The sequence below is a fragment of the Denticeps clupeoides genome, chromosome 2 (assembly GCF_900700375.1).
Source record: "Denticeps clupeoides chromosome 2, fDenClu1.1, whole genome shotgun sequence".
In the NCBI taxonomy this organism is placed as follows: domain Eukaryota; kingdom Metazoa; phylum Chordata; class Actinopteri; order Clupeiformes; family Denticipitidae; genus Denticeps; species Denticeps clupeoides.
In genome coordinates this window covers 5098870-5170458 of record NC_041708.1, presented here as the reverse complement: position 1 = coordinate 5170458, position 71589 = coordinate 5098870, and the positions used below count along the sequence as shown (strand labels likewise).

Genomic DNA, 71589 nt, shown 5'->3' with positions numbered 1-71589 from the left:
AAAGGGTCCTGCATAATCTAACGCTTTCTTAAGGGATTCCGGTAGAATGTGACCGTAAAATACCAGATGGTGATCACCGGTGTAAATGTCCTCGTGAGTGTTGTTCACGTCTGGCCTTCAAGTGGCACGTTAGGGAAATGAAAGTGAGAAATGTCACCTTGACTGTCGAGCACCATTTGAAACGTCCCATCAAGGCTAAGTCTTAATTATTAATGGTGTATCTGTGTTTAGCTTGCACTGTCACGCAGGGGCTCGCCGCGAAAAAGATTCGGCATCCAGGGTTGCTGATCAATCACCGCAAATGTTATAGGCCTCACAGGAAAAACAGGGGGCTGCGGGGCTGCGGGGAAGGAGGCGGGGGGTGAACGGCCGTCTCAAAGTTCAGTGTATTGAGCATTTTAAAAATGCAAAAGCTGGAGAGCCGCCGGCAGCCGTGGCCATAAATCATCCGCACTTTATCAGCCCACCTGTCACTCTGAGGTCAATCAGATTAGGCCGGTGTATCAGTTCGGAACTCCTATGCTCACCAGGCCTCAGCGACTGCCAGAACAAATGCTAAGGTTCAAAACTTGTCAGGCAACACAACATAATGGAGTCCAAAACCATTATTTAGCAAGCATCACGTTTTAGCCATTTATACTGAATTCTCTAACACGAGTCCCCCTTAGCTTACTTTTTAATGGATTAACACATCTTCTAGCTGAAGCTAACTTGGCTAACCCCAGGTAAGCTAAAGTAGCAACAAACACAACATTTTAAACTATAGCCTGCCTAGCAGTAGGCTAACTTAACAATGCAACACTCTTCATGCATTCCGCATGCTAATGTTTTTTTTTGTTTTTTTGTCTATTTCTGTTATTTCCAACCACTTGCGCTTGGTTACAGTTGCAATAAATATTGTAAAAATATTTACAGTGACAATGAAATATTGTAGTGCAATATAGTGCACAATTACTCGAGCACTTGTGCCTCCTCCATTCTTCTCGGTGATGTGACAGCAGTGTTATCTTCATTTTGCATGTCAGAAAGTATTTGTGGCTCCCGTTGCATTCTCTTTTTTTTGGAAACCGGGACCAAATGGCTCTTTGAGTGTTAAAGGTTTCTGTCATTGGGCTAGAAGTTTTTGTTCCTTTATTTAGTATAGCACCGTCCATGTTCCGTCCACCGTCCATGGTGGTGTCACCTATGTATACAGTACAGGCCAAAAGTTTGGACAGACCTTCTCAACCAATGTGTTTTCATTATTTTCATGACCATTTTCATTGGTAGATTCTCACTGAAGACATCAAAACTATGAAGAGTGATGGAGTGCTGCGGCAGATAACCTGGCCTCCACAGTCACAGACCTGAACCCAATCGAGATGGTTTGGGGCCAACAAGTGCTAAACACCTCTGGGAACTCCTTCAAGACTGTTGGAAAACCATTTCAGGTGACGACCTCTTGAAGCTCATCGAGAGAATGCCAAGAGTGTCCAAAGCAGAAATCAGAGCAAAGAAACTAGAATATAAAACACGTTTTGAGTTATTTCACCTTTTTTGTTAAGTACATAACTCCACATGTGTTCAATCATAGTTTTGATGCCTTCAGTGAGAATCTACCAACGTAAATGGTCATGAAAATAAAGAACACGCATTGAATGAGAAGGTGTGTCCAAACTTTCTGTATATTGTAAATATCACAATAAGAGCCTACAATAGTTACAAACATTAGCGAATGTCCCAAGATATGCACAAAGCCTGATGGAACATTTTAACCTTTGAAACTTGGCTGAATAGACTACTATTCCGTCCACTACGCAGGGAACTGCAGGACAATTGGAATGCACCCTTGGAGTCGGACTGCACATGGCTCCCTCCAATGCAATGTAAAGACAAAAGAAAGAAATGTGTAGCGGGGGAGGAGAAAAAAAATCAAAGGTATTGAAAATCGCCCGGAGTTTCAGCAGGATTATTTGAAGAGAGTGTAAAATAACTGTGGATCAGCCGAGACGAGGATTTGTTCACAGTTGCCACCGTTGGTGAAAAGGCCTCCCATCAGGAATGTCAACAACAGGACCGACCTTACGCTTCCCCTGCTGAGAAACATGGCACAAGCAGCATGTTTGGAGAACGGTGGTTGTCAATTTTTTACAACATCAAACCACTCTCCTTCACATTTTGTCATGGACTCGCCGGCCAGTGCGTCAGAAAGTCCAGTGCAGTCGAATTTCACACAAATCTATAACAACCCCAACAGCTTCGCATTCTGACTTGCTTGACCTGACAAATTGGCACCTACAGCGTGTTATATTAGCCATTCACTCTAACCTTAGAATGGATTTTTACAGAATTTATAAATACCCTTTACAGGCCATAATGGATCACTAACCCATTCAATGGACCATCCCAACAGGACCGTCAACAGAACTGCTTATTGTGGTTGGATCTCACTCTCACACAATCACTCTCCAAAACCGCCTAGCCTTGCCAGAGCACACCCCTAAGGACACTGGGTGCAGGGACACACCAGGGCAGGGTGCCAGGTCACCACTAGTATACATGCATTTGGACGGTGGGATGAAACTGGAGGAAACCCGCACCAGCATGTGAAGAACATCGTTTGAACTGGGATTTGAACTCACAGCTTTGGTGGTATGAGGCCACGTCACTAACTGCCGTGCCACTGTGGGGCCGTGTAGTGGGATCTAGTGAGTAAAATTATCCCCGAATTCTATGTGAAAATCTCTGTGAATCAAACTGGAGCATTTTTTCTTTCATTATCGTTCTTTTAAAATTCTTTCAAACCAAGTGTTTAATAATATATTGTGTCATCCTATTACAGTGAATAATCCACACAGAATCTGTGAATATGCAACAAGACACTCTGCAGAATGTGCTATTGAGTAACAGAATCCAGGAGTGGGACCATCCATAAAATGTATAAATTAATCAGCCTTGAAAAAAAAAAATCGGTCTTTACTGTCTATATCATTTATGACCCTGGGGAGTTGAACTCTCAAACACTGAATATGGAAGTTCTAGTTTCAAGTTTTAATGTCAGATACAGTTGTACAACGTAACAGGATTACCTACGATGACACTTCTTAGCAGCAAATGGTTTGGGAAAATTGGAGGCTGAGAAAGGTACCAACAGACTCCAAAGTAAGACCATCCGTTTTACCCCAAGGGGTCTGGTGAGTCCTAAGATGAGTGAAGTTCTCCTGCTCTCCTCCTGGCACTGCGCTGTCCACAGCCAAACCCTGCGCCGTTGCTCAGAGCCCACTGGGCCATGTCGCAATCCTTACTTCAGGTACGAAGTCTATCTCCGCTCAGACAAGAAAGGCAGTGAAGCTCTGCTGAAGACGGATGTCGTGTTGCCGCGGCGACTTGTTCGTTCAGCTTCTCTGTGTTTTCTTTGGGTTTAACAAATCAATACAGCTCGAGCATCACAGGAATCAGCCTCAGCAGCATTGAATGTCTGGGGTATACAAAGCACAGTGTGTGTGTGTGTGTTGTGTATAATTATTATTCATATATACAGTGTGTACAATAATTATTAATATATACAGTGTGTGTGTATATATGTGTGTGTGTGTGTACACTGTATTTATTAATTATTATGTAATAACATTAATGTTATGTTTTTATAGGTTTTATATGATATGTCAGACGGACGGATGCTTTTAAACTTGCACCTTGCACCAACTGCACCTTTCAACAACATCAGAGATTCAGTGACAAAAATAACAATAGGATTCTTTCATGAACACAAGCACAGTACGTCATTTCAAATCCCAGTACATTTTTAATTCATTTTCCTTCTCACAGTAAGGAACTATAACCTTGAAAATATGTTTACAAGAAAAAAATCAACCCCATCTTCTGCACAGGACCTTCAGCAACATAAAAAACGAATAAGAATAAATCTTTCAAAAATGGGCCTCGCCTTGGTGCTCCATTCCCCATGCGGTGGGCCCGTTGCTCCATGTGTTGCAGCAGAACACGCTTCCGTCACAGAGGCAACGTGCTGTAATCCACGACAGAGACTTACTAGCTTGGGGGGGGGGGGGGGGGGGGGGGGTGCTCTATGTTCCCATAATATGTTTGATGAAGAAATTGAATAAAAATACACGCGGGAGGATGGTGGCAGATAATTAACGACCAGCTAAACTCATTTAGTTTCCAATTGGCCTTTAATCACCAACAATCAGGCAAGTGTAATATTACAAACTAGCCGCATGAAATTAGAAATTACCTGCAGAAGAAGGAGTGGATGTGCTGCGAAGCCCAAATGTAACCTTATTCCATGCTGGAGGACCACTTACGTGCATGCGCAGAATTATTTTAACTTAATTGAGACTCCAAGGATGGTTTTGGCCTAATTGGTTTTCGTTGCAGGGAGAGGGATCTGGAGTTGTTCAGAAGTTCCCACTTTATCTCCCGTCATCCGCGCCACTGACACCTTGTCTCCGACGGCCCAGGGCTACAATCCCCGCTTCAACTCTGCTTGCCAAATTCACACCGATCTGCTTCACACCTATCAGTTTTATTGTCGACATGTCCTCGCTTTCTCTCTCACTTTATTTCTGCAAAATATATTTGCAACTATTCACCAAAGTGAGAGAGAGGGAGAGAGGAAAAACATTAATTTGGTTCTGGAAGTATGACTCCAAAGGGCATTTAAACCAAAAAAAAAAACCCTGCTTGCTCTTCAGTGTGATTGACAGCAGAATGCGCCTGGGCTGGTTTCAAAATGGCAGCTTGACTTAATGTCAATTATTGTACGTCTGTCGGCACATTAACATGTCACCACCTATTGGGATTTCTTTACAGTACATCTTCACATTTCATGAAGCTTTTACTTTGTCAAATTTCTTTCTTTCACTTCCCTTTTCTTTCATTGTAGCCAATGGAGATGTAGACAAGGCCTATTTTGGCATAAAAGGACCCCCTTAAGGAGACAGGCATGCAGAAATGCGGTCTAGGACCAAATAGTACCTGTTTTTATTCATATCCAACATTCCTATGGGAAAATAATTAATAGTGCACTATTCAAATCTTTGCAACATGGTTTAAACAACCTTGCACCTTGATTTTAGAATCGTCTGCTCATCCCATGAGCAGACAATTTCTAAAATCCTTCCTATGATAAAATGTCTACATTTATATTTGTGTATGATCCATTTTGGTACGTAGTGTCATTTCTATCACGTACACAATACATAGTACAAATGAAACAATGTTCTTCCGAGGCCATGGTAGTTACAGGCACAGTCTCCCCCCTGGAGCAACTTAAGTGTCTTGCTCAGGGACACAATGGTAGTAAATGGGATTTGAACCTGGGTCTCCTGGTTCATAGGAGAGTGTGTTACCCACTAGGCTACTACCACCCACGCAAAACAAGAGCAGAACAGAACAACAAGACAAGACAACGTTGAAATGTTTTTCCCTTTAAAGTTTTTTCTTCCCAAAAAATCTGATAAATGCTGTAAATGAAAAAAAAAAAAAAACTAGGACAGCATGATTATAAATGTGCAAATTGTAGCAGCTACATGACATAGCTGTTCCCACACCAGGCTGTGATACAGATTCAGAGATTGTTCTCTGTGGTACCTCTGTAGTACATGGTGAGGTTTGGGGGTGGAATGTGTGTTCTCCTCAGTCTCTGCACGCTGCTGGGCCTTCTTGGTGATGGAGCAGGTGTTGAGGGTCCACGAGAGGTTCTCCATGATGTGAACACCAAGGAACTTATAGAGCTGAGCACACAAGCCTGGGTTCCTGCATTCAGCGCGATGGTGTCGCGGTAAGGTGATACGGTTTAATTAAATTGTTATAATCAACTTATAATCATTTCTATGATCAACCTTTCCTCCATGCGGTGTCTGCAGAGGCTCACAGAGCGTCACTCGCTGCGTCACACTAGAAGTTTGAACCATCACTGGTCTCACAATTTGATTCGATTATGATTATCAATGCACCAATTATCAATGTGTCACATTCATCTTTTTTACATTACTTCACATTACGTTTTCAAATATGTGAGTTAAGGCCTCGTCCATACTGATGTCTGAACCAGGCCTTTTTCTGGCATTCGTGGCGTCAGGCGGACTGAACGCACTGCACAACGTTCTGCTCTGCATCAACGCAGAATCATCCGCGTCTGCATCACAACGCATCAGTTGTGAGATTCATTTCAGCACCCCTACTATGCACACCCCTGGCTGCTCTGCTGGACACGACGCAAGACTGTTCGCTCTGTTAAGGCCTTCAGTCCGATCAGTGGACGGAAATCCATTGTATCAACGGAACACTTTAATCCATGTGATGATGGGTGTTGGTGCAGGACACGGGCAACTTCTTTGGCACAGAGATGATGAGGGTTTTGCAGCATAAGTTGGAATGACAGTGGTGCTGAACATCCTTTGAGAACACAACCAGGGACGTGGGTGTGTCTCTCTCTCTCTCTCTCTCTCTCTCTGTCTCTCACTCTGTAATGTTGCAGGGTGGCTCCTCATCAGCCCATGATTGGACTCCTCCCCCTTCCTGCCATGATTTGTGGGCTGTAATAGGGAAGAGGACTCAAAACGGCGTCTGCTTTGGTACAAGAGAGTGTTGGTGTGAAGCAAGAAGGAAGTGGTGTGAAGAGAAGAGGACAAGAATAACATAGACTGACCAGACCTGTTTTGTGTGTGTTTTGTAGTTTCTATGCCTTTGCTTGTAATAAACTGTTAGCCATAAGTGCTATCGCGTCGTTTTGGAGTTCCCTGACCCTAGACCAGGGACGTCACAGTTTGGTCCAGCAGCTTTCCTTTGGTTGACTCTGGGCAGAGATGTCCTCAGTCAGACAGAGCACCTGGCCATTAGGGGTGACTTCCTCGTGTGCTTCAAACCATGCGTAGAAGTTGTTCAGCGTGTCTGGAAGAGAGACAACACCATCACAGGTAGGAGGAGATGCCCTGTCGTGTGGCTGTGGGGAAGGCCTTGCTGCTCTGGTGGCCCTGGACAGTGTGTGGTGATGTTTGAGTAAAGTACCCCACATTTCCAATTAATACACTTGCACTCACTTGCAAGAGTAGAAAATGCCTCACTGGGAATGGCTGACACTCTTTGAAAGTCACAGAATGAACTTATTTTCAACTCCTTCACCGTGCTGGGGTATTGGGGGTGCCCTCCGCCCCATGTGGGCCACACCAACTCCTGCTCAGCAGCAACCACACCTTCCAAGGAAGTGTCCCATTCGACTACTGGCCAGGGCCAGACCTACTTAGCGTCAGTGAAATATTAATGAAGACCAAGTATTCCTGTTTATTCATAGAATTAGGCTTATCGGGTTTAAATTTGGTCGCCTGAACACTACTGCCATGGTCAGTTGTCCTCTGTGGCCCCTGCCACCATCCTGCCTTTTAAACAGCTCAGCCGAAATGCCATAACGGGCGGAAGCTGCATTCCGCCACGCCACTCGCTGTCATTTCTAAATGGCCTATTTAAGAGGACACAGTTTCACGCTTATCTCCGCTACTCATATTGCAATTTCAGTGGTTATGTTAATGCTAGCGCGTGCTAAAAAACATCTTATCTAATTTGACTCTGACTGCCGTGGAAATGGCACCGCATGGGTCTGTTCCCAGTGCGACGCCCCCGAGGGCTGCGAGGGAAACTACGGGCAATTCGTACGCACACAGAAACCGTTCCGAGGGACACAAACAGCGGGAGATTGAAATTGAATATTATTTCCCTTGGTGTCGGCTGGCGCTTCGGAGACCCGGTTTCCAAACAGCGGCGTGATCCCTTGTCCTTACGCCAGGCACCGTACACGTGTGAGCATTGACACAGCCGGTCAAGAGGCTGTTTCTGAAACAGATTCAAACCTAGACAAAATCATCGTTTTAAAGAGATAATATAGTTACTGTCTGAATTGTCTGTAGGCGTGTGCCTTGTAATGGCCCTGGGTGAGTCCCTGCCATGCGTCCAGTTATGAAAAATTAAGATCCAGAAACCTGGAAAGAACAAGTGATTTATTCCGAACTTCGTGACAGAATGTATAATAGGATAAATCATGGGTGAATGCTCATTAAAGAGGATTTAGTTTTAAATTTCTTACAAAAAAAATGCATATATGTTATCAAGCTGGTATTATTTCAGCCTTAAGAAAGAAATGGAAAAGTGATTATAGTTTTTAACTGGTGGTGTATTTTGGCTCAATTATACTCTCCATTATTAAGAGCCCTTACACACAGAGGAAAACTCTGGTTCACCCTTGTATTGAGACACAGTTAATGCATTGCTTAATGAGCCAGTACAATGGCCATTAATTAGCCAGAATTTAGCTCTTAAGCAATCTGAACGTGTGTAAGTCGCTCAAATAATCTGCTCTGCAAAGGCTAATTAAGTCAAGGACCTTTGACCTTCGCTTTATTTCCTATCGTCACTGTCACAAACTGGGGATTTTTGGGTATCACGTGGTGTCAGAGGGGGCATTAACAGCTGAAATCCAAAAATCCAGCAGGGTCCACAACACTGCTAAAGTTAACCGAGCACAACCAGGGAACTGTCCAATAAGAGATGATGGAAGGAACATTCCTGCTGGAGCTGAAACTGTTCAGGAGCAGTGTCACAGTGTCAAATCGAAAGGTCAGAAGGTTCGAATCCCGAAACGCCAAGGTGCCACTAAGCAAAGTACCATCCCCACACACTGCTCCCCAGGGCGCCTTTCATGAGGGGCAGTGGTGGCCTAGTGGTTAAGGAAGCGGCCCCATAATCAGAAGGTTGCTGGTTCGAATCCCGATCTGCCAAGGTACCACTGAGGTGCCACTGAGCAAAGCACCGTCCCCACACACTGCTCCCCGGGCGCCTGTAATGGCTGCCCACTGCTCACTCAGGGTGATGGGTTAAATGCAGAGGACAAATTTCACTGTGTGCTGCTGTGTATCACGTGTGACAATCACTTCACTTTCACTTCATGGCTGCCCCCTGCTCCCTCAGGGGATGGGTTAAATACAGAGACCACAGCACTGGGTGCTGTGAGGTGTGTCACATGTGACATAATCACTTTCATAATAAGTCCACATGAATAACTAATGATGACTCTAACTAACACACTCTAGCTAATAGAGAAGTGTAGATCTAAATCAGTTTGAAGAAAGTAGATCTAAAGTACACAGAACTTATATGAACCCAGGACAATCCAACAGGGGCATCAGGGTAGAGACTATGAAGCCACCTCTATGGTAAGTTGCCGTCACCAGAGCATTAAGAAGTGCTGGCAAGATCACATCTATCACCCTGGGTACCACCACCTCCAGCACCTCCCCTCTGGCAGAAGACACTGGCCTGTTCTAGGAGGCCAGGAGGCCTTTTGCTCAGGGCTGTAGTCCTGTTGAGCCACAGGGGTGCCATGACACTGCCCTTTATGGGCTGATGCCTTTTCTTTTCCCTTAACTAGCATTTGTTGTCAGCACTTATCCTATGTCGTAATTCTTTGCCACCTAGACCTGTAACTCTGAACTCTGACCCCACAGACTCATTTGAGCCAATATTTATTTGCTCATATAACATATTGGCTGTCAAATGTGCGCTCTGCCCGGCCCATCAGATGATTGGCAAATTTGCATATTGAATACTACATTATATATTCTTTTCATTTTGTAAAAATGCTGGGTCCTCGTTTGGATTGAATGTTGGACAAGTGGTGGAATAACAAGCTCCCATCTTTTGCTGGACTAATTATAGTATCAGAGGGCCAGGAGTCTCAGAGGACGGCCAGTGTCTTATAGCTGGTCAAAGACAAAGGATGCGCATCCAAGTTCTGCTGCGGAAAACAGTAGAACTAAATGGCTCCTGAGACAGGAATTCCAGGTCTCCACCACATCCCACATCGGCATCTCAGAGGCCCTGGGAAGCAGTGTAGAAACCTCATTGTACAAGGTAAGCCATGATTATAAAGACACTGGGGATGGTACACAAGCCAGGGTACAGTTTTACATATGGAGCACCGTGCAGCAATGACTGGATGTTCAGCTTTAATTCCTCATCGCCCTACTGAAAATGAATCCTAAAATGACTGTGTAAAGGGTGTTATTGTTAACACACGGCCTTTAGTAAAGGGGTATTGTTACTGGAACAGCTCTGATATGTCAAACTTCTGAGTTGCTGTCAAAAGCAGAGTTTTCAAAAGTAAAGTTTAAAAAGGGTGTCTGAAGGGTGACAATGAAAATCAATCAGAACGGCTGCAGTAGTTGCCAGATACTCCCAGAATGCTGCTAGTTGTCTGGTTATCTCAATCCTTGAATTGAAAAGATATATTCAGCTTTACTGAAAGAGCTTTTAGATTTTTTTTAATAGTTGGAAATAATGAGAGAACATTGGAAATGATAATGTACTTATGTACCATAGGTTTATCTGGGCAAATGTAAATTTTTTTGCATTGATGAGAAATGTCATGGCATGATATGTGTATGATAACCAGGCGGCAACATAAGCAATATCCAGAAATATTGAGTTTTTGTCTGGGACGTCGGCCCAGAGCCTGTCAGACGATGGAATAAAATATATTACATACGAACAGGCATTTGTATCTAAAGCAGCATCTGCACAGCCTTGTCTCCTTGTTTTTGGGTGAGGATGAGGGGGAGCAGGGGAGCGGATCTGATCCTCTGACGCAATAAATCACCTGTTCGCCTGGCAGAGAGGCATTAGATGCATCAAACAACATTTTATTCTCGGCACCCAAGATTAAAATGACGCGCCGCCACCGCCACAAAGCCCCGTGGGAACAAAGTATAACAATGTTGTCCTTAAGAAGGCGGAGGACTGACACGAGAAGAAGGCACGAAGCACAGTCGGCCGATCGCGCGGCCCGGATGCGGCTCATTCATCAGGCCCGCGTATTGTGTCTGCGGATGGTGGCCTACCCGTGCCGCGCTGAACCCCCGTCCCCTCAGCCCCCACCCCTCTACACCTCCCAATCCACAGCAGCGAGATAAATCAGGGAAGTTCGAAGTTATTGGATTTACTTCATTAGTTCTGCTCCATTAGGCCCTCACAAGCAAGGACTCCCAGATTGATGCCGGCATTAAAACCTCCGAGTTCGTAATTAAAATTTCAATGCCGCGAGTTTCTCCTGTTATTATTCTTTTTTCCATCCCCCCGTACCGTGACTCATGTTGTTGTTTCATTTTTCGTACGTTCAATTGCAGAAATTTGGTTTCGTAAGACGCTGATGCGTTTTTGAATGCTGTGTGCTTCACCGGTGTCACATCAACCGTCCTGGGGATGAAGGAGAGAGGAGAGGCAGCAGAAGAAAGATCAATAGGGGCGGCTTTACAACCAATCTCAGACCGCTTTCATTCAGCAACAGAACACCGAGGAATCCATTTTTTAAAAGGAGTCATTTTCTGATTTGAAATGACTGAATGCTTGACCATCACCTTCACCCAACCGGCGTGCCCACGCTCTCATCCACCTTCAGTTTATTAGTATTCTGGCATGCAGCTGATTGTGCCTGAGGGGTGACAACCAATAAAGCCCAAGGATGTAATACACGCCACCGAAAAGTCATCACCCCCCCCGAATGGCTTGCGTATATGGAGACGTGGAGCCGTGATATTGGCCCAGGCTCAGTGTGATGATGTACGCACCGAGGATGGCCAGATAGCAAGTGATGAGGTGATTTTTATCAGGCCCGCCCCTGGGCTCTCGAATCATGTGATCATCTGATGGCAGAGTAGAAAAGGAAACTACAGTTACTAGTGGGCCCGAAAACACCCTACTAAACGTCCAACGACCCAATTCTGTACTGAATAATGGAGCGAATGGTAAGTGGATCCAAAATGGAATAAATGCATTTTTTTGTCTCAGAATTCTACACACAATAATAATAGCCATGTGAAAAATGTTTACTTGAGGTTTTGGCAAAATGTATTAAAAAAAAAAAAAAACTGAAAAATCACATGAAAGCATGGTGGCTTTCTGGATGTACTATATGTTCACATTGAGAAATATATATTATAGTAATAGTATATATATTTCTTGTGTGTGTGTGTGTGTGTGTGTGTGGGTATAGGTATGGTAAGTGTGACTAAGTAAACCCAATAGCCATCAGGCAAGTTTAGAACTGCATCACAACCGCATGGATGGTTTTGGGATCTTCAACACAATTCACCATCAAAACTCTGTGGGTTTTAGTGCTGAGCGAGGAAAACTCAGATGATGTAACAATTCCTTTGTAAGACGAATTGGCCCAAAGAAATTGCAGTGTACTGCATTTGTCATACAATTAGCCATAAATCAATAAGCTAATTTGTGCAGCCAACTCTTCCCATTGGGACTGGGAACAATAACAAGCAACGGGGAAAATAAAGGCAACACACTTCACATTTAATAACTAATCGCTAGGAGGGGCACAGGACCGCTAGACCTAGAAAAGCAAGCCATATCGGTCTATTGAACTAGTTCCAGCCATCAAGAGCTCTTTGTGGCAGCCTTGGAAAAAGACCAAGCCCCTTTGGAGATCCAGGCCTGACCGCCATTAAAGGGCAAGTTGCCAAATGGGAGCAAATTAAATTCAAATAGGTTGCTTCATACCTCAGGGTCGAAACGTGAGTCTTCACGTGGTTTAATTCTACTAAACACTATTTACATTTTTTTAAAAGATATACTCAGCAAAGACGTCTCTGATACAATTAAGTGGGGGCAGATCCTGAAACTATGTGCACCGTACAAGCGGCGTCTACAATAGTGAACCCTTCAGGACGGGCCTGGAGCTCTGAGACATTATGAAATCTTGTCTGCGTTTAATTGCCGTCAGTTCGCATATTTCCTCGAGATAATTGAGCAGCACTATCAGATTTGCTCTGGGGGGAAGAAGGCCTTCCATAAGCCTCACGCTGCGAGACAAAAATAAAAAGACATAACAGTCCTTACCCAGGAGCAGAGGTGTAACCGCACCGCACCACTTTTAATCACCGGACCTTTTCCAATTTTTCCCATGGCTTTTGTTTCAGCCCAAGGAGTGAAAGCTATTCTGCCCTCAGATCCCTTTTGGGGGGTTTTGTTAATTGGAAGCCTCCAGAAGCCAATCGTGTTTTTTTATTATTATCTGAATGCTCTCCCAGCAGCTACTGTTGGAAATTAGGAAACGACTGCGGCGTTCATTATTTCGCCCGTTGAAGCAGCAACCTCTCAGCCTGAAGCATGGGGGTTCATCAGTACAGTTATCTTTTGCATGGTGACCCCATCAAACGAATGTCAGTCATGTTGCAAGGAGGCCTGTTCCTTTCGAGTGGATCAGACTATCAAGTGTGGATGGAGTCAACACTTTTAATTATTAAAGAGCGGAGAAGGCCGGATACGTTTAAGAACGGCATGCCTTAAAAAAAAAGGCCTTATTGATTTTTGATCATCCTTACAATGACATTCAGCTGAGGAGGCGTCTGGGGAAATTCGGACTGCCATTTATGCGGAAATGTCATGAGCGCCGTCGATCCCGAAGCGGGTGGAATATTATTGAAAAAAATTGCAGAGTATAAATAGCCAGCTGTTCAGGACTTGGGCTCATGAGCGAGGCAGTTAACCTCAGCGAGGGCCAGTTATGGTTGTGCGATGGTGGACTTGTTTGCTAAGACCATTTCAAGCTTCCAATGCATTTCATGTAATAATAGAAATACTTCCCATTGTACCACATGAAGTAGAAATAATTGTAGTTATGAATGAAGCTAAACCTCCTCAATGTGAACGTCTTGTTACTGCTGACATTTTTTAATGCTACACTTCACAGTGACAATTCACCCAAAATGACAGGACAGGGAGGTCAGACCTTCCATGAGGTTCCCTGCTAGCTTGTTTCGATAATTATGTTCTTCTTTCGTTACATAAATGGAATGAACGGCCTGAACGGAGGAACAGGCAAAAAGCTGAAATATTTACATTTACATTTATGGCATTTCATGAAATTTTCATGACTGAGCTCTCGTAACCGCACAAGCAGGAAATGTACAAGTATTCTGAGTGGTACTAGTATTATTCACTGGGTACTAAGCTAACCAGAGGATTTGTAATCACCTCAGGAGAGGGAAAAATCTGTCCGCCAGCCAAATTTAATTGTCACATGTTCTTTTGCAGACTTTCCCAAAGAAAAAAAATCTATCAAAAATGAAAGGACTAAACTCCTTATTTACGGATTCGTTCACCTGGGTCACATGCACTGTAATAACAAGATCCATACATTAACCAGCCACTTTAGTGTAACGGCAACACGTTCAAAGTGATTAAAATACTTCTCAACTTCCCCTTCATTAAATGGTGGCACCATACGAATATTTACATTTACATTTACAGCATTTATCAGATGCCCTTATCCAGAGCGACTTACAATCAGTAGTTACAGGGACAGTCTACCTGGAGCAATTTAGGGTTAAGTGTCTTGCTCAGGGACACAATGGTAGTAAGCGGGATTTGAACCTTGGTCTTCTGGTTCATAGGCGAGTGTGTTACCCACTAGGCTACTACCACCCTATATCTACATTGCAGTATGAACTCCAGCAACCAAGCGATGCTGGAAGCAGCCATACCTTTTTGTCAAGCTTAATTTCATTGAACATCTGAAGGTAGAAAATAACTGCACACTGCCGAGGTACACTGTGCCGTACTACCCCAGGACTATTTGGCATAAGGAATGTGTTGTAGTTAACGTTTTAGCCATTTACACTGTAGTATTGGGGTATGTGAAAGTTATGCAAGTTAGTTCTACTGCAAGCTACGCTGAAAAACGCTAAAACACTTCATATATGAGGCACGTAGTACAGACTCGTTCTTGTCTTTCTCTCTTACACATACACCAAGTCAGTGTAGACCAGTCTGAACACACTTCCCCCAGACGATCCGCTCGCAGGCCCTGCACTCTGACAGCTCGCTTCATCCAACGATCATTTGAAACCAATTTGACAGAATTAGAACTTAAGCCCTTTTTGTCCCCCTGACAAATCACTCCATCAGAGGTGAAAGAGTCACAACGTAATATCTAACTCTGTCATCTCTAGTGCTCAAGTTTTTTTTTGCTCAAGAAACATTTTGGGTGGAAAAAATCGCTTAAAGCAAAAATGTTTCAAACGAAGACCCAGAGGTTTGTGAAATGATGTGAGGGAGGTGAAATGAGGTGAAAAATTATCTTGCAGTGATGCCTGTTCCTGCCCTGTATAGATATATGTATATATAAAATAAATATATATACACACACACACACACACTATATATTGCACACAATATATATATTGATCCATAAAATTTCAAATTTAAATTACTTCCTGTGGAGCCAGCACTCGCCATTCAGTCTTTGGATAATGGAGGACAAGCTGGTATTTGCTGAATTGTTCAATTTTGCCCAAATAATGAATCACTTTTGTATTACATTAAAAAACAAATAAAAGATGCACAGGAGAGTGGAGAACTGTAGGCTGGAATGTAACGTATCGACCTTCCTGTCCGATGCCCTCTGACTGAAGGCCGCAACGTTGATGGATGAGGAGGGGTGAGAGAATTGAGAGATGTGATCCATGGACATTTCAACCCATATTGTTTTTCTCCCCAAGGCAAAACTGGATGAAACAAGAAAGTCCCATAATTGGAATGTAGCATGCTGCTCTGAACCCAGTGTTGTAACATGTCCCATATAATGACATAGGGCAAATATGGCATAGTCATAGGGCAAGCCTATCAGCAACAGGCGCTAATGAGAGCACTGTAACCCTGGACTATATCAGATTCTCACAAATTCTACAACATTGAGTACGACATATTTGCAGGAAAAGTCAGCAAAGGGTATAATGCAATACAAAGTCAACCAAGTTATAATAATAATGTCACCAAAGAAATGGGGTTCAGCACGAGCAGGCCTCAAATCTTCATTAACTAGCTCATTAGTCCATAAATAAACCCACTCTAATGAGGGCCTCATAAGGGACAGTTGTCATTAAAGTTAATTGGGAGGAATGACGTGTTTGAGTATAGTTTAATTTTTTGTTATTCCACGGTGGTCTTCAGGGGCAGTGGTGGCCTAGCGGTTAAGGAAGCGGCCCCATAATCAGAAGATTGCTGGTTCGAATCCCAATCTGTCAAGGTGCCACTGAGGTGTCACTGAGCAAAGCACCGTCCCCACACACTGCTCCCCAGGCTCCTGTCTTGGCTGCCCACTGCTCACTCAGGGTGATGGGTTAAATGCAGAGGACAAATTTCACTGTGTGCACCATGTGCTGTGTTGCTGTGTATCACATGTGACAATCACTTCACTTATATCAGTGCGACAAATTTCGTTGTCATGCTAGAATTGCGCCATTCTAAAAAAAATTATGTAATTTTTTTGTATCATTGCAAACGTATCGTTTTGTAATACCAAGGAGCAAAGAGTAATTACCCTTTTAAAATGCTTTAATTGCTACAATTATCCTCTTTACCAACTGAAAAATACAAAGGAAGCCCTTCATTCTATTTAAATAACTGGTTGAGCATTTGTTACAGTGGTACATACAGTTAATGACAGGTTATGATGCAATTAGGACACACTGCTTGAGGGCCAATGGAGCAATCAAATGTTTATTTAACCATTAATGATCCTGAAACAATTTAACATGTTGTCAAAAGATTTTAATAGCATGGTGATTTTGTGAAGTCGGATATGTCTTCATTCAAACATATTTATTAAATATTCTACTGCATTGCAGCTCGGTTAATGCAAATTTGATGAATTTGATGGTGCATATAATTTATGCATATTCATGTAAAGATTTACCTCTGTTTGGTATTACTGAACATCTCTTTTACATACACAGGTTCCTGTCTAAAATCTTTTTTTTCAGCAAATTGGTTTAAAATTTCATTATTTTTCTCCAGAACTCTGACCTAGATAAACAGATGTATGTAAAAATTATAACTAAACCCTGTGCGGAGTACATGCATGTGGTTTAATTGAAATGTGTTGTTTTTCCAATGCTGAAAAGGTGCATTTTTGCTTGCAGGTATGACTATTTTAATGCTCTCTGAACCTCTAAAAAAGCAGTACTCCACCATAGCCTACACTTTGTGCACTCCTGAATCATTTCTCCAAGGTCTCAGAGGAAAACCAAACAACAGGCACAACTCGACTTCATGCTCCAGTAATGATAAAGAAGGGTTAGGAATTTTAATTTACTAAAAATGGAAAATATATTTTTTTAAATCTTCTCCCTTATTTAGAACAGTAACAGGTTGGCAGACAAAGGACAATTGATTGAAAATAGACAGTCTGAGTAACAAATTTAGGACTAATCATACCCATAGGAGAAACATGGAGAACAGCCACAGTACAACAGGAAAAAGTCTAGCGGGAAAGGAAGTGGACGCATAATCGGAAGGTTGCCCACTGAGGTGTCACTGAGCAAAGCACCGTCCCCACACGCTGCTCCGCGGGCGCCTGTCAAGGCTGCCCACTGCTCAGCAAGGGCGATGGTTAAATGCAGAGGACACATTTTGTTGTTTCACCGTGTGCTGTGCTGCAGTGTTTCACAATGACAATTGCTTCATTTTCAATTCACATTTTATGCATCACAAATAGTGAAACAACTTAAGCAAACTGTATTGGCGGTATAGAGACCAATGGCAGGTTCTACACATCTCCTGCTGGGTTTATTATGATCAAATTGAACAGAATGGACAATAACCTGGCTGCAACCCCATTCTCTCTCTTTCTGAACTCTATTTAATGTGAGCCCTACATTGCTGATGAAAAATATTACGAAAGTAGCACATTATGCATAATGCATTTACATATATTGTACTTTGTGCAACTTGGGTGACATATTGTAGTTAATTCAAAAACTGCTGTAAATCTGCTTTAAGAATAAATCCTTTAGCAGTGCATTTCTAATGCCTGGTTCTCACATATTCGATTGATTTTTAATGAAAAAACTGGAGGAGCAATAGGCATAACAAGGCACGTATAACAATCATTGTCATTGCACCACTGACCTATATGCCCGTACCTTCAGTCATCCCCAGATAAGAAAGGAGGAGGGGGTGAAAGCCCCCAAAAAAATCTCCGCAAAGCGATACGAAAAAGGGGGAGCAATTACCCTGCACCCATTGTCATTCACCTTTCTTTAGTCAAGAAATTTAAAACTGAAGATTAATAATCAGTTTTTTAATCATATCTGTTATTATCTGTTAATATTTAGTCCACAAGCAGCAACAGAGGCCGAATGTAACTGGCATGGAATGAAGAAGGAGGAACCTGTCCTCCTCAGGGTGGTGTTGAGGATGACTATCCTTCCACCCCAAAAAAAACGGAACGTCAGACCATTCATCCTCTGAGAGTTTTCTTCAAAAGCCTCTGGGCACTTGCCCCAAATCTTCGTACATTATTGAACGACCCTGCCTAACTCAGGCACCAGTTTCAAACGCAGCGATGACACCACCAGCATGAGCCACATCAGCCATGATCAGGAGAACTGGCATTGTCGGCTTCCACCCCTACACGCTGCAGAACCTTGTACGACAAAGTGAATTCTGTAATGAGCAGGGCCCCGAACTACATCAGCAACACAAGGGTCTTCTCTGTCGGATCTGGTCCCAAACACCCGACGCTGCCTCCTAACACCACCTGCCAGACCAACCTGTATTCCGGCATATCAGTCATGATTTGTCACTTTCACCTCTAAGAGCTCTAAGAAACATGAACTTCCAACCTTAACAAGGTCTTCTGCATTAATAATGCAGCGTTTTCTGCATTGACAAGACTCATTGACTAGACTCATAAGTACGGTAGGCTTTTCACAGCCGAATCGCAGAATTCAATTCCTGCACAAGTTTCTGAGCAGCAGGAGGTAAAACAAACTACAATCTGCATAAACGCCGTGACAATGCTTATGTGATCCATGAGGCTGCGCCCTATAAAGCTCTTACCCATCCATTGTACAGCTGTGTGTGATTATGGGGTTGCAGATATTCTAATAAGCAATAACACTGGAACAGTGTCCAAATACTTCTTCATATGATGCATGGCAGCAAGGGGCCTTAGAAGGCCCGTTCGGCCACAAAATAAATGTGAAGTCTCATTATTTTTGTTCCTTCCTTGCATTTTTATTGTGATTCGGGCTACCATTTGCCCTCATTTGAAAATGCCATAATAGTGGAATAGTTTGTATGGTAGTGAAACATCAGGGAATACGTCAATTAATAGATAGAAGCAACAAAGATCTTCTTGCTTGTCCTTTGTTGGTGTGTAATTACTTCTGTCAACCAGGAAACAAAAATTTGAACTCGAGAAGCATCAAAAGCGCATCAAAAGTAGCGCAAGCATTATTGCCAGAAGCCCGATCATGAGTAATCATTGAAAAATGTGCCAAAGCACACAAAGGTTTACTGCCGAGAGTGTTTACCATGATTCTTGACAAGCAATTCCTTCCAAAAATATAAATCCACCCAATCTGGCAACACAAAAGGAGGATTCTGTCCTCCTCTTTCCTCCTGTGTTTACCTCCTCAATTCCTGTTCGTGGTGTTGTCAGCAGATGTCCCAAAATGCAGTAGTCTTGGTACCACCATCCCAAACCAAAATTTTTTTATTAAATATACCTGACTGGCAAATGGAATATTTGTATCCGTTAGCACATGCATACTCAATGTAATCTGGTTTGGGGCAGTGAAATAGGATTGTCGAGGAATTTTGATGTTGGAGGTTTTAAAAGTGCTGAATAATTAGAATGTTTAAAATAATGTTGCCTGTAGTTAATCAGCTCCTTTATTTAGGCGGTTCTCACTGGATGTCTGAAGGGTGAAGAAATATAAGCGGACACCCGGCATATGGCCTGTTCCCCGGACACATTCCAGTGCCTCCCATGGTTATCTAACCTGACGTCTCCTTCACGGCTCGCACCGAACGATTGCACGATCCGGAAATAAAAGCGCCGTTTATCAATCAGCACCACGCAGTGTGCACGCCTACGATTTCTCGAGGCCCTACATGGTCCGCGATGCCAGAACGTGCCCACGGCAATGCAAGCGAACACGGAGAGGACACGTCTCAGTATTTTACGTCTGATTGAGGGGTTTGAGTCCCACCGTGCGCACATGGCACGGTTTTCTTTTCTTGTTCTTTCCCATAGGGCAGTACCCCGCAGTCGCTCTCGCGCGATCCCTCGCCGCGGCGGCGCTTGCCATTTGGCATGATTAGCAGTCCGCGGGCACTCTCCTCCCCACGGTGAGGGGGGCCTTGCCTGCTGTCTCATCGGGTTGGGTCTCGTGGTGCGGCGAAAGCAGCTGACAACCCTGGAACCCACAGCTCGGATCTGGGCTGGAAGGCGCGGGTGCCAGGGATTCATAAACCACAAAAAAAAAAAAGCCATTGCCCAGTCCCTGACTCACCTCACACACTTCATGCCAAAGCCATAAAAAACCAGCGCAATGGTTCCAAGCCACTGTAATTCTGCGTAAAAAAAAGAGGTCTTGGGGTGGTTTTTTTTTCTGTTCCTCTGAAAAGAGGTTTTTGTCCTCGTCCTCGAAGCCAAACACTAAAGCCTACAGTGGTCCTTTTTTGTCTCGGGGTTCAATAAATTAGAGCCCTTTTTTTATTGGGCCTGTCGGTTTAGCTCTTTCTTCCATTCTATATCTGCACTGATGAAAGACGTGACATTTTTGGAGACTATTTTCAAACTGGCACCAGGCGCCAAGTGCGGGGCTATTTTGCTAGTGAAAGGTCAAAAATATCCTCTGGATATGGCTAAATAATTAGATGAAACAAGAAAGAAACACGGTTGTTGATGATGTTTTGACGGGTGCGGATTTAAATTTGATGAAGCAGCGCGTGTGAGAGCTGTCGACCATTTAAAACTGTTGCCAGAAGTAATTACAGTCCAACAAAGTTAGTCGGTTTGTCTTCTTCAAGGTACAAACAACTGCCAATTGGTTCTTTCTTGTGTTATCTGTTGATATAAATCCTCAGGGCGACATTTGTTTTTCGAGGTGATCTGACACAGAACTGGCCCTAGACTGCACAAATCCCTTTTGTTTACCCAACAGCAGTGGATAACCTTTAACCTGACACTCAGCACCGGTTCTATATACATCGTGACTCACACCGCCCTACTGACCAGGCCAAAGGTCACGCAGGAGGTCGTCGACTCAAAGAAAGAAGAGCAGGGATCTCAGCAGATCGCTTTTTTGTGGCAGGTCCCCTGTTATGAACATTTGCTTAGATTCGCTTATACTGTACCTAAAATTCAGCCATAGTGCAGAATTACAGCCACTTTTAGCCAGTCATACAATGCAATTTCCCAAGGACATACCGTTTTGCCGTTTGTAGCTTTAAATGCTAATGAGGAGGAGAGAGGCGGGAGGAGGGCAAGAACAGCATATAAAAGTGCCCGGGCGTTCGCAGAAATCACTTCATCAACACGTCCTGCTTAGCGGAAACAGGTCATGTCTGCGTTTTTCCAGAAAAATATTCAATTTACCCACTGGTTAATACATTTGTGCTCATTTTTACATCCAATCACAGAGCAACTGCAATGCAGTTACTGAAAAAGCAGGAGGAAGGGGAGGAAACCTTTGCCCTTATGACGTCATAAGGGGACAAATTAGAGATCGTCTAACCGTCTGAGCTGCCGCTCTCTGAACTGTGAAGCAGAATGACCAAAGCACTTTTTACAACTATCGCCATTTCTAGCAACTGCTGGACCATAGACAGGACCATAGATATTAAAGGCTGTCAAACTGCTGCCTGAAGACGAAATCTATTCCACTTTTTTTCTCTCTCTCTCTAATATCAAAGTGTAAGACTTCAGATATAAACTGACCTAAAAAGCACAAAATTCTGCAACTATGAAATAATCAAACAAACAGAACCCAAAAAATGAAACAATTCTGAAGTATGGTTCTGATAGCCCTAATGTATGTTCATCTTTTTGATGATATATTAGCCTACAGTATAATAGAGGATTCCAAGCTGGCTTGTAACATGCCCATCATTCCCCGACTGATGTGCACACGCTGAGATAATCAATCATCGTCACGCTGATCCAGCTTTTGATGTTGGACGGACTGGAGTCGGACTCCTACCACTCTGTACGTAGGCGACTAAAGGGCCATGGCAGGGGTATCTGGGCCGTGTCCAGATGAAAGTGTTCGGATCCAAATCAGATTGAGGTATTAAGCTTAAAAAAATAACTGCCCTACAGGTTTGGCCTCGGCTGAAAGTGCCGGAATGATCCGGCTGATCTGTGATTCCAAGCCACGGCTTTATTCTACCGTTGAATCCACATAGATATCTGGTCCTGATGGCCAAAAATTTTTCACATTTTCTATACTGGACGTTTATCTATGTGTTCATTACTACAATGTTACAGGCGTTTGTTACAGTGTGTAAAAGTCCATTGGTGAGGATTCTAACACCAAACAGAGTTTTCTTGCAGCGGAGTTGTGATGTGCTGGGGTTGCGCCAATGCAGGCTATGGGCCGATTTTTTCTTGAGCTGTTTATGCTTTTCTGAGTCTGATTGCAACTTCAGTGCCTTTATGCCAAGCGTGCACAACTTCATGCAGTTGTCTACTATTAAATAACACAATGGGGCAGTGGTGGCCTAGCGGTTAAGGAAGCGGCCCCATAATCAGAAGGTTGCCGGTTCGAATCCCGATCCGCCAAGGTGCCACTGAGGTGCCACTGAGCAAAGCACCGTCCCCACACACTGCTCCCCGGGCGCCTGTCATGGCTGCCCACTGCTCACTCAGGGTGATGAGGACAAATATCACTGTGTGCACCGTGTGCTGTGCTGCTGTGTATCACATGTGACAATCACATCACTTCAATGTTACTTTGCGAACTGACCAGTTTAGCGCCTGGGGGATTAATTCCAAGCGTGTTGTAGAGTTTCTCAGTTTGGTCCACCAAAGCTTCTTTTGACTGTGACAGTAAACTTAAAAAGATCTCTGAGTGCCCTCTGCGGCTTGTTTCTCTTGTGTCTTCATGTTTGCGATCCATCGATTGTGGCTGACTCCGTGACGTCTGGATGAAGACACGTCGAATACGCGTTGAAAGGGACCCATGGGCCACGAGGAGCCATTGTTGCAGCGCATGGCGCTCAATGTTTAATTCAAGGTCTCGCGGAGTCCAAATCAGCAACATGACTCGCTTCCTACAGGACTCAATTTCAGAGAGGGGTTTGAAGTAGATGGGAGTGTGTCTGTGGGGGGTGGGGCGGGTGGGTGTCGCCGTCAGATAGAACAATAGGTTCATTCCAGGCTGCTGCTCCCCTTGAGGAATGAGCCAGTCAGGGATGCTGCAGACGGCCCGGCGTAATTTTCAAACCCTCGCAGCGAATCGTTATTGGGGAGCTGTCATTTCTGTCACTGCGATGCTCGACTTATTTGTAGCGAGGGGTCCCTTTGACTCAGAACGAGCCCAGAGAGTCAATTACGGCGCCTCACTTATAAAGAGGATCTGCAGACCCCCCCACCCCGCCGCCCCCCCGTCCTGTCTCGATCGCGTCCGCTTCTCTGGTCAAGCCAGGAAAAAAGACCCTTCGTGCTGTTTACAAAGACAAACAAGCGTTTAATTCAGCGACGACGCAACACATTTCAGCTCGAGACAAAAGCCATTAAGAGCAGCCCACACATCAGCAGTTAACAGCGCCCCCCCGACTGCACGCCACACGCCACAGCAGACCCGCATCTGCTGGAAGGCGTAACAGCGCCACTGAGAGGACGGCCGTGGGCGAGCACAGTCACCGGGGTCGGGGCGTTCGATTTATGACAGGTAATGATTTACTGCCTCGTTCGGTGCTGCTCAGGACATGGACACAAATGCAGATCCTTTGCACGAGAACAACAGGGAGGAAGGAGAGCTGCACGTATTCGAGGGGAATTATCTTAACAAGTGAGTAAGGGGAAAGGACTGGGGTGGTAGAGTGGCATTTGAGGATTTGAAATGCCAGGCTGAGCGTGCTTTTGCTTTTTCCTTCCTTTCAAAACTCAGTAAAGCTGTTTTTTAACACTGTAAAAAAAACAGTTACACAAAAAGATATTAATGAAAATAAAAATGTATTAATAATAAAATGTCCTGTCGTGGACCAAGTGACGTCTGAAAGACTGGCATGACTCAAAGTAAAAAGAAAAACTCAAATAAACTGTAAAAAAGGTAAACCATCATGTTGTACATCCATTACACATTAAGTTTCAACATTTTTTATGCTGGTCGGACTTCAGAACAGTATGATTATGAAATGAAAATGAGGTGATTGTCACTGTGAAACGCAGCAGCAGTGTGCGGGGACGGTGCTTTGCTCAGTGGCACCTCAGTGGCACCGCTAGGCCACCGCTGCCCTGGTAAAACTGCCCCGTGTGAGGATCGAAATGTTGCATAAGAGCCTTTTGTTTATGGCCGCTGATGCTGATTGCGTGCATGCCGGCGTGTGCGTAAATACGTTTTTTTTTTGTTGTTCTTCGCTGTCATTAAATCTATCAGGACTCTGGGGGGGGAAAACGCATCCTTACGGATAAGAGGATGCTGTTAACTGTTGGCTTAATGTGGAATCCTCTGCCAGAAAGCTTTTATCCTCCTTTGTCTGCAGAAGTGTTTTTTTCTTCTTCTTCTTCTTGTTAGATAACAGTCTTTGATGGGAGCACCTAATGATGCAACTCCAGCACAGGCAGATAGCAGCCAGGAAAACAAAGCAACTGGTAGCGCCTGGGAAATCATGCGACGGGCCGCCGCTGCTCCCCACGGGTCGGTGATGGCGGAGGGGGGAGGTTTCAATCAAGCGATTTATCCCTCAGCTTCTATCGCAAAGAAGTGGGTCGGCGGATGCATTAGATTTTGGTGACGGCCCTCTGGCCAGCTCCTCGACGGAGCTGAGGGCAAGTTTTCGTCTTGGCTTATTATCTCGATGAACGGATGCGGCCCGTTCCGCGGGCAACTCATCGTGGAGCAGATATGGAGCAGATGTTGATTTCATCATTTCTGACAGCGCACACAAGTTGCAATGCTAATGTGTCGTCCGTGCTGAAAATTACACGTTGAGATGGACCGAAGTGGATTTGCACGTCAGAAACGCAACCTGGATATCAGTCCTTGTTCAAGTTATTAAGAAGGAGAAAATAGTATTTTTTTTATATATATATATATATATTGAGGAAAATGCACAAGTCCAATTTTCGGTGGTAATGTTGCTTGGGGATATTACATTACGTCGCAGGCTCACGTACAGATAGGCCCTTGGGGAACCGTTTTTGAACTGGCGCTAAGCGCAGCGCTATGTGCTAAGTGTGGGGCTGTAGTCATAATTCACATCAATAAATGAAACCTTGTCAGTGTTTGTAAATCTGTTTTTAAAAATCCCAGGAAAACATATGAAACAGCCGCCGTTGCTGTATAACTAGCAAGCTCGCCTCATGAATTGTGTGAATTTACTCTGTCTGGAGTAAAAGTGCAAATCCCTTCATGAAATCTAAACCATAAAATGAATGCAATTGTCACGTCCACAAGCTGACGGGGAAATGAAGCGCAGAGGCGGGACAATACTTGGAATGGGATTTTATTAATAATAACACAAACACAAATAGAATGGCACGAGGGCCAAAAACAGGGGGAAAAGAGGGAGAACAAAAACAAACCCGTAGGTATGTGGCAATTGCCAGAACTGAAAACTGCTCAGATGCGCCTTATAACTGCCCTGGTGTCATGAAGATTGGTGCCAGGGGAGTCTCCAGCTACACCTGATCATGACCGCAATGAATTAACCACATTCATAAAAGGAATGTTTTTATGATAATATTATAACTAAAGTTTAACTAAATTACATGCCCCTTTTTCTGTAGGGCTTGAGCTTGGGCCTGTTATGTAGAAGTGGGGACCAAACCCAATCCACCAAGGTGCCACTGAGGTGACACTGAGCAAAGCACCGTGGTGAGTCCAATGCTCACCAAGGGTGATGGGTTAAATGCAGAGGACACATTTCACTGTGTGCACCGGGGCTGTTCTGCTGTGTATCACAATGACAATTACTTCACTTTATCACTTTCACTTTATCACTCTAGCTGGTTGACTGCCACCAACACACCAACACTTATCACATGGTGACAGACATCCAAGGACGTCATTGTCTGGACGAAAGTGGGCTCATTAAATTATTCAAATGCATTAATCCAATGATGCTGCAGCAGCCGAGGTGGCACTGGGGACAGACGTCGAGTCCCACTCAGGTGTGGGCTGAGCCTGGCAGCCTGTTAACCGCGCTGCCCTGTGCTGTGCGGTCGAGCGTGGCATTTGAAAGGGCTTTCCACTTCCTTATTAATGCCATGATGCACAACTAACATATTCATTATTGCCAGGCAACGTTGCTGGCAGGGATGTCAACGGCCCACTGGTACCAAAAAAATCGGGAATCATTTTGTGTTTCACAATGGTTTAGAATGTTAATGACTGCTAATATGTATTCCCAGACAATGGCGAATGGGCAAAAGTAATTAACAGCATATTGAACTGGGATGCCCAGGGCTCATTTTGGGGAAATACTGTCTGGCATTGGTGACAACAGGGTGGGACAATGGGAAGCTACAGTGAGCAAAAGGCAGCTACGAGGAGATGTGTAAGAGAAATACGACTGATGCCAACAAGCAGTAATTGAAGTAGTGTTGCCAGAATTGTTTAATGGGACTTTTACACCAAAATAATTGCAATGTGGGTCCCGAAGGTGGTAGCACTTACTGTTCAGTAATGCACCAAGACTGTTAAAATAGCATCATCAGTGGTAGTAGTATTCTGCAGACCATCAGGGGGCGATATTAAATCTACATTTGAAATACATCAATTGAATGCTTTTATTGATAATAAACAGATTTTTCTTCCACCTTTTCGATGCAAAGACAAAATACAGGTTTAGAATTCATTTACTCTGAATGCAAACTTTAGTCCACATTGTTGGTCAGTACAATTGGCTGTGGGTATTTGATGGATTATTTTACACGTTAACATAGCCATACACCATCAGATACATTATTTGTTTAGACAAGACAGATAATTGTAATTTAAGGCATGAAATGAAGAAATTTGTTTGCCAACCAACATGACGGTTGCCCGGGGACCAGGCCTATTTTTCCTCTGCCATGATTGGTTTAAAAAAAAAACAAAAGAGAAACTGATCTCGTGTCAGGGCTGACATGACACGTTAATCAGGCTCCAGACAGGACATACGGTGGACGCGAGCAGCTGTGTGGACAGAGGGGATCTGGCACGTGGGGACCGCTGGAAGAGGGCAGATCCCATGGCCGAGCTGTCCCGCCGTGTTAGTGCTGACGAGGCGCAGAGGTTTCGCCGCCGCTCCGGGGCCTGCGTGCGGCGGTGACGCGTTTAGATATACACGTCGCTCTCCCAGATAACCTCGGCTCTACGTAAGGACAACCACTCCTCCCCAGCCGCCTTCCTCCAGCAGATAAGGGCCCAGGAACACGGTTTACACCGCGCCGCACACACTTTTTGCCGCACACTGTGGCACAACAATGCGTGTTGCTAAAAAGCCATCTAAATCTGGCCACCTCCCAATCTCCATAAACAAAAAGGGTCATTTATCTTCCCTCCACTCAGCTGAATTAACATAGAAACTTTGCACTTTTTTTTTTTCCTAGGGGGAGATAAAATGAGCACAGAGAGGACAAAGAATGTAATTAGGAACAGATTTTATTAGTAATCATAATTTGCTAAATATACATTATAACATTTGTGTAAATATTACATTTGAACATTTGTTAAATATTTTATTTTAAAAAAGGCGATCCATTAGTTCATTTTTATTTCCAACATATTTCCAGGGGAGAGAAAGAGATGATACAAACACACACACACACAAACACACAAAAACACAACTTTCATAAATCATTCTCCAGAGGATCAGAGTTTTTACCCTGAGAAAAGCAAGGGTAAAAACAGAAAGATCGTTCTGACACCGCTGCCTACCTACTGCATATTCCAGACCGACACTGCCAAGCGTGAGAAGACCCATCAGACCACAGTGAGCTGGAACCGTTCAAAATAAATCGAAAAGATTCGGAAATCTGAGTCTTCACCGGCAAGGACGCAACCCCCAGTTTGTGCTACAGTCTTTCTTTCTTTTTTATTATTGACGATTCCTGCCAATTCCAATCCAGTGTAGAGTCAGTTCATAATCCAGTATGGAAACAAAATGGGTTTCACTAGTTAACCGCAAAACGAACTTCAAAAAAAAAAAAAAAGCAAAGCATTGCACACGTAAGTACCGCACAAGTTTCAACTTATGTGCAACGGGAGCACGTAAATAATAAAAAACAATAATAATGCATCATCCCACCAGGGGAAGAAAAAGGGTCAAAGATCAGCTCACGGCAATCGAGGGGAAAGATGACGCATGGGGTTACGTGTACGGATGACTGAGAGCTTCACAGCGACCATACAGGAGCTATATGTATACACCTTTACCTAGAAAAAGATGACTGGAATGTAAACAAGATTACTTCGGTTGACAAGACTTTACCCGAAGGGCCCTGCATAGCAAAAAAAAAAATCTGTTCAATTAACAAATAACACCCACATTGTTGTTTAAATGAAAGCCACGTTTCATTTGGTTTTCAACTGCCTATTTTGGCATATGCAAATGTAAGATAGTGGTCGTGGGCGTGATGGTTTCAGACACAGGGGCCTTCAGGCATAGTCAGAAAAGCAGGTCTTTCAAGTGTGCTGAGGTGCCACCGACGACAGCTTAAGTACTGTCCTTGCATACCGGAACAATGTACGGTCGCCTTTAAACTCCCTTTGACTGTGAAATGGGTTCAGGGAGAGTCAAGACAAAATTTTCTTCCAACAGTTAAGAGGCACCACGGCAGTCAAAACGTCACCCAAACACAAAGGGTTCATAAGTACTGGAAGTCGGGGTATTTTTTTAAACGGCACATTGGGAAATGAAAGCAAATGCCCTTTGAAAGCCAATAGGAATGTTACAAAAAAACAGATCAATTAAACATACTGATGCTGAGGTTTGCTCAATTACTAAAACAATGAATGGGGTGAAAGTAAAAAAAAAAAAAATTACAGCATTTAGACATTTTGAGATGTTCTGCAAAAATTTGGTTTTGATTAATTTAAGGTAGATTAAAGGTTAAAAACCAAAGAAGTAAAAATGAGATGCTAAAAAAAAATCACGAATGCAAGTAAGGCAAACATGACAAGGAAGTTCTAATGACAGAAGGCCCTTTTATGGCTCATTGTTCCAAATTTTTCCACAAATGTACAGCGTTTTTACCAGTGTTGTGTAACAAATGCGGGAACAGGAACGTAATGGAAGTGTACAAGCAAGTCTACTTCCATTCTTTAAAAAACATTGTAGCTCTTTGTAGGGCATTGAAGACAGGGGAATACTATGAACACGTATCTGTTTTTCCCCTGCACATTATGTTGTGTTGCTCCATTAGGCCTAGATGTAAATGTTCTAGAGTGCACTGCCTAGATGTACGAGTTCTGGAGTTTAAAAAACATTTTGCATTCAGATTTAAAATCTACATCAGTGGCCTACAAATGAAAATGGCTGCAAATTGACAGATCTTGCCATGGTGGCCTAATTTAACCTTTATTTTTAAGCATTAATGCTAATGTGTTAAGATGCATACATGACAGGGAATTTTTGCTGATGGTGATGTTATAGTGACAACATGTTAACACACACACACACACGTAGATGTGCAGTTATAGCTCATACACCCGTATTAGTTCCTTAGCTAGCCCATGATAGACAAGTATGGTGGTCGCATAATATCTACACGTGAGACACTTTTTCTTCCTCCTGTCAGGAGAGACGGGGATGTGTCACTCGTGTTCCAGTCAGCCAAGATGGGCTTTGAAAACCGTATGCAATCAAGGCTGGAGTTCGCCCGCGGAAAACGAAGCCGACAACAGTTTAGCCGCTGAAGACGACATCTGCTTGTTCCATCTGCCACGTACGGCCTTTTTATCCGACATCAAACAAACAAACATGGCCCCCGTTCTAAAACGAGTATATGCCAGAACCTCCGCTGACCTCACTCAACACTTTGGCATAGATTTTCTATCTGCTGTGGAGCTTTTCTGCCCATAAATCCTACCGTGGGGCCAGCATTCTAACAGCTGCACGTTCATCTCATGAAGTGTTATTTACATTAGCTTAATTCAATTGAAACCTATCTAAAATATTGTTTTTATGCTGTAAATTCGGCAGCAAAAGTAAACCGAAAAAAAACGAATTCCTAGTTTGCTACCAAAACTATTTAATTCATGGAGAGCTGGCTGTCAGAACATCATAAAGTAGTTGCTCTGCCATGCGAGAGTATGAACCTGTTTACCTGAGTAAGACATTGACAAAATACTTCAAATGAAAATAAAGTAAAAAAAAACGTTAAGACGAACATCTACAAAAGAAATGAACTTCGAATGAGTGCAGATAGTGCAGAGGTTTAGGGCAGGGGTGTTGGGGGATTGGGTACCGCTCCTCCATTCACAATCAGACAGTCAGAAGTCTTTTGGGTTAAGGAGAACCTAGTCGTTGAGGACCTGCTGCAGCGCCCGGAGAAGGTTCTTCAGCCCGTACGTGTAGCCCGCGTCGCGGCTCTCGCTGGGGAACACGTGGGCGAAGTCGATCATCCGGACGTCCGCCTCCTCGCCGGCCCTCGTCTTCGGCTCCGACTCCACGGTCCTCCTCTCGTCTCTAGCCTCCTTCGCCTCATCCGCCTCTCCCTTTTCCAGTTTAGGCGACTGGGCGCGGTTGTCGTTGGGCCGCTGGCATTTCCAGGTGCCGTTGCCGGGCGTGCTGCTGCTGAGGTGGGACCTGGTGCAGGCCTGCTTGTGCAACGCGTACATGGTGGTCAGCGATTGGTCGATGTTGTTGTTGTTGTACTCGCAGGAGTTGGCGGCCGGGCCCAGGTCAGGCGTGCCCGTGCTGGAGCTCGCCAGGGGAAGACCTTCGTAGACGAAGAGCAACGAGCTTGCGTAAAAGTTCAACTGGCGCTGTCCCTCAAACCACTGCAGGATTTTCTGGACCCTCCGGATGCTGGCAGTGACGGCGTCTTTGCGGAGACATTCTCCATTATAGAAGAACTTTGACAGGCCTTGTAAAAAAAAAAAACAATTAGAAAAAGAAGGAATGAACGAATGAATAAGTGAAAGTGAAGATACACAGCAGCACAGCACACGGTGCACACAGTGAAATTTGTCCTCTGCATTTAACCCATCACCCTTGGTGAGCAGTGGGCAGCCATGACAGGCGCCCGGGGAGCAGTGTGTGGGGACGGTGCTTTTGCTCAGTGGCACCTTGGCAGATCGGGATTCGAACCATCAACCTTCTGATTACGGGGCCGCGTCCTTAACCGCAAGGCCACCACTGACCCATGGAATAATAGTTATTGTGTGCAAATGCATGGAATTCTCTTCCAGGTGTGGACAGTGGATGTGCTGAAAAGCCACAGTGTGGAAACTGGTGAAGTGAAGTGAAAAGACTGCAGTTTGCACAACATTCGCATTGTTGCGAAAAAAGACAACAGGAGGCGGTACGCGCAGCTTCTGGTGGGTCATCAATGGCTCATTTAGATGACAAAAGACGGAAACAGTGCAATAGAATACTCAGACTGGGAGGAGCATGTGGCTGTGTGTGTGTTAACAACTCTTCTCCAATCCGTGTTCACACATTTTCGTGGGCCGAGTTACGTCTTCCTTGTGACTTTCAGAAAAAATGTAACGTACAACGATACAAATTCTACTCATTCAAATGCAGATTTTTTTTTCGTTTATCTCGATGTTTTCAGAGACAGCCAGGTAGAATTTGAACACCAGAGGACATTACATGTCAGGAAAACGTTCATGCTGTGACACAAGACATATGTGTGTTGGAACTTTACGGAACTCAACAAGTTTTACCTTCCTTTATGGTGTCCTTCACAAGTCCTCTTCCATAATGCTGGTCATAAGTGGTGAAGCTGTCTGTGCTCACGTTGTACACCTAAAAACAAAAGTACAGTGAAAATGAATTTGTTTTCACAAAAATGCTAATTTTTATAGATTCAGTGCTCTGTAGACATGGCCAACCAATCAATAATGACTATTTTCGTATGTTTTGTTAATTAGCAGTTGCAGCATGTCACTGGGAAAAGCAACTGGCTTCGGGGGTTCTCCTCTCAGGGCCACTTTGTTTGGTTGATCACATCAGTGTGGGTGTGGCCTTTCCCCATTCTTCTTACAACACTCAAGAAATTGTTTTTCCCCTTATGTAAGGTTGTGGAGTTTCAGAAGAAACCACTGATCATACCAAATTGCCTTCAGTCCCAGCGAAACCGGAGAAACAAGAACAATAAGAATAATGACAGCGCCCGTCCTCTGGGGCGCTCAATACTCGTAATGAGAAAGAATCTACGTCCCTTTGTTGTGCGTAAACGGGTAGAGGAGACAGTTTTTCAGGAATTATCCCACCGAGTCACAAGTCAACAGCTTGCTCAAAGCCAGCTTCTCTCTCCTGGTCACAATTCCCAGTCAGCAGAAACATCTAGAGACGCATCCGTTTTTGCAGAGTGGGCCCAATATTGCATTTGTCAGCAAAAGCTGTGGACCTTAACACAATTCAAATTCCCTCTGCTCCTTTCATAAACAGTACCAAACAGTCATTTGCACCCCAACCGAGGCATATTTCTCGCCGAGATCTGGCAAAGACAGGAAAATACATTTATTGCTGGTACACATCAAATTTGAAACTCCACAGATGCATACAGAAATAAATTAATAATCCATTAATAGTGATCTATTATCTTTATATTTCTCAATTTATCACAGTCATACTAGCTTGATTGAACATGACAAGTCTACCCCCTAGTGGCAAAATAATTGACCAAACCGAATAATTCACACACCAGCCTTCTGCTGGAGAAGAGGAGAAAATGGAAATGAAATCAGCCTAAAACGGATGAAATATGGATGAAACGGGCATTTTATATTCATGCGATGTGCTGCTGGGACCTCTCGGAAGACGGGCAGGAATTCCTCGCCGTATCGTGCACATCATCAGTGCAATTAGCAGTAATGGGTCACTTTACTCGCTGGTCAAACAGATAGAAGCCGGAGATGAGCTCCGGCTGTATTTTTCCATATGCGCTGCCAGAGGGACGTGTCCCAGGAGAACAGACTCCTTTCTCGCCACGACAGGGGTCTGCTCTCCCACAATGCATTTCTCTCATCCATTAGAGGCTGGCAGTGGGTGGATTGATGCAGCAGGCCAGCTCCGAAAAGCAAAGGTAAAAGCTCAATTCTAGCCTGGGTTGGGCTGACAATGGGTTCTTCATAATGACCGTGACATTTATCATTTTAATCTCTAATTGATTAACTGCTGAATATATATATCTGTAGGCCTTTGTTGGTTTTGCCTGCATGGCAACAAAGAGGTGAAATAGGTGTTTGGGCCATCAAAGCGGTCCTAGACGTGTTAAGCTGTCAACATGCTGAATAATTTCATCATGATTACGAAATCCCTCCAGATGAGATTACAAACTAATTTACATTCGGACGAAATGCCCCAAACAGTTCAAATGATCTCGTCTTGACACTCGTCTGACAAGCAGGAACGTATGAAGGTGGAAGTCCTCCTCACTCCGGGTCACCTGGGCGTAAGCGACTGCAGCAGAGCGATAGGGCCAGTGTCCACAGAGATGTGTCCACACCCAACTGGGGTCTCTTATGGCAATTGAGGTAATGGAATGAAATTTAGGGGAGAGACTGTAGAAGATAAGAACATCCTGTTCTAAACAGATCCTCCTGAGGGACACAGAGGCCAGCAGGAGGGTAAATTGGAATATCTGTACTAGATCCAGCAAGTTTCTGCATGTTTCTAGAAGACGGGAAGCCTAGCAAAAAATTTTAATTACAGTCCATGCTGTTCAAAGCGCAATCATCCACTGGCCCGACAATCCGTCATTTGCATTGCTATATTTAGCATTTCCTGTATGCTTTAGCATTCGGTAAACATCACGCCAACCTTCTCAGCCCAGAAGAAGGGTGGGGGCACGCACTTAACAACCACTCCACTCGTGTTAAACACTGAGCCCTCGTCCTCTAGCTCCGCTCTCTTAGGGCTGAAGAGCCCGCTCTTAGTCGCAGTCCTCTCTGAGGCCTAGAAGACTCTCCAGAACACAACGGGCCATCTCTGATCTCAGCCCTTTGCCCATCATAGGCTGTCTAATGCCCTCCGTTTGATCTCACACACCCGCCCTGCTTCTCGCCAGTCCTGTGGCTGAGCCACTGTGGGGTTTGAAGATCAAGGAAGGGTCGGCAGTGGGGCCTATTCCCAACAGCACTTGTAATCGAGTGTCATCCAGTGAAACTGGCCTTTTATTAGTCTGTGTAATGAGACAATAATGAACTGAGGCTGTCCACACACTTTACATCTAGGTGAAAGACGAAGCTCTGTTTGAATGGCCTCACTGCAAACAAGGCCAGGATACCATGAAGCCCGTCGGTGGGCAATTTGAATTAGTAAAATGAAATGTTAGTCCTTTTTGGTTCAGCCATAAACATGATCTGTTTAAAAAAATTATCAGTATTATAGATCTGTAGTGGTTTGACCTTTTTGATTCTGCCATAAACCTGATCTGTTTAATAACTTGGTCTTTTTAAAATCAGTATTATAGACCTGTAGTAGTTTGACCTTTTTGGTTCAACCATAAACTTGATCTGTTTAAAAACTTGGGTCTTTTTAGGTTCAGTATTATAGATCTGTAGTAGTTTGACCTTTTTGATTCTGCCATAAACTTGATGTGTTTAAAAACTTGGGTCTTTTTAGGTTCAGTGTTATAGATCTGTAGTAGTTTGACCTTTTTGGTTCAGCCATAAACTTGATCTGTTTAAAAACGTGGTCTTTTTAGGTTCAGTATTATAGATCTGTAGTAGTTTGACCTTTTTGATTCTGCCATAAACTTGATGTTATTTTTAAGTTCAGTATTATAGATCTGTAGTATTTGGTCCTTTTTGGTTCTGATGAAAACATTTTGGTCCATTTAAAATCTTTACTGCATACAAAACTTCATAGAAATAAACATTCGCAAGTAATGCTTGCTTGCTACCAACTCTGATCCTCTCGTGTTGGGAGTGCTGGGAGCCCAGAAGATGGACATTTGCAATTTAGTAATTTTGTACAAATGAAAGTCAAACATGTATATCATCCAATGGGCCATTAGAGGACACTTAAAACATGCCCCAGGCTCTAAGTATCATTTAGCACCATGAAAATTGGGCCCCCAGCGAATATTCCTTAAAACTACAGGGTCGTACAGGGGGCTCTGGTTGTTCTGACATCGCTGAATAACAAAGTGCGGGCATTGATCACTAAGCCAAATGCTCCACATTTATTATTAAGATACTCTTGCTCATCACATTAATACCAACCGTCATGATTTACCAGTGAGTTTCATCAAGCAACAGATGAGCAAAGTTTGTTTGGTCTGTTTTAATGTCACATTTTGTATGAGAAATTAGCGTTTATGCGCATTTGTTCTCTGTGCAATGAAGTTTGTACTATGTGTTCTGTGAGATTTAAGTTTTTTGTTTTTTTTTTTTTTTTATCCGAAGGTTTCTGTTAAAGAATTCAGCAGGGAACAACGGATGACAAGTGCGGTTACCCGTTTATTCTGAACGCAAAAAAAAAAATGGTGTACATAAGTAAACTGACCCTCATGCCTTGAAGCAGGAAGCCGATCTCCTCCATTAGTGGGTACTTCTTGATCTGCTGCTCGCGCTTCTCCTGGGACGCGAAGGGGTCGTAGCTGCGCTGGCCGATCTTCACGTCCATGATGCAGGGCTTTCGGAAGAGCTGCGTGATGTCCTCCAGCTTCAGGTACGAGTCTGTCACACGCACAAGGAAGTGTGAGACGCCCACAGACATCTCATCCATATTTTAAACAATTAATCATGTATTTATGTGACTCGGTGTGACGCATGAAGGACACTAAGGCCACTCTCGCTCACCATTCGGACAGTCGGGCGAAGACCAGGTGCCGTAGTATCTGGGCAGGTGGTGCTGGAGGTCCAGTAGAACCGGGTCTCTGCAGTCCACAGCAAAAACCTGCAGGGTCGCGAGAGCCGTTAGCCACGACAGGAGGTGCTTTCGACGTCCCAGACGCTCCCGGGTAATTTCAGCCGAGGTCCTTTGACATCCCACCGCCTTCTTTAATTAAAGCTCCAAGGATCAGCACCTTGGACAGTCCCTCTTTATTATTCAGTAAGAACGTTTTCTTAACGCGGTGACTGCGTCTCATGAAGACGTGGAACGCCTTTTTTAAACAGATAACGACAATGTAATAACCCTCATGATTTACTTTGACTCTTATGCTGTATTAAATAATTGCGGCAGTCAAATTTGAGTTTAAATGAAAAGTTTGATTTCCAACTTGCAACCCATTTAAATATGAATAAGCCATATGGACACGCAGAATGTTTGCATCTGTTGCTTTCCCTCCCTGCGGTGTAGAAGCTGAAATTCATCAAATATGCAGGGTTGCTGTACATGTATAGCGTAGGATTTTCCCCCTTCTTCCGTTCCTTAATGGTTAACAGTGTAACCTAAATCATGCTTACGAGAAAGGCTATAAAAAGGTCTCGAGTGTCAGAATTTTTTATGGAAAAAAAAAGTGAATGCATGTAGAACCGCTGGCCAAAAAGCAGTTCTGGCCCTCGACATGGGGCAGTGGTGGCCTAGTGGTTAAGGAAGCGGCCCCGTAATCAGAAGGTTGCTGGTTCGAATCCCGATCTGCCAAGGTACCACTGAGGTGCCACTGAGCAAAGCACCGTCCCCACACACTGCTCCCCGGGCGCTTGTCATGGCTGCCCACTGCTCACTCAGGGTGATGGGTTAAATGCAGAGGACAAATTTCACTGTGTGCACTGTGTGCTGTGCTGCTGTGTATCACGTGTGACAATCACTTCACTTAAGACATAGATCCTTATATCACCTGACAGGAGGATCTGTCCCCCAGCGACGGGGCCAAGACGAACCCTGCCTCTGGTTTCTGTCTCCGCCGTGTGCCGACCTTGCCTGTGGTCTGCAGGAAGGGTGCTGAGCGATGCCAAAAACGAAGGCTACGGTGGCTACTTGTGCTCGGGAGAGCCTTAAGCACAGTCGGCCCACTGTGATGGCCCGTGGCCAGTGCTTGGGGACATTAAAGGGACAGCTGGGTTCAACTGGCGTTCTGGAAAAACGTCATTAACGCAACCCGGGCCCGAGATAACATGACAAAAATCTATTAGCATGACCCTCCGCTATAACACTTTATTGCATGTCATAAAGACTTTAACTGTGACCTTTGTGCGAGCACCTTTTTTACAACCCTCAGCAGTCGGTCTCAGATTCCTTAGGGAACTGAATGTTGGAATTATTTTACGTCCACACACACACACACACACACACACACACACATATATATATACACACACACACACACACACACAGGGTGGAGGCATATATACATATACACACACACATATATATGTGTGTGTGTGTGTGTGTGTATATATATGTTGCCCCATACAGAAGCGTGACTGGCGTAAGTTACCGTGCTGTAGAACTGCATCTCCCTGGGTCCACGTGGCGGCGGCTGCAGCTGCTTCAGCACCGTCCCGTCAGGGTGTTGCAGGATACCTGGGGTACGGAGGGGAACAGTCTCAAACAAGCGTGCCTCCCAGTGACCGCAGGACTGATGGATACAGACCAGGGGATGTGCACTGGCAAGGATCTCACGATACGACATGCATAACGAGTCACGATACGATTAGATCGCGATAAACTGCGATACTGTTCATATTGCGATATTCTACAGTTCACTGAAAATGTAAAAACAGAGCTGAAATACAACATGCCGTGTACGATCTGTGTGGATCACATTAAATTAACAATTCAGCCAAAACCACAGAACTCAGGACTGAAATTTGGACTAAATTTGTAAACAGGAACATTGATATCAGATGTAAAATATCACAACATATCGCTGTATCGATATTTAATCAACTTAATACAGACCGTGCCTTGACCCTTACTTGCCCAATCACCCCATGACCTGTGACAAAACTAAAAGGCATCTGCCGATCATGGCCGCCTGTTGAAATATACAGATGCACAAACTATGTGCCACGCCCCATTACTCACTCACATTTACAGTGAACTAACACGCCACATTTTTTTATTGGCCTCCACCCTCTGTCAACACTATCGATTGCAAAGCAGCGTTCAGCAATTCTCTGGTATTTCGTGATTCCTGGAATCCTGCGACGACTCCTTTCCTTTTGCCGTTCCGCAGACGCGCCATGCGCGGAAACAGCAGCCCGTTTCCACGAGGACCGAACGGTTAAGGCCCCATCGCACGGCCCCCTGTGAGCAAAATCTCAGGCTCGGCCTGTAACAGTGACGAGCGTGAATTCCAGTTCGGGATATCCTCGCTGCAACTGGGCAGGGAGTAAAAACGGGGGCAAACAGTTACAAATTCTCTTGTTGCAGCGTAACAAATTATTAACCCCACCACCCATAAAGGTGTGAGTTTGGTGCGAATTTGTACTTCTTGGTTTTTAACGAATAGTTAATTAGATAATACGCAATGATATTTTATAAACTTGCTCCTGCTGACATTCCAATTATGTGGTTTTTTTTTTATAACTGAATATACCAACAACACAACTGATATTTATTTATTTTAATATATTGTGTTTTAATATATTGCTATTTTGCATGATAACTCTTTTTTAATTACCCGTGTCTTGTCACTTAATTCTGTTGCACTAAAACATTTCGTCACATGTGTATACATACCTGGCAATAAAGCTGATTCCGATCCTTCTGGGGTTTTTTATATATATATATATAGTTTTTTTGCTATTTTGCACCCAGTTTGCACCCTATATACCCGATTGTAACTCTTTTTATTACCTGTGTCTTGTCTTGTCACTGTAGAGTTCTGTCACTAAAACATTTCGTCGCATGTGTATACATACCTGGCAATAAAGATGATTCCGATCCTTATGGGTTTTTTTTTTTTTAATATTGTGTTTTTGCTATTTTGCACCCTGTTTCCGTATATTTGTACACCCGATTATAACTCTTTTTATCTTGTCTTATCTTGTCACTATAGAGTTCTGTCACTAAAGTATTTCGTCGCATGGGTATACATACCTGGCAATAAAGCTGATTCCGATCCTTTTGGGGTTTTTTTTGTTTTTTAAAGCATCGCACATTAATAACATTATGAGGGGGAAAGAGACGACAAGAACGCGTCATTGCTCAGAATAAAGGTGTTTTTAAAAAGCGGCTCCGGGCGAAGGCAACGGACAGTTATCCAACGGACGGGCGGACTACTGACCTACTTTGTTCACGCCGTACTTATGTCCGGCCACCTGGTGGGACAGCGGCACGCAGCCGTTCAGGTGCGCCTGGGGGCCCGACGGGCCGCCCCGGGGGAGGCAGGTGGCCCGGCTCACGTCCAGCTTCCCGAAGGCCAGCGGGGAGTCCATGATGCGACGCGCTGGTCCGAAGTGCGAGTCGCTTCTTCCGGAAACTCGGCTACGTTATAAGTCCCGGGCGGGTCTCGGGGGAGCGCGGAGACGCTCGCCGCGTGTCTCCGAGCCGCCTGGCCGCGGGGCTGCCATCGTCGGCGGGGTATTTATATTCCCAAAACGAATCCAGGTCCGGCGGCGATTTCCTCCCTGCGTTGCAATTCGCTCCGCTCGCCCCCTACGCCCTCGGCCCAGCCCGCGCTTGACGCTACGTCACGCCTACGTCACGCGGGGGCCCGTTCGCTGAAACTGCTTCGATGACACCTGAAAATGGCGACCGGGGTTCCCGGTGAAACGAGCGAGGAGGGAGCCTTCTCTCGAAGTATTGGGACGCGGAGCCGGTCTGGCCACATCCCACTTCCTCGCCGAAGGTCCTGCACGCCTCCGTGCCGATATAAAGCCGATTTCAGCCGCACGCACGGAGACCTGGGATCCTCTGGAGCGCGACCGGGACAGAGCAGCCCTGCTCCGGGTCACCGGTCACCCCACTGGGCCCGGGAGACGCCCGTGGTTCCCCGGATGATCAGCATCTTCGCCCGACATCGCCGTACGGACCCGGGGCTCGCCGTCCGACGGCACGGTAGAAAGACGCGACGTGTCCACTGCGATGAATTCCTCGATGCCGGCCCTCCGTGTGAATGTCACGCGTGGAGGGAGGGCGGCTGACGCCGTGCTCTGCGGAGGGGAGGCGTGTGGGCGCTTCCTCTGGCGGTTTACGGCACTGCCACTACTGTCGTAATAACGCCGTCGTAACAACAGTGTCGTAATGACGCCCCATCGGCAGCTTTTAAAACATTTTTTTTCAAACTGTGCAAGTGCAGCACACGTCACCGACTGGAAAAGTTTCCACAGTCGTGACTAGAAGCGTTTATCTGCCTTGCTAAGTGGTTGTGGATAAGCAACGTCTGTGGGACGGTGTTTACAGAACAACATGGCGTGTCCTGTAGTAAAAGGTCACAGAAAAAAGCAAAGCAGTCAGAACACAAACGTAATGACACGAATTACGAACGAATTTGTGGTGGTAGCCTAGTGGGTAACACACTCGCCTATGAACCAGAAGTTCAAATCCCACGTACTACCATTGTGTCCCTGAGCGTGACACTTAACCCTGAGTGTCTCCAGGGGGGGACTGTCCCTGTAACTACTGATTGTAAGGCGCTCTGGATAAGGGCGTCTGATAAACACAGTAAAATGTCATGGTAATACACCTCAGACTGGACAATGTAGAATATAAAAAAAAGATTTGTCTCCATCTAGTGTACTGAACACACATAAGAGGTCACTGAGTTCTTCTGAACTCCTTGGAAATATTAAGTGAAAGTGAAGTGGTTGTCATTATGAAACACTGCAGCACAGGTGACACGGTGACACAATGAAACGTGCCCTCTGCTTTAAACCGTCACCCTTGGTGAGCCGTGGGCTGCCATGACAGGCGCCCGCGGAGCAGCGTGTGGGGACGGTGCTTTACTCAGTGGTACCTTGGCGGATCTCCTCGCTCTGCACCTCGACCTCTACGACCCTCCAGCACTGCTCCACTGGTACCACCGTCTCTCGAGGTACTAGGAGAGCTTTCATCTAGGCTCTTCCCCGTCTTGGCTCCTAGGTGGTAGGATGAACTTCCACTAGATGTTCGAACAGCTCATTCAAATGCAAGCTCCTTTTAGGAGATACTACGTTATATACAGGGTGGGCCATTTATATGGATACACCTTAATAAAATGGGAATGGTTGGTGACATTGAACACATTTTATAAGAGGTCAGAAACTTGTAAATAACTCATGAAAGAATAAAGTTACGTTAAAACCAAGCACACCATTGTTTTTCTTGTGAAATTACCAATACATTTGATGTGTCACATGACTCTCTTCTTATTGAAAAAACAAAAGTTGGATCCAGGATGACCGCTATGGTCACGACCCCCCTTTTTGAAAAGTTTGCCCCCTCACATATACTAATGTGCCACAAACAGGATGTTAATATCACCAACCATTCCCATTTTATCAAGGTGTATCCATATAAATGGCCCACCCTGTACACACACAGTAAAGGGGGGGTTTGAGTTGTTAAGCTAATGGTATTTACAGCTCGAACCAAAATGAGATAGAATGATGGATATTTTAAAGCACTTAAGTAAATGTAATCATACTAATCAAGCGTGATGATTCATTTCTTTAATTCAGCACTGAACAGAAGGGTTTGCTGCCAAAGTTGTACAGAACAATATTAAATACGGCATCATAGTACGTTGCTTACGTGCAATCTGATATGGTAATAACTGCAAATTATGCCAAGAGAGTAATTATTGTGATTAGTAACTTAACGCCGGAGTACATAATACATAATAATGAATTATTCCCAGTATGATGGTTGTCTAGGCACCTTAGGAAAGAGTTAAGTGATAAATTGATCAATAAATGCTTTGTTTGCAAAAGAGTGCAAAAGATAGACAGTTTTGTGAACAAACAACCCTCATGTGGAGACTCAATATGTTTAAACCTGCTTGAAAAAGCTATCTGGCCACTTTATTAGGAACTTTGTAGCTGCACCTTGCATCCAACACGAACATCCCTCTACCCTGTCAGTGAAAAAGAAATGACAGAAACTGCAGCGAAATACTATAACATCAACGTATAAGGTAGACGTAATAAAGTGGCCTGTGAGCATACATTAGTCACTAACTTCCAGGTTCCCATCAAGTCACCCTGAGAGGCAGGATTAAACCATAAACTGAACGGATTGAAAGTTTAAACTGGAAAATCTGGTTGTACAGCGGTTTTCCTACTCCATTCTGGGTACTGCGGTGGAACACGTTTCAGGACACCACCCGACAAAAAGAAAAAAAAAAAAAACCTGTCCAGTAAGAAAGTCACATGCATGCACAGAATGGAGGCAATACTCTAATAAAAATTATATATAAAAAACTTCCTTTTTTCTGAGGATATAAAGACTGAAGACTTAACAGTATACTATATAAAGACTAAATAAAGAGAAACAAAAATTACAGAAAATTACATCACATACTGGCAATCATAAAAAATTAACAATAATGCAATAATGTTCACATCTGTTGAGAATTCTAGAGGAAGAATAATGGGAAAAGAATAGATAAAATGATAAAAGTATTCAAAGCACTATAAATGACATCTTCTTATATTTAAAGAGGTTTAGGTTTCAGCAAGGTTGCGTTTAGGCTGCTTTTATGTACAGTATCTTGGAAGTCAAAACGTTTAAAGGCCACGCCTAAAGACTTTTCAAGTATTTTGGGACTGAGTGCTTAGGATAGTCATGCATACTAGCATCCTAATTTTTCCAGGGTAAATATTTAGCTGACTTTATTTAAACCAGGGATCTGAACATAAAATGGGCAAATCCGGTCCAGCAAACTGCTGTTTTAATAAACTAAAATGTAAATGAAATATTGGTCTACAATATCTTAACTTAGCCAATGGCATTGACAAAAAGCCAATGCTGTGCAAATAGATTAATAGGAAACTTGAATAAGGCTTAATTTTGTTAATTAAAGATTGTTAAGCATTATTTTAAGGCTGGGCATGGTGCGTTCCTAACAAAACAGATTTGTTCCAATTGAACTAAGTAAAGAATGAACAAATCTATGATGTGGAGTATATATTTCTGCACCACACATTTTGAGCAGGCATGTTATTCCTATCAGAGGCAGCAGTGTTCCACACAATAATTTTGAGGCTAATAGATCACAGGGCAAAAAGAAAAAGTGCTGAGTTTGGTCACAGTCAGCATCTGGAAAGTGACTTTTTTTTGATAACTTGAGTCTTAAGCAATGTGGCTTTGGAAGGATGCTTGGTCATATTGCTGTTCCATCGACTACCGTTGCTTTCTCTCCTCCAGTCAAGTCACAAGGTAACCAGTCATATGATTGGCCATCAACATTGCTCAAAATGTTGCCCCTTCTTTGACCTAGCAGTTCTAGGAACTAGCCACTAGGGGAGCTCCTCCTACAACAAGTCATTTTTTTTTTTTTTTTGGGGGGGGGGAATCATTGGACATGGATCATTGGGGGGGGGCACACAAAATCGAGTGGTTAGCTTTTTAGTTTTACCTCTAGAGATAAATGCTGAGGATGCCATTGACCTTGCACTAGCAAAGAAGCCCGAAGCATGGTGCTTGAAGACAGAGCTCAATACTTTAACGAGAGTTCTTTTCTTCCTGGTTTGATTTCATCAATCAGACACTAGATGCCAACATAATGTATAGCAGCGCTCAGCCAATCGATGTATACTTGTGTTAATGGTAGTTCCCAGTGCTGCGGATTGGACCCGCAACAAAACAGATGCTCCTAAAACCACTATCATTCTCGCAAAGGGGGGAACTGCGACAACAGTTCCTCCGTTGAAAAATGGATTTTATTACCACCTTCAGTCTAAATGACAACAAAATGGCCCTTAATGTTGCCTAAGCAATTTTGGTTCTTCGAGGCAGACAAGTGTGTGGCACAGTGAACCGTGGACATCTGAGGTCTTAGCGGGTTAGAATTTGGCTGCGAATTGGCAAAAAGCAGTTGAGAACCAAGGCCGGGTATTTTATCCAAAGGACAGCGCGGCAAGCGCGTTAATTCTCCCCATTTCAAGGTACAAGTGGGAACTTGCTACTTGCCGGTCTTCTTAGCCGACTTGGAGGACTTGACGGGCTTGCTGGGCTTGCTGGACTTAATGTCGGTTTTGGTCTTCTGGATACGAGAGAAAATCTCCTTGAACAGGGCCTTGTATTCGGGCGTGCTCTGGCCAAGACGTTTGTCCACTGCCTCAACCTGCTTGCTGATGCCCTCTATGGCTTCGGGAGTGGACGGCATGGGGTCGGGTGCGGCCGGTGGCGTCGCCAGTGCTGGTTCTCCCCTGACAGAGGGGTCCCGGGAGACAGGACGGGACGTCTGCACGGCCGTGTGCCTCAGGCTGTCTTCGTGGCGGCGGTACTTCTCCAGGAGCTCCTCGTACTTCTCCAGCAGGGTGTGGTACTGCTCGTCCACCTCACGCAAGATGGACATGCCACGCTTCCTCACGCTGTTGGCGTGGAGGGCATAGCTGCCGCGCCTCCTCCCAGAAGAGTCCCGCTCCACGATGACGTCCAGCGCGGTGTCGCTGCAGCTCTTGCGCACGGGGACGGGCTCTGGGAGCACTTCAGATCTGCAGAGTCCGTCGTCCGACGTTTGGGACACGAAGGCAGACCCCTCGTCTAGGGTGTCACTTTCAGGGGTATGGCTTAACAGGGTCTGGGCGAGGCCATCCTCAGCGCTCAACAACAGGAAGCGGGTGCGACGCAGCTGCTGCAGCTCGCGGAGCTCCGCCTCCAGCTCCCGAACGCGGGCGTGGCAGCTCTCGGCGGCCTGCAGCCGCTCCTGCAGCCGGCCGAACTCTTGCAACGCGGCCGCACACTCCCGCTCCGCCCCCTCCCGCCAGGCCCGCTCCGCCCGCATGGCGGAGCGCAGCGCCGAGGCGGTGTCCCGCAGCCGCTCGTTCTCCGCCTCCATGGGCTGGCGCGCCGAGTCCTGCGAGAAGCTGTCCGGGCTCCCCACCACAAAGCTGTCCTCGTACCTGACGAGGACAATCGGATTAAAAACACGCCGAGCTAGAGACCCATCTTCCTGCACTCGGAATTGAGAGCAGCCTGGAACTCTGCGACTCTTCTACTGTCCTATAACCTACCAAGGTTCCATCGTGATGGACAGAGAAGAGATGCCATCAAACTGGTCCGAGGACAGTCCCAAAAACACCCCAAAAACCAAGTAAAAAATACCTTACAGATACATCCCCTTAAACCGCATTTAAAAATATCTACACTCGATATCAACCCGGGAATTCATGATATCGCATACATTAAAGCCATTAGTGGTGTTCAATAATGGATCAGCAGTCACAGGTTGCTTCACCTAACCGCTGAAGACATCACCTTTGTTGCATGTCTTTAGTGTCTTTGATGTTACGTGCATTACAACAAACTGATGTTTCGAAATTGCCGGATGCCATGTGACGTTTCCAACTAGTGAGCTAGAGGAGTGCACATGATCACAGATGCCATGTTGTCCTGGGCTACTCAGAAATTGCTTGTACCTGCGATATTTGGACCCCACCAGAAGCTGAGAGAAATGAACGGCTAGAAGATAAATACATGCTGCTAATCCTGCTTAGGTAAGAACGTCATATGTTTATCTTGGGTACATTAGGTTTGTATAAAATCCTTTCAATATGGGGTGGCAGCAACCTAGTGGGTAACACGCTCGCCTATGAACCAGAAGACCACAAATTCACAGGTTCGAACCCCACTTAACCAACACTGACCCTCAGCAAGACTCTCCAAGTGAACTGTCCCTAAAAGTTGTAGATGTGAAGTGAAAGTGAAGTGATTATTTTGTTGCATGTCTTTTGTGTCTTTGATGTTACGTGCATTACAACAAACTGGCTTTCCGACTACATTTATGTAGAGCATTTTATTCAATGTCTCAGTTTCTTCTTTAAACTTTCCCTTTTGTACATTAAACTCCGTCCTAGACTGAAGATCTCCACAGAAACGCCCTTTGAGTCCATGAACGGGAAAGTGGTCTAAGCGCGGCGTCCACATGGATGTACGGCTGTCTTACCCAGGAGCAGAACACAGCTCCCTCAGACACGGGAAGGAGTGGATGGTCTTTCGACGCTCCCTCCTCTCCCTGCGGACCCTCAGCTGCTCCAGCGAGCGCAGCTCCTCCACCTGGCCTGTTAAGGCCTCCACCTGGCCCTGCAACACCTCGATGGTCCCCGTCAGCCTGGGGGACACATTTCATTCCGGGCTGATGTTACAACGCGAGCGCAGAGCTCTGCACGACGCGGGTGGCTTTGACGCCCCACCTCTCGATCTTGAGCTGCGAGGCCTTGCTCTCCAGCACCAGGCTGTGGTTGGTCCTCTCCAGCTCCCCGGCCGTCACGTCCAGCTGCTCGTACACCCTGGCGTGCTGTTCGTTCATGTCCCTCAGCATCTCCAGCTGCTTGGAGAGGTACTGCAGACCACAGCGTCAGCAAGTCGGGCATGATTAAATGCAAACAGGACACATGAATAATTCAGCGCAACCTAAAGTGATGCTTCATTGCTTAAGTTCCTGGCCTAAAACCTTCATGTAATTGGGCTAAAAGCTGTCGGTTTAGCACACTGAGGGGAAATAAATGAACTACACTGGGTATCAACTACACTGGGCATCGGTGACTAGTGAGCTAGAGGAGTGCACATGATCACGAAACAGATGCCATAATGTAGACACTGTTGTCCTGGGCTACTCAGAAATTGCTTGTACCTGCGATATTTGGACCCCACCAGAAGCTGAGAGAAATGAACGGCTAGAAGATAAACATATGCTGCTAATCCTGCTTAGGTGAGCAGGTTACATTAATGGTTACATTAGGTTTGTATAAAATCATCTCATTTTGGGGTGGTAGCAATCTAGTGGGTAACACGCTCGCCTATGAACCAGAACCCCACTTAACCAACACTGACCCTCAGCAAGACTCTCCAAGGGGACTGTCCCTAAAAGTTGTAAAGGTGAAGTGAAAGTGAAGTGATGAAACGTGTCCTCTGCTTTTAACCATCACCCTTGGTGAGCAGTGGGCAGCCATGACAGGCGCCCGGGGAGCAGTGTGTGGGGACGGTGCTTTGCTCAGTGGCACCTCAGTGGCACCTTGGCAGCCTTCTGATTACGGGTCTATTTCCTTACCCACTAGGCCACCACTGGCAAATGCACTCTGCAATACCAGTATCAATATCAGCAAATGAACAACAACAAGCTTGAACATGACATTCAACATCTCTTCTACCGCCCAAGCCTAGAACAGACTACCATATACCATAATCCTATTAACGTACAGTACAGGGCAAAGGTTTGGACACACCTTCTCATTCAATGTGGTTTCTTTATTTTCATGACCATTAACGTTGGTAGATTCTCACTGAAGGCGTCAAAACTATGAATGAACACATGTGGAGTTATGTACTTAACAAAAAGTGGAGACCTGGCCTCCACAGTCACCGGACCTGAACCCGATCCAGATGGTTTGGGGCGAGCTGGACCGCAGAGTGAAGACAAAGGGGCCAACAAGTGCTAAACACGTCTGGGAACTCCTTCAAGACTGTTGGAAAAGCATTTCAGGTGACGACCTGAAGAGTGTGCAAAGCAGTAATCAGAGCAAATAAACTAGAATATAAAACATGTTTTCAGTTATTTCATCTTTTTTTGTTAAGTACATAACTCCACATGTGTTCATTCATATTTTTAATGCCTTCAGAATCTACCAATATAAATGGTCATAAAAATAAAGAAACCACATTGAATGAGAAGGTGTGTCCAAACTGGCCTGGACTGTATAGGTGTATTATACTGTAATATTACTGTAGCCATTACCCAACCCTAGGGCCATTTCCATTCTCACATATTCATAATTCATTCATTCATTTTGGTGACATCAAACTGTTGTGCAGTCAGAATTGACCTTGTCTTTCTTTATTGAGATTTCACTGCATTTCGTATGTGCGAATACCTCAATCTCCTGCACTTGTTCCTCATTGGTGATGTAGAGCTGCTGCAGAGAGTCCTCCAGCTCCTTATTCCTCTCGAGCAGAGTCTTCCCCAGCTCTGCAGCCAGATGGAGGTCTGAACGAGGGGAGAAATCGAGATGCAGCCTAACTGCAGCCCGCTGGACACGGAGCCCGGCGCCGCAGAACAATCTCATCCGGCGCACCACAGCGTATATTTACCATCTGGTTAAATGTAACAGAGCCCCGTGCTAGGTCAGGAGCAGCATAAATCACACGTTCCACAATTCGCCGGTGACATTAGGATGGTCACTCGAGCCACGGCGTGCTTCAGGTCAAGCGGTGCATTAGATGCATCAGACCTGGGTTCGATCCCAGGCTAGACATATCTCCATTTCATAACCTCCGCCTGAATGTCATAAGTGAAATTATTGGAAGACCTGAGAGTGGGCAAAGGGGAGGAGGGACAACGTGGAAACCGCGCCTCCTGCACAGTTCCAGCAGCTGTGCAGAAAGTGCATCTGCTGAAATCGGGAATCTCGGCGATCGGGGAACGATGGCCACTAGTGGAAACTTCGGGGGGAAAGAACCGTTACTATGTGCATGTCTCCTGCAAGCACCTCCTGATGGAGAAGACAGGCCACGCACAGGACGCAGCTGCACGGTGGCGTTTTGCGTTTACGTCACGACTGCAACAAATTAAAAAAAAAAAACAGACGCTTTAAACGTTTTTTATTCTTTTTTACTGGGGGACGTGCGTTTTAAAAAAAATTCTAACACACGACCGCAAAAAGGAACGGGCCGACGACGCGCGATGGAAAGCGATTCGCCGAAGCGCCAGCTTCCCAGCACCCTGTCCGCTCACCCTGCTCCAGGTCCTGCTGGTCGTACCAGGGCTCCTCTTCCTCGGTCACGAATTCATCCATGCCGGCGCTGAGCATCGACGGGCAGCGACGCGGACGGTGGAAAAAAAGGAAACACGCACCCAACCCCGCCCGGCGGTGCAGAGCGGAGCCCAGACCGCCCTGCGGCGACAGGGGGAGGGGTTGCCAGATCTCGGCCAGGAAATAAGCAACCAGATGTGTGGAAAGAAGGCATGCAATTTCATCTTCGTTCTACAAAAAACCTTTTCAGACTTTAATTTCAGTTGGGGGAGCTTTGATTTTAATGTTTTCACATCTGTTTATTTTGACCTTTGTAAAATGGTAAGAAAGGTTTATATAAAAAAGTTTATATGCACTAAATATAATAAAATGGTACGTAACATATGACATGCTGCAGTCGTCAGATTTTATTTCTCGCGTAGAAGGAGCGCGCCTGGCAACTTGACTATATGTTGATTTCATAAAGGGAACAGCGCCGCTCCACAGCAGCTTTAAGAAAAAGTATAAATTTAACATTTCTTATAAGACTGTATTAGTATCAAGTGATCAGGCAGACCAAAATCCTTTTTACATTCAATATACCAAGACTCTCCACTTCTCTGTCTGCTTTCCTTTCTTCGGTTCCTCGGCTAGTAATACGTGGCAGAGACCCCCAGATTTCCCAGTGGGGGTGCCTGGGACGTGTGTGTGTGTGTGTGTGTGTGTGTGTGTGTGTGTGTGTGTGTGTGTGTGTGTGTGTGTGTGTGTGCGTGTGTGTGTGTGTGCGTCTGTCTGTTAATATTCAGTTAACATTAGGTTAACATTCATTTAAATGTGGTCGAGTTTCTTTATTATATATATGTGTGTTTTCTTTATTTTCATGACCCTTTACATTGAATGCCAAGAGTGTGCAAAGCAGTAATCAGAGCAAAAGGTGGCTATTCTGAAGAAACTAGAATATGTTTTGAATTTTGAAGTATATAATCATATATATATATATATATATGATTATATACTCTTGTCTTGTACTGTCCACGTCCTGCCATGACAATGTAAATTTCCCACTTGTGGGACAAATAAAAGCATCATCTTATCTTATCTTATCTTAACTGTTTCCCTGTTGTGCGCTTCAAACTGTTGAACTAGGTATCAGTTCTTGAATACACCTTGATTATAGCTTGAATATACCTTCAGTGCTGCGTTTCTCCACAATATGGTGACGTAAAACCGATCTGCACGATGATCTCTGCTCACTAAAGCAACAGGTGAGAGGATCTAATTATTTTAGGCCTTACTCAGCCAGTTATTAATATGCATAATGCATCACACAGGGGCAGTGGTGGCCTAGCAGTTAAGGAAGTGGCCCCATAATCAGAAAGTTGCTGGTTTGAATCCTGATCCGCTAAGGTGCCATTGGAATGAGCAAAGCTGCTCACTCAGGGTGATGGTTAAAAGCAGAGGACACAATTCACTGTGTGCACCGTGTGCTGCTGTGTATCACAATGACAATTACTTCACTTTCACTTTAATGCATCATTTGCCTAAGAAAACAATGTTTGGCAGTGACAATATTACTTTCTTTAATAAGTCATCCCTCTTCTCAGTGCCCATATCATGGCGGTTCGGGATCCAAATCAGCGACCTTCCGATAAAGGGTCCGTTTCCTTACCCGCTAGGCCACCACTGCCCCATGTGCAACAGTCATAATGATATTTTAGAAACTCAGGTTAAAATATCCCGGCCGCCTGCAAGCATGTACAGTCACGTGAACAAACTCACACAGGGCCACTGTGTTTCCGGCCAGACGGGGACCAAGGAGCACCTGCACAAAGGCAGCGTTCATCTTGCCCCTCCCCCATCAAAGGCCCCAGCCTGACCCCTGAGTGCGCCAACCCACTCCCCAAGGAGTCTAGCATTAACAAGCCTGGAAGGGTCTGTCTGCCTGTCTGTCTTTGATATTTTATTCGGTTCGGAGACGCTGAAAAGGTCCGTTCTGCTCGTGTACCAACATTTGCTGAATCCTCCACAAGTCACGCAACACTACAGTGAGCAATGGACGAGTGAATGAGATGAATGAGAGCCTATGCTGCGGTGATATTATTATTACACACGAGCAGGACCGCCTCCATCTGTGTCACTGCCACGTTCTCACCACCTCTCTGTCACTCAGCCCCCTCGCTCCTCCTCGGCCTGGTGGCAGATGGCGAGACGACGATGATTTTGACGACAACTGGGGGAGTGGAGAGAAGAGACTATGACTGTGACGGGGCCATTTATCCAGTAAAGGAAAGGCGACGGAAATTGGTGTCGGATATGGACGATGCATCCTGTTGACACAAATATGAACCAAGACCAAGTATTTGTGTAACTCATGAGAGATGGCACATCCAAAGGAAATTAATATTCTGAATTCCAGCAACAAGTTTTCAATATCCAAGGTTCTATAAAACATTCTAGTATGTCTTCAAAACACCATACAACCGTGAAAGCAAGTAGAACATGTGCACTGGTCTGTTCTGGTTTAAGGAGTTCCAGATTCTGAGAATTCTACTACTACTACTCCTATTATTGTTGTAGTTGTTATTGTTATTAATAATAATAATACAGTGTATAATAATGTAATACAGTGTTTTAATTTATTTATCTACTAAACCATTGAGTTAAATTAACAACAGTAGTGTTTAAATAATCCCAAAGTTCAGTGTGTATTACTGACACTATACCGTGCTAAGCACCAGCAGTAACAATTTAACATGAATTAACACATATTTGCTGTTCATGAAACTATGAAATAATTGGTGTCCGTTAAAACTTAAAGCTGTCATAAAATGTAATAAAAGTCATGAGAAATTATGTTAACAGAAGAGGTGGCAAAATTAACAAATGAATAATTGTGATAGATTTTAAACGTTTTTGCTTTTATATCGGTCTTAGGGGTCCTCTAATACCGTGTTGGGCATCCGAATCTTTAAATGCCAATGAGGAGGAGAGAGGAGGGACGAGGAGGAGAGCGGCCTATAGATGTTGAGTGGGCATTCACGGAAATGACGTCATCAACACCATTCATCAACCACAATATTTGGCACAGACAGGAAGTCGTGTCGGCGTTTTCCCAAAATTTAATTAACCCACTCAGTCTCAGTAGATGAAACTTAAAAAATTTGTGCTCATTACTACATCCAATCACCGAGCAACTGCAATGCTTCGCACCTTTGGAAGCCATGACGGTCGGTCGAAGTTAACATTGTAGGGGAGGGGGTGGGAAATTCTCTGGGCGGACAAAGCATGAGAAATGGGAGGTAACCTTTCCCCTTATGATGTCATAAGGGGACAAATTCTGTCTGAGTTGCTGCTCTCTGAATGGTGGATGACTAAAACACTCTTTATACCTATCGCCATTTCCAGCCACTGCACGACCATAGACTGGGTAGGGGAACTCGTATTAATGTTAAATAATCTTACAAAGTGACATTTTCATAATAGGGGACCTTTAAAACGTCAAAATAAAATAACTCTGTTGATTAAGAAGCATTTTGTTTACTGTGCACTTAGTGCTTGGTGGTGGGCATGTCAGCCATGCAGGGAGCACATGAGCGGCAACCAACTGATGTTTCTAACCCAAAATATTGCATAAAGTGTACTAATGGATTTGACTGGCTTCCAATTTTTATATCCTGATTTGAAAGACGAACAGTTCAGTTGAGAAATGTTCCCACACTGGCATCTGTAATAGTTTTAAATATTATATCAAGTTTTAGCCCGAAGATTCATTTTCATAAATTCTCAATCAATGAATAGTCTTAGTTAATGGTATATTCTTACTTATGCTTTGTTTGAGATTTCATTTTCTGCTAAAGTCTGGACCCTGGTGTACATGTACAGTGGGTGAATAAAGTCATTTTCTGAACGAAGAAGGCTGCATCACAACATGACAGACGTCCTCAGCCTCATTTGCATTGGAAAACACTCCCTGTTAAAGGCCAAGTAGCGCCATCCACTCATTCACCACGTTCACTCCCACAACATGGAATGTCAGCTGGCAGGCAACCAGACCCACACACACACACATTCAAACACACTCCCCCCAATCCCTCCCTAGTCCGTCGCTGTAATAGAAATCCCAGTATCCACAGAGACCAGAGACAAAAAAAAAGCGTCTGGAGAGCAGCTGGGGAGGGAGAGAGAGCGACAGAGAGGGGGGAGAAGAGAAGAGTAAAAGACAAAAAGGCAGCACAGCAGAGAAAATACTACAGAGGAGACCTGGGAGACCACCAGGACAAGGCAAAGGGGGAGACGTCGCCTTCTTGGACTTCTTCTTCCATCTGCAGATGAGGTTTGGAGATCTGTAGGAACCTTGTGACGATGTGAACACATCTCTGGCTCACTACCACAACAAACCTGAAACGAATGGAGGGGTGAAGCGACGAAGAAGAGCACTTTCTGGAACTTCTGTGGTCATTTGTCTCTCTGAAAGCTGGAACAAACCTTCCCACTTTCTCAGGTTTGTCCAAAATGCAGTCCTGTCTGTTCACTCTGTGTGTATTTATTACCAAAAATCTAAGACAGGCCAAGCAAACGAGCCATTAAACTATAAATACTGTACTTTGCGTTCAGCTTTAGCGGCCACTTGTTGCCGTGTTGGAAAAAGACAAGATGGTGTACGAAGGAGTGCAAAATGGCCAGTGCATGCTGAATGTTACTATGAACCATGGGATGGTATTTGGTGCAGTAAACATTGGAGGCTGGCAAACGTTATCAGAGATGGGGGGGATGGGCCGTGAACCCGTAACCCCGGCAGGTGGCTGTGACATTTAAACACCGTCAGCGAGAGTCGACTTTACAAACACGCATCTGTGTGATAAATGTTTATGTAGTATAATTTTTTTTTTTTTTACATTTGTTTCTTACCTAAAACCCAAGGTCACCTTACGGGGTAAAAGAAAAAATTAACAAACAAACAACTAAAAGCAGCACAAAGAGCAGGAATTGACAGTTTGAGCAAATGGGCATGGATTGATATCAAAAACAACCAAAGTTAAAGTCGATATGTCTGTTGAAACAGATGGGTTTTGAGTCGTGACTTAAATAAAGGTAGAGAATCTAGATTCCTTCTGTCGGGTGGAAGTGAGTTCCGAAGCCGAGGAGCTGAGCGACTGAAAGCCCTGTTGCCCGTAGTGATAAGACGGGCCGAGGGGACAGTAAGATGAGCTGCGGAAGATGACCGGAGAGAGTGGGATAAGGTAGCGAGCGGGATAAGATAAGGCGGAGCACTTAAAAGGTGAGGATCGCACTTAATGCTTCTATGGGCAGCCAGTGAAGCTGTCGGAGAACTGGGGTGACGTGGTCTCTTGAGGGAGTACTGTCATGGCTACCCGCTGCTCACCAAGGGCGATGGTTAAAAGCAGAGGACACCATTCATTGTGTCACCGTGTGCTGTGCTGCAGTATTTAACAATGACAATCACTTCACTTTCACCTATGACCCGAGCAGCAGAATTGTGAAGAAGATGGAGTTTATGGAGACCAAAAAGAAGAGAAATGCAATGGTCAGTCCTGGAGACGATGAGCCTATGGACAAGTTAAGAAGGGACGAAGTTGCGTAGATGAAATTATGCAGAGCGGCTGATGTATTCAATATGAGACTGGAGTGAAAGCGTGCTATCTAATCTATGTACTATGTACAGTGCTGCGCAAAAGCGCACAAATAATAACGTTAAAACATGTTTCATGTAGGTGTGTAGGGGCGCGCTAGAAGAACTGGGTGTCGGTCTCCCCCAACTCGGTAAACTAATGACTGATCTCCGTCGAGCCACAGTCTACAGATGGAGAACATGTTTGTGTTGCTGCTCAGAGAAAAACAGGAGAACCGAGTCGCTTTCTCTACACACATCCTGTCACTGTTTATTGAAAATACGGAAATTAACAGTATTGCTTGCAACTTAAATGGACTGTGGTTTTTGATTTCATTGGTTTGTATTTGTGCGCGAGACTTAAGGTATTCGGAAAAAAGCGAACACCCAGATGCAATGTCCGCAAACCGAAAATCTCTCTTGGTTCTACATAAGCACTAAACCCTCAGTTTACGTAATTGTTGTGTTTCCCTGTATTTTATATAGATTCACTCATGAGAACATGAGGCTTGTCTATAGTACAATAAACCTTAAAACTGAAGATCTTCATCCTAAAAAGTCTGCTGGGTTGATATCTTGATATCCTACCCGCCATGTCTGACGTGTTATTAGCCCCCCCCCCCGGTGAAGTGAGCGGCCACACGTCCGCGGAAATGACAGGCTTTTCACAAACGCCTCTCCAGGAATAGCCTGGGAGGTCTTTAATTAAACCAGCAGTGTGGCGAGAATTTCGGTGCCAGAAGGAGCGGCGGGAAGCAGCGAGGGCCGGTTTCTATTCCGAGAGCTTCGTCATCGGGGCGCAGAGTTAAGATCGAAATATGTACTAATTGGCCCTTCATGAGAAGAAATGACATGCTTACCTGCGTTTATGTGAGGACAGGGCCAAGGCCACACACCGACAAAAGAAATCATTTCCAGACATATTAAATTAACTCAGCTTGGTAACAAAAAAGTTTGGTCAGTTGGCTTAGCGCTCTTCCTCTTCCTTCCTCTTCCATTCACTTTCTCTCCTCATAATCAGCCTCAATCAAGAGGCCGTCAGTGGACATCTCGAAAGTCACCTCAGGACCAAGTCCGCTTACAAACATTTTAAATTTCATTTACATCGGACATTGGCTAGCATTGGCTGACAATATGCACCCATAAAATATCTCTATGCACCAAAGAGCCCCAAGTGTGGAGAACGTGAATTATTTCACGCCTTACTTTACAGACACCATAATGGAGGCAAAACAGGAACTGATGGACATTCTAGAGAAGGTGTGGACTAAACTGCAGGGCCTTCCGGAAGCCAACTCGCTGGAGCTGGGGGCCTTCTTCATTCTCATCCTCTTCATATGTGAGTGCAGCCCACTTTGCTGTAGCTTTTTAGTTTGGGAACAGATTATATATATATATATATATATATATATATACACACACACACACACACACACATACACACAAATGCTATGCTGTGCCTATGTATAACAATCACATGGGTTTAATTACGTGGTTTATGGGGTGGAAAAGGTTTCAGGATACTGGGCCTCCAGAAACAGGGCAGCGTTACAGGAAACAGACGTCAGTGGGAAAGTTTTCCATTCGGCGATAAATAAAATAGTTAAACTGGTAATAACTGTTGAATAATGGGAGTTTGAGTGTTTTAAAGGTACTTGATTTTATATGTTTTCTAAAAGATGTGTGTATGTCCATTTGCTTTCAGTCACATTTGTCCTCATGATCGTGTTGTCCTGCTTCCACGGCTGTTGCTGTGGCAACCCCAAATACCAGGCCTCGAGAGTCCAGCCAGTCTGACACTGGCGCAGTTCTGAGATGACAAGCTGCGGGTCTGTCACCACGCATGTGTGAGAAGAGTGCTCCACACTTCCAGACTTCCGTACCATGGGAGCCAGACAGCCTCCACCTCACCAGAGGAATTGTTCTTAAACTAGACCCTTCCTGTGTTCTTCCTTTACACATTTCATTGTTCATTCTAAATTCTATATATTCATAGCTCAAAAAGTTGTTTCCATAACTTGAGAAGGGGACAGTGCCCTCTGCTGTGAGAATGAGGAATTTAAAAAAAGAAAAGACTTGGGCTAAGATCATTACGTAATGATCAAAAACACACCATGAAGGTACCACTAGTGAAGGTGGATCAGTCACATCCTTATTGAAATGCATTTGTATCAGCACTTTTTAAAAATAAAATGTATTATTAAGCTGTTTTTTTTTGTGCTTAACTGTATTTGCATTTCTTACTTTTCATCATATTATCTTATTGTATTCTTTGATTTAAGAGATTTGTGAGCAGAGAAATGTACCAAAAAAGTGTAATGGAAGTCTGCGATTATAGATTACATTGTGTTAGGCTTTTGGTATTTTGGTACTGATATTTTAAATTTTATGTAAAAACATATATATATAGTTTGCCCATTGGATTCATACTGCCTTGTGGAAAGCCAGACATTTGTGAATGTTTGATTTAATGATATACGCCATTTTAAAGTGTGAATAACATTAAACACTTTCATTTTAAAGCATTCGGCGGGCTGTGCATGGGCTGTGCATTCTTATACATGAAAAAGCATTTCGTACATTTTTTTACTGTGTGCTGACCTACCAACCTCAGCAATCCATATCAGGCAGGGACAGGGAACTGAGTCACTAAAATCGTTAAACATTAACTGGACATGCCCACTGTAGGGCAATGGTGCTTTCCAACGTTGAACTTAATACATCCCCTGGAGGGAGACTACTGGGACCAGTCTGACGGACATGGTGAAGTGCAGCGATTGGAATGAAAGTGGTTCCTAAAAACCGTATAAAAACACTGCGAGTCCAACTTCCTCTCTTGACTGGACACGTTCAAAATGGCTGTAGAGAGGTGAGTAATCTACACTTCCTACTCTTACTTTCCACCTTCTAGAAGTACTTCTATGCTTCTAGGTGTGATTCAATTTATTCATACCTTATGTTCAAAGAAATTGGATTGTATATATTTTATGACTTATTCCACATTCTTAAATGGATGGCGAGAACAAGACGTGTAATATTTACACACGGTGACTCTCCTTATGTAATTTATGGTACATTTTTGTTATAATTGCATAGCAAACTGGGATAAACATTTTCAGAGGTCCGTGTTAGAGGTCTTTAGCGGTCAGTTGCTTTGCAGAAACAGTAAGTGTGAGAATCAAAGTGAGATTGTCACTGGACACACACATGCGTGGTCATGTGCATGAGAAAGATGTGAAGTGTCATATTAGCCACAAAGTAGCCCATGCGTGCTGTTCCTCTCTCTTTCACAGTGTACTGAAGACTCCAGGGCAAGAAGACTCGGCCCTGGACTGGGTGGAATGGGCATGGCACCGCATGCAGGCACAGCCGTGGGCCCTGGGTGGCGCTGTCGTCATGGCAATCTTCTTGGCGGCCTGTCTGGCCCTGGCTGTCTTCGCTCTGCTCTATGGATGCTGCTGCAGTTCGAGCGGCGGACGGACCAAGAAAGGCAGAGACAGGGTGCTCTGAGGGTGCTGTCTAATTCATGTGATACCATGGCGGTTTCACATCAACATATTCATGAACCGCAATGAAAGACTGTTACTTATGTAAAGCACACGCCTGCTTTTCTAAGCATAACTAACCACTGATTTATTGCAAATCATATGTATCATCAGCAGGCTGTGTTGCAGTGGATTTTGTTACATACGCAGGTTTTGGAAGTGACAGGATTGTCATTGTGAAACAGCCATGAAGCCTTCCAATTATGGCCCCATAGCCGTGGCTTATTCTATAGATATACTTCTCTGACATCAGGCCAATACTACTGTTGTTGATAATATCTTGTTAATTAATTTTTGTGTACAAAATCAATAAATAAAATGTTTAAAATGTTGTTTAGTGTAAATGTTTACACTATTTTTTAAACAAAAGCAGACGTTTCTACGAAAGGCAACAAATAATAGTTTACAACGCTATGAATAATACATGTATAATTATTAATGTCATAATACAGTGCGCAGTGTGTTCGCGTGCGCGCATGCGCAATATAGACTTGTGACGCAATTAGTAAGCGACGCGATCCACGGCGATGGCGAGCGGAAAGAAGAGTGCGCTGCTGTCTTCTTTGGCGCAGTATGGAGACGATTCGGAGCAGGATTCGGATCCGGACACAGACGAATTGGGTACAGTATATGAGCTAATAGCGTGGGAGCGTGGAGGTTGGTGTCATTTGGTCTCACTGGCGTTCTGCGCGCCGTGATTGACGTTCTCGGCCGCTCGTTAGCGCAGTAGCTAACACGAAATAATCCGCATGATTCTAGATTAGACTGCGGTTTTAAGTAAGATCGGCCTCTGCTTAGTGTTATTTGTCTACTGCTAGTTTCCCGTGCGAATCTGGTTGTTCTGAACGGTCTGTTTGTGTTGGTGGTTTGCTAGTTGTGTTCGAATGCGCCTGTGCCTCCGCTCATTTTAAAGATTCCAGTACACTGAACACGTATGTTGGCTCTGCAACAGATTGGTCTTTCAGAAGGATTTGAATGGGAAACAAATCTTTGGTTCATTAAAGAAGACCCGCAAAACTACAGACACTGTTCATGTTGTTAATGACTCTGGTTACTAGAAATGTTTGTTAAAAGTTCCCTATCGTGAAAACGTCACTTTGTGAGATTATTTAACATGAATACGAGGTCCCTCTGCCTGTCTGATTCGCCGTTCAGAGAGCGGCATCTGAAATGGTCGGATCTGGAATTTGTCCCCTTATGACATTGCAAGGGTAAAGGTTACCTCCCCTTTCTCGTGCTTTATCCACCCCTCCCCTAAAACGTTATCTCCACCGACCGTCATGGCTTCCAAACGTGCGAAGCATTGCATTTTTACAAAGTGGCTGTAACTTAGCACCAAGGCTGAAAACTGAGAATAGTTCTTGAAGTAACTGATTCACCTTCATCCTGTATCATGTGTCTTAGAGGAGGGCCATGGAGGACTGGTGTCTGCAAGTTACGGTGACGATGACATCAACCGCGTGGAAGACGGTGAGGAGAAGGTCTCGGTGAATGAAGAGAGTGACGACAGCTCCAGGAATTCGGTAAGGCTGAACCTCTGAAGTCAGCACATTTGCATTTTTTTAAGTGCAGATTTATTTACACTAGGGCATTAAAAATTTGACTTTATTGACAAATAAGTTCATAAGTAAGGAAGCCGACTTGTAATCGGAAGGTCGCTGGTTCGAATCCCAAACTGCCAAGGTGCCACTGAGCAAAGTACCGTCCCCACACACTGCTCACCGGGCGCCTGTCATGGCCAAACACTGCTAACCAAGGATGATGGTTAGAAGCAGAACACATTTCTTCACTTCACTTTCAGTAGGTTTGACTTTGTGCCAGTTTTATTAGCAAGTTCACATGCATCTCTGGTTTTCATTTGCTTTTATTTAGTCTGCTTTGGTGTGGTGGGGTGAAATAATCCATGCTGGCCAGGGCCCTGGGAGAAATTCCTTGTTTTGTTCCTTGTCTGCCTTTTGAACCCTATTCAATGTAAATTTCTCATTCTTCAGCCAAAGTGCCTGTGCGTTTGAAAATCAGTCTAGCTGTTCATTTGGTGGGTCTAATACTCTTAATAATAAGAGCGGGTGACTGGATCATCAACACCTGAGTCATGAATTATAGGACTGGGGCATAAAAAAGGCGCAAATATCCTTTTAATTTTATTTATTACATTTTATTGTGTCGATTTTTCACCTTAAGTTTAGGCTTTCATCAAGCACTTTCCGAATATTTCACTTTACTCAGCCACAGTCTGGGGCTTGAAGGCAAAGATAAATGAATAAGTAGAGAACATTGTAGCTCCATTTTATTTATTTTTTAACCCTTTGCATTCTTGTCTTCATAGGAAGAGGAGGAGTCCAACCCAGGTCCTGACCCAGATGATTTCCAGGTAAAAAAAAAAATAACTCTCATAAAATTGTTTATTGAAATGTTACTCCTTTTCTGTCCACAAGGTGCCGCACTTGGCCTGCAGGTCAATTTACACCCTCGGTAGGAGTGTGGGGGATAATGACTGTGATGTGTCTCTTTATAGCCAGGCAGCCCAGTTAGTCATGATCATTTTTTTCTTATTATCTCTTCTTAGCATCAAGAGACAGTACTTCCAAATGAGCAAAACCTCTGATCAAAAACGGTTACGATCAAGGATGCATCAGAACATTTTAGCACCTTTTGCAATTAACTTTGCCTTTTTTGTTTTTTTTCATCTATTGCCTGTTCTTACTGCATCATGCATTTTACTGCATTTTCAGGCAAGGAAAGTACTAGACCACCGCTGCCTTGAATGCCATTGTGTTATGGATCCATCGTGCATTCACACCCTCTTTTTACTGATTAGCACTGTTTGCGTTGGAAGAACACACACGTTCCTGTCAGCTCGCCCATTTCCTGCCGTAAAAGAGGCGGCTGAAGGTGTGCCGTTAAGCTTAAATCCCCCACATGCCTGCGATGACTTGCGTTTGATCACACAGCCTCGGCTGAGGTCATATTAGGGCACTTCAGTTGGGCAGCTCTGTTCTCAATATGAAACACAATTACAGTGTTTAACTTGTAGCCAGAGCATATTTAACAAGTTAAAATAATATATGTATTTTCAGTAATAATACAGCACCAGTCAAAGTTAGGAGACACCTACGCGTTTATAATTGCTCTGCATTATTATTTTTTTACATTATAGAACAAAACTGAAGACACGGGACTAATATAAACCACGTGAGGTTATGTATTAACCCCTTTGTGCACTGGGCCTATAATCACTATTTCCACCTGTTTTTAACTGCTTTTATTTAAATGCAATTATCTTCATTTTTGTTCACCATCTAACAGTTCTTTGTGCACATGGTGATTGAAATCACTTGGGTCAGCAAATCTATAGATTTTAACTTTTTATTTATCCTCATAAAATGTCATTTCAGGGCAGTTAATGACCGCAAAATGCAACAATAAGTAGAAAGCAGCATTATTGTTGTTTTTTGTTTCACAAAGCAATACAAAAAATGGTAAAAAATGATTTCAATTCCAATTTTACTGACAAACTACATTAGAAATCTGAAGTCTTTATGTTTGATACTTAGGTCATTAATTGCAGTTTTATGAAGGGATTGCAATAGGAGAACCCAAGTGTCCCTTAACCTTTCCAAGCTATCCAAACAGGAAAAAAACCTTTCTAACAATGCTAGATGGTGAACACCAACAAAATTACTATTGTTGTACAAAGCAGACATTTCTCGGCCAGTATCTGACTTTTCAGCAAACTTAAATAAAAAAAATATATATATATCTGCAGTTTCATGTCTGGTGTGATGACATAAAAAAAAAATGTACGCCTCTGACGAAAGTTCAGCTGCTCTCCAGACTTTTCTGTGCTCAAGGATGACATTCTCATTCAACCAATCAAGGTGGGCTGTAGTACCGGCAAAGGGCTCTAAAGTCGACTCTGATAAACTCATGTATCATAATCAGATAATATTGTGTGCTGTCAAACTCATCAAATTCCACATTACAGTTGCCCTGATGATAAAAGAAACTATGAGGAAGAATTTATTTTCAGAGGAATTTCTCAGACAGATTAGCGAACTAATTCACGCTTTGAGTTGGACTCAAGAATGCCAGGGAAGGAGGGTGAGGGATTTGTGTTTTCCACGCAAGAGGCAGGTCTGGCACGGCCATTTGTCTTCTCTCTCCCTTGGTGCCCAACAACAATGGCAGCAGAATGCCTGTAAAAAAGGTGCCAGCACTCAAGGATTTGTGGGCGAGCCGGCGGAGTTGCTAGGTGACGCGGTTGGCTGAATGGTGTGCCTGTTCCATCGCGGTGAACCTGAGCGGCGTCCAAAGGAATTCCCTGCCTGCAGAGAGCAGCGGGGCTCATGTAACGCTGTTCCCGGCGTTTGACACGATCCAAACAAACCAAGAACTTGGCTTTTTTTTTTTCCCCCCTCATGACTCACGGGATATTCTTAAAAACTATTCTTAACATCCTGTTGCTTCTCTAGTTTTACCTTATTATTTCACCTGAGGTGATTTTAATAATAATACTGTTTATATTTAAATGTAAAGAAATCTAATGAACAGAATTTAACACAAAATTAATATCACTCTGCACCTATTACAAAATACAATTTTTGCATTGTAATGTAGCCCCTGAATTCAAGAGGACGACACATTTTCAGTTTCAGTATTCTGGGAAAAAAAAAAAAACAGACCTAAAATCTAAATGAATCAAAGCTGTTAGCACCTAAACGCACTTTCCGGGCGTTTCATTTTCATGTGCTCGAAAAGAGAAATCAATTATCAAAAAACAGTCACTGCAGTGTATTCATCAGTAATGGAGCATTTAGGTACCAATAATAATTCAGAGCGTTATCCTACCACTGCAATGCCGACATCACACAACTCATCTTCTCTTTTCCTCCCTCAGATGTGTACATGCTGCTTCCAAAATATCTGCATGTCTAATTGACATCTCATCTTGGATGGCAGCCCATCATCTCAAACTCAATCCCACCAAAACTGAACTAATATTCATTCTAGCAGATTCTTCACCACATCAGGATCTTGCTATTTACCTGGAGAACTCGCAGCTCTCTCCTTCTACAACAGCCCGCAACCTTGGATTAACAATAGACAACCAACTCTCCTTCTCGACTCACATCAGCAATCTTTCCCGCTCATCTTTCCTGAATCCACCCTTATCTGTCAACACAGGCCACCCAGATACTGGCTTAGTCCTTTGTAATCTGCACCTCGTATTCTCCGAGCCTCCGGTACTGCTCGCCTGGTCCTCCTGTATTCATAGTTGGGGGGTCCTAGTGATCCAGAACTGACCACTTCATCGATGGTAACTTGAAAGCACGTTGTAAGTCGCTCTGGATAAGGGCATCTGCCAAATGCCTTAAATGTAAATGTACTGAGGATCTGAAAGTAGCTTTACAGGACAGTAGTACTGGCCCAGACCCTAAATGCAGCCAACCAGGAGAATCCAGGAACTGAACCGCGCTGTGTGATCTCTTGCAGGAGGTGTCCGAGCTGGAGAAGTTGGATCCAAACGAACTTGTTGGTGAGTCCCCACAGCATCATTTAACCTACAGACTGCCGACAGTCTATAATATACTGTTCTTCAGGCTTTAAAATATGAAGTGGGCAGCTATAAAATTCTGTGTAAAGGCATCCTTTCTACCTCCCGGTGTTTGCTTGCTATGATCACTGAGCCATGAAAATGAGTCACTTGACCTGATAATCTTCCACAAGAGTTGTTTTAGAACACAATAGGCAGGAAGTTGCCGGGTCTGACCGGCATGTCCTCATGCTTACTGCCCACTGGGCAAGCAGCGATGGGCAGCTCAGGTCTGCAGTCAGCGTATGTGTGTGTATACAGGGTGTAGACAGCACAAGCCGTCAGGAGCAAGGTGTGTTTGTGCCCAGGATGTGAGTGGTACAGGAATGGGTGTGTCCTACAGACATACACACATTTCGATGTTCCCTGCGGTTTTCCTTGCATGTTTAGCAATTTCAGAAGTGTGTGGGTTTTTTTTTTTCCCTTTACTGTGTTGGACATCTGCCCTGTTGACTTTATGGTCTTAAAGATGCTGTTAAATGAGGCTTTGCAGATCCGAGAGCCAAGGTCCAGAGCGGGACTTTTGGGAGAGGCCCGGAATGTTCCACTTTGTCCCTTTGTTGTGCAGCTTCCACTGCGAAGATATTAAAATGTCTTTTGGTGTGAAAGGTCTCACGCAGGCCTCTTAAAGATGGGCTTTGTCCACTCTGCACAAAGCCTCCACTGATCTGGCCATTTTTACCCCTCTTTGTTCCACCTCCTCTCTCTCTCTCTCTCTCTCTTTCTGTGTGTGTGTTCTTCGTCCTTATACACTGCTGCTTTGGTAGCCTGGGTGTTAGCCGAGTCTATAGCCAAGCTTGTCTGCCTCACTGTCTCTTGTTGCGCCCGAGGGCTTTGCCCAGAACATGCCAGTCACATGACTCAACCCACAGTCCTGCTTATCCTTTAACCAGAGAAAAGCTTTGGAGATGCCTGCAGAACTGTCTGAATTGTCCGCCCATCGTCCATAGTGGAGCTGCTGCATCGAAAGTGTTCAATGAACCAATTAAGAAATTATCCACGATGGATCTGTAACCATTACATTTTATAATCACAATTTAGTCATTTCTTTACTATTCATGACAAAATTAAATAAGATTTTGATTGGAAGTGCTTTCGTTTAGGCCAATTTCCCATTCAATCGTTCATCAACTGCATGTTGTAGACTCAAAGGTGTCATGAAGTCATTTCATGTTCTACAGTTGTCTGTAAAGCTTTTTTTTTATATATATATATAAATATTCTGAGTGTTCCCGGCTTGCCCAGTCAGGTTTTATGTTCCTTCGGGCCGTCGCGTTTTCTTGCACGCTCACATATGCACATTTGTGTCTCCAGGCGCTAAGTTTGAGTCAAAGTCATTGGGCGTGTTGCCGTACGAGCAAGAACTTGTTAGTTTCTTTTTTTTTTTCGTGTTCTCTTCTCCTCGCAAGTTTTCACCAGCATCTGTCATCTGGCAGCTGAAAGCCACACCTCAGACAGTTATGCGACACCACCTCAATCATAAACCATCAGTTCCTGCTAATTAAGCGCAGTGGTGCCTGGCATCAGTCAGATTTTTTCATTTTTTGACCGTTACATTGGCTTTACAAGTTTACATTTCAGGTTGTTAGTTATAATAGTCTCAAGATTATGTTTCTTTGAGTTGGTGAGGGATTTTGGTGATAATTGCCATTCTAGCACTTTAATGGCAGACGAGTGTGTGGTCCTGCATTTTTGGAGATTAGCCTCAGAACAAATTGGGCCACACCCGGTCACTGCCCGTTTTTTGTGCGTACCCGTAAAAGCACTTTACCTGTAAAGCACTTCTATTCTAGTTCTTCCTAGAATGACCTGAGAGAAACCAGGAGGGGTACAGGGTCATGGTGGAGTCACGAGCAGTCATTTTTGGAACTGCATGCGTTTTTTTTTTTTTTTTTTTTTTTTTTTTTTTTTTTTCCGAATGCAGGAAAATAAAGCAGAAAGTGGCGCAACTGCGCCCAAGTAATGATGTGTTTCATGTAAAGAGATGATGTGACTCATACGATTAGATTTTTCAGTTTATTAAGGATTTTTTTTTTTTTAGATGGGCATAGGTTACTTGCTGCTGTTCACCATCTCTTTCTATCTTGATCACTGTCAGCACTCCACCGTTCACTTTCACTCCGCTACATGTTTCATCCTTTTAAAGGTCATTCTGTATCTAACATGTACATGTAACGTCATTTATTTTCAATTTTAAAAAATTCACCGCAGAACACACTGATTCCCAGTAATGTGGTAAAATGTCCATTGAGGTTAAATGTTAGTAAAGAGAGAAATCTCTGGAGAAGAGCTTCAGGTTGATGCGTAGAAGTGAATTAATCGGTGGAATAATAGGTGGACTTTGGGGGACAAGGCCGCCTCACAAGAACGTTTCCTTGTTTACGTTACAGCTCAGTTTTCCGAGAGGGTCCGCAACATGTCCCCCGACGAGATTCGGATACCCCCGGAGCCGGCTGGACGCTGTTCCAACCATCTACAGGTTAGTGCAACCCTCTATCGGGTATCAGGGTTTGGCAACCCACAGCTCTTTCACCCTCACACTGTGACTCCCTGTGCTTTTAATAGTGAGCTAGTGTGACCAGTGTGACCCCCCCCCCCCCCCCCAAAAAAAAAAAAAAAAAACACACACACAACCCATCCTATTTTATACAAATCTTAAAAGTAAAAATACAATATGGAATTTGCAGCTCCTGTTGCTTTCCCTTTTTGGGGAAACCAGGTCCAAATGTGTGTAAGTTGTCGACCCCTCGTCTAGAGGGTTCTGACCATCCTTCATCACGACTTCACGACCTTATACCATCACTGGATGGAAACGAAGTTATTTTGACAATGTGCTGTAGGGAAATGGGAATGCGACTGTGGTCTGAAAATGGAACTGGAAGCGACGATGCAGTCGGTGGGGACCCGTTGTTTGTGTGTTTCGGGGTTAGCTGGCGGGCTCCTCTACGGCTGTAAGGGGTGTGGTCGGGTGGTTGGAGTCGGAGCGCTGCTGTGGTTTGCAGTTGTAAATTGTCCCTCCCGTCGGGCTGACAGGCGGCGCAGCCGAAGCCGCTCCCAGGTCAACTCCTCTCGATTCGACTCCTTAGCTGGAGCTCAGGAATGCTTAGAGAAAAGTGGCGAGAACGGGAGCTTAGGGCTGTGCAATATGGTATGAAGTTCATATTGAGAGCTGAAATTTAAACATAGACACTAGACGGTATATATTGCGGTATATAATTTGATGAGTACATTTAAACTTTTTACAGATATACACATAAAGCGTAACCAATTCGACGGAAAGTGGAAAGTCACTCCCATATGGCCAGTGAAATAGCAGGAATTTGTATGATGCAATCTTAATGACAGATTGAAGGCATGTTTTATTTCATTTATTGGCTCTGCAGTATTTTTAAAACCTTGAAGCTCTAGATTTAAGGATTACTAGTCATTTTTAATGAAATTTAAGTCCTTGTTTTTTGGAAACTTGATTTTAGGACTTTTTAAGAATCAGCGGAAACTCAACGCTTTGTGCTGCAAGTAGGTGTGGTATCACTCAAGTGATGCGATAATCAAAATCTCTCCCGTTGGCCAAATTTATATCGCATACCGTTTATAGCGTTTATACCGCACAGCCCCAACGGATCCTGGCAAGTTTAGCAGCCTGACTAATGGTGGTTGACTCCCTCCTTTTCCCCTCTTCTTGATCTTGAGCTAAAGGTAATGCCTGGGCAGGTGTGGAAGCACCTCAGATAAGCGTCACCTCGTGACAAATATCCTGCCATTATACCAGCAGTATTGTAATGGGTGGTTGCCATGGGTTCTAGACATTGGGCCACTTAGTCACATCTGTACTCCTGGTTTCCCGATGCGGATATGCACGGTCAGCTATGGCAAAGAGGCTCGCTGAACACTGATGACCTACCAGGTCTCTTCAATGTTTCAACAAACAGTAAATGCCCAAACACTTTGTTGAACAGCGATTAATTGTGATTAGTCATATTGCATTTGTCTTTTTTTTTTTTTTTTTCTCCGCTGTATACTCCATTATCACAGTTTTAGATGAATAAGTGAAAGTGAAGTGATTGTCATTGTGAAACACTGCAGCACAGCACAAAGTGACAACGGAATGCCCAATGGCACGTTGGCGGACCGGGATTCGAACCGGCAACCTTCTGATTACGGGGCCGCTTATGCTAGGCCACCACTGCCCCAAACTGGGCTACCATTAAGTATTTTATGTAGTGAATAAATATGTTTATAACAGAAAATGTGGAATTCAGAAAAATTTAAATGGGGAAAAAAAAAAACTGATTTCATAGGGCCCTGGTATCCATCCAGCATTGTATAAACCTATTTCAGACTAAATGATCCATTCTCTGCTTTTTTCGCATGTTTAGCATTGTCATTGTCACATCATTTACCGCGTTACGGGACGGGATTTACATAAACTGATAAACAACCGCTCGGTTGCTATCTGCCCTTTTTTGTTGATGTGTAATTGTTATTAAGAAAATCTTTTAATGACATTTTATAAACAGAGTTTTGAATGGGATAAGACGGGGGATTTACACACTTACGCAAAGTTTAAATCCTGAGGACAAGCTAACCTTTATGTGAAAATACACGTATATAAGGAAGGAAGGACACACCTTCTCATTCAATGTGTTTTCTTTATTTTCATGACCATTTACATTGGTAGATTCTCACTGAAAGCATCAAAACTATGAATGAACACATGTGACGTTATGTACTGTATTTTTTATGTACAAAAAGTTTGAGACCTGGCCTCCCCAGTCACCAGACCTGAACCCAATTGAGATGGTTTGGGGTGAGCTAGACCGCAGAGTGAAGGCAAAGGGGCCAACAAGTGCTAAACACCTCTGGGAACTCCTTCAAGACTGTTGGAAAACCATTTCAGGTGGCGACCTCTTGAAGCTCATCGGGAGAATGCCAAGAGTGTGCAAAGCAGTAATCAGAGCAAAGGGTGGCTATTTTGAAGAAACTAGAATATAATTATTAACTAGAAGACAGTTATAAATAAAGAAAACACATTGAATGAGAAGGTGTCCAAACATTTGGCCTGTACTGTATATTTTTCATTTCTTGTCACCATGAGAGCCTTATTCTGGGACAGAGCTGTGAAATTTTGCATCTGCTATTAAAACCACAGTCTCACAGTGGCCCTATTCAGCCGTCGTGCTGAAACGTGGACGCGCTCAAAGCAGCATCCTGGTGTCATTAGATCTGTGTGGTATGATGATCGCAGAGGAATTATGATTGTGTAGAATTAAACACTGTTCTGCCTGCCTGCTTTTCAGGAGAAGATCTTCAAGTTATATGAGCGCAAGCTGCACGGGGACTTTGACACCAACAGCCACATTCAGAAAAAGAAAGAGTTTCGCAACCCCAGGTTGTGCAGGAATGAACCGAAGTCTTCTCCTGTAGAACATGCTGTTTTCTGACTGTGCTGTGTGGGGTTTTTTTTTTTTGCAGTATTTATGAGAAGCTCATCCAATACTGCAGCATAGATGAGCTTGGAACCAACTACCCAAAGGTAACATGCGGCTATATTTTCATTTTCTCTCCACTCTGGCGTTGATATTTCAATGCGGTGGAATTTCTTTTAAATCAGCATCATGCATGTTACTGTATGTAATGCAGGGTAAATAAAGCTGAAAAGTATTTCAGGGGTGTCAGACACTGTCCAATTTAAGACGAATTCGCAATGTAATACATTGTCCCATGTTTTGAATTCCAGGATATGTTTGATCCCCATGGATGGTCAGAGGATTCTTATTATGAAGCACTGGGTAAATTGTTCACTTATTTGTTTCAGTTTTACCTAATACAACATAACATTAATATCAATGTTCCTATTTAGCCAAAGCGCAGAAGATTGAGATGGATAAACTTGAAAAAGCCAAAAAGGAAAGGACAAAGGTGAGCCTTGTGGAACCTCGCTCTAACACTTCCTTGTATTTCAGCATTACACACCAGACCTTTCCTTTTTTTTTTTTTTTTTTTATTGGGACAACAGGTTGATACTTGCAGTTAAATTTTGTTTTTTTCCTCTTCTTTTTCTAAAAAGGATGTGGTTGTACTTTCTAGAACAACATGGAATATTGCATTTCTGCTGTCACTGAAAGCAACCTCTGACCTCTTTTTGCCCTGTAGTTTTCTGGGGCTTATTTACACACAAACATGGTTGCATAGTTTGTTGCACATATTGTTGGAAGAGTGGCCTCCTGAGTGGCAGTAGCCTTCAGCATCTCAAAGGCAAAAGCCATGTCCATGTTAGAGGTGAAATAAACGATTTCCGGGCTCGACAAGTGGCGTTGAAGGAGGAGAAGTGAACGCGAGCTGTCATGTTTTTCTGCAGATCGAGTTTGTGACTGGCACCAAGAAAGGAACCACGACCAACGCGGCGGCTTCGACAACCAGCACCACCACCACCACAGCGACAGGTACCTTCAGCCTGGAAATGAGCGTTCCATCATGCTGCTGGAATGTAATACCGCGGTACAATGCACTGCGCCAGTGAAGTCTGTATGGAACAGAATACATTTTTTTCTGTGTGTGTATGTATGTCAGATAATTTTGTTTTCACGGTTTTAATGTAGTGGAAGTGTATTTTGCACCATACTATATTAGCAGCTATGTTTAGCAGCTATTTGTTCATCATAGTCATGTTAAACTCAAAAGAGTTTTTTTATAAATGTTTCCTGCGTACTGAATATTGTGCCAACAATGACGTGAAAATAGTCTTCAGAACTTTTTTTTTTTTTCTGATGCTTGGAGATTGCAGCTTCTCATTGGACTGCAGAAACATTTGTGTATGTATAACGATTAATTTAAACATATTATTGCAATTTTATAAAAGAGGCTTGTGGTGTCATGTTTAAGGGGCGTTGTAACGTGTGAAATGGAAAGTCACTTTTGGACCAGGAGTTGAGTTTACATCACTTCTTTTTTCTCCACCCTTCTGCCTCCAGCCGATGCCCAGAAGAGGAAGAGCAAGTGGGACTCGGCCGTGCCAGTCACCCTGGCCCAGCCTACCCTCCTCACCACCACCGCCACCCTCCCAGCCGTCGTCACCGTGACAACCACCGCCAGCGGCACCAAGACGACGGTCATTTCCGCAGTGGGAACAATACTGAAGAAAGCCAAGCAGTGATCGCCATGAAAACGGACCGTTTTTGTATATGCGTGTGTGAGTGAAAGAGAGAAATAGAGACAGTATTTGTTACAGAGTCTGTACCTCTATAAAGGGCATAATAGGTTATTTGTGAAAATACAGGTTAACCTCTCTGTTTCTCCAGTTCAAGTTCAAATCTGCTCTAAATTCAGATTCACTCTGTAATCTTTTTTTTTTTTTTTTTTTTTTTTTTTTTTTTTCCCTCTTTCCTCAAAGGTGTCTTGTGAAATTATAAAAAAAAAATCTTCTGTCTTTTTTGGAAGTCCTGGTTTGAAATGCTGCAGCAAGAATCTCCACTCTTATCCTGTACATTTATTGAAAGCCTTTTTTCTGTGAAAAACCTCTCTCTGTGTTTTTTTTTTTTTTTTTTTTTTTTTTTTTTTTTTTTTTAATAAACAAAGCTTTTTAAAAGTGCTTGTTGGAAAAAGCTTGTCGGGAATATTTTTTACATATGTACAGAACAAATTGCAGGTGCTAGTGAGACATTAAAGTACTTAATGCTTTCTCGCCGTGTGCGTCTTTATTTTCTCCGCTCCGAGGAGCCTGCTGAAGAACGGCAACCGCTTTCCAGATGTGTGTTGGGTGGGCACCAGGCGGGCTCGCGCTCTCTGGCCCTCGACTCTTATCTGGCTTGATATATCGAGCTCAGATGTTCCGTAGCGACCTTTCAAAGTGCCGCCACGCAGCATCTAGATAAT

At 44.1% G+C, this 71589-nt stretch overlaps 3 protein-coding genes across 7 annotated transcripts; 1 reads left to right on the top strand and 2 right to left on the bottom strand.

The window, feature by feature from the left end:
• Nucleotides 1-27652: 27652 nt before the first annotated feature.
• ipmkb (inositol polyphosphate multikinase b) lies at nucleotides 27653-40270 on the bottom strand. 4 transcript variants are annotated; one of them, XM_028970632.1, is made up of 6 exons: nucleotides 39365-40270; nucleotides 37571-37656; nucleotides 35988-36084; nucleotides 35692-35864; nucleotides 31902-31983; nucleotides 27653-31096 (listed from the first exon to the last, which is right to left on the bottom strand). In XM_028970632.1, the coding sequence occupies exons 1-6, from the start codon at nucleotides 39513-39515 to the stop codon at nucleotides 30528-30530; spliced, it is 1158 nt and encodes a 385-aa protein (XP_028826465.1). In that variant the 5' UTR covers nucleotides 39516-40270; the 3' UTR covers nucleotides 27653-30527. The 4 variants fall into 4 exon arrangements, with proteins under 4 accessions (XP_028826465.1, XP_028826467.1, XP_028826466.1 ...); XM_028970634.1 differs by having other exon boundaries at nucleotides 39369-39481; XM_028970633.1 differs by having other exon boundaries at nucleotides 39178-39459.
• A 3331-nt stretch (nucleotides 40271-43601) lies between these two features.
• Nucleotides 43602-49105, bottom strand: LOC114784915 (cerebellar degeneration-related protein 2-like). Its single transcript, XM_028970790.1, has 5 exons — nucleotides 48953-49105; nucleotides 48093-48205; nucleotides 46416-46564; nucleotides 46169-46333; nucleotides 43602-45125 (listed from the first exon to the last, which is right to left on the bottom strand). The coding sequence occupies exons 1-5, from the start codon at nucleotides 49026-49028 to the stop codon at nucleotides 44183-44185; spliced, it is 1446 nt and encodes a 481-aa protein (XP_028826623.1). The 5' UTR covers nucleotides 49029-49105; the 3' UTR covers nucleotides 43602-44182.
• Nucleotides 49106-58622: 9517 nt separating this feature from the next.
• sap30bp (SAP30 binding protein) lies at nucleotides 58623-71047 on the top strand. Of its 2 annotated transcripts, XM_028968124.1 has the most exons (12): nucleotides 58623-58745; nucleotides 59529-59647; nucleotides 60451-60495; nucleotides 63618-63660; nucleotides 66108-66196; nucleotides 69015-69106; nucleotides 69190-69250; nucleotides 69455-69506; nucleotides 69578-69636; nucleotides 70076-70160; nucleotides 70495-70529; nucleotides 70689-71047. In XM_028968124.1, the coding sequence occupies exons 1-12, from the start codon at nucleotides 58652-58654 to the stop codon at nucleotides 70794-70796; spliced, it is 882 nt and encodes a 293-aa protein (XP_028823957.1). In that variant the 5' UTR covers nucleotides 58623-58651; the 3' UTR covers nucleotides 70797-71047. The 2 variants fall into 2 exon arrangements, with proteins under 2 accessions (XP_028823957.1, XP_028823956.1); XM_028968123.1 differs by lacking the exon at nucleotides 70495-70529 and having other exon boundaries at nucleotides 70689-71046.
• The last annotated feature ends 542 nt before the right edge of the window (nucleotides 71048-71589 follow it).

Bases quoted from the DNA above. Each gene is read 5' to 3' on its own strand.
- ipmkb (XM_028970632.1), bottom strand. From the start codon at position 39,515: ATGGACTCCCCGCTGGCCTTCGGGAAGCTGGACGTGAGCCGGGCCACC. The intron at 37,657-39,364 runs GTCAGTAGTCCG...TCCGTACCCCAG, and splicing joins GTACGGCGTGAACAAAGTAG to GTATCCTGCAACACCCTGAC. The intron at 31,984-35,691 runs GTCAGTTTACTT...TTTTGTTTTTAG, and splicing joins TCCTGCTTCAAGGCATGAGG to GTGTACAACGTGAGCACAGA.
- LOC114784915 (XM_028970790.1), bottom strand. From the start codon at position 49,028: ATGCTCAGCGCCGGCATGGATGAATTCGTGACCGAGGAAGAGGAGCCC. The intron at 46,334-46,415 runs GTGGGGCGTCAA...TGTGTCCCCCAG, and splicing joins TCGCAGCTCAAGATCGAGAG to GCTGACGGGGACCATCGAGG. The intron at 45,126-46,168 runs GTAAGACAGCCG...TGTCCTCGTCAG, and splicing joins GAGCTGTGTTCTGCTCCTGG to GTACGAGGACAGCTTTGTGG.
- sap30bp (XM_028968123.1), top strand. From the start codon at position 58,652: ATGGCGAGCGGAAAGAAGAGTGCGCTGCTGTCTTCTTTGGCGCAGTAT. The intron at 58,746-59,528 runs GTACAGTATATG...CATGTGTCTTAG, and splicing joins TCCGGACACAGACGAATTGG to AGGAGGGCCATGGAGGACTG. The intron at 69,507-69,577 runs GTAAATTGTTCA...GTTCCTATTTAG, and splicing joins TTCTTATTATGAAGCACTGG to CCAAAGCGCAGAAGATTGAG.